This window comes from Mya arenaria, chromosome 13 (genome assembly GCF_026914265.1).
Source record: "Mya arenaria isolate MELC-2E11 chromosome 13, ASM2691426v1".
NCBI lineage: Eukaryota > Metazoa > Mollusca > Bivalvia > Myida > Myidae > Mya > Mya arenaria.
The window spans coordinates 30,952,562-31,024,650 of NC_069134.1; the positions used below are offsets into that span (position 1 = coordinate 30,952,562).

The window sequence follows — 72,089 nt, forward strand, 5'->3', positions numbered from 1 at the left end:
TTTTCATTCCCCGCGAGCAAACTTTCCTCGTGTCAGGACAAAATCAGGTCCGGGTAACCGCAAAACAGCCGATATTTGTTGACAGTCTTTTTGTCGGGAATATTTTGCAGGACGCACCGTTGTTATTTATTTCCGGTATTAATTTGCAGGATACTTTCAGTTTTCGTAAATGTAAAATACACATTTTTAATTGAAAATCAGTGTCATAGTCAATGGATTATAGTCTTCAGTAAACAACAACAGTTTCACAGCGTCGAAGGCAATAATTATTTATGTGTGTTTTAAGTAATTCATTGTTTTGTACTCAAAATTTAGTGTTAAATAATAACTAAATCAGATTTTGAGTGCAAAACTTATATTAAAATACACGGACACTCGACTTACAACAAATGAACATGTTTCCGTGAGTTATTTTTTAAATTCTAAAATGCATTTCTCAGTTTTTAATTCTCAATGTCAAAGTCACTACAACCTTATCATTTGCTTCAAGAGGTTCAAATATAGACCTGACCCAATTTTTGGAAATGCTCAAATGATGAATTACTCTTACTAGTCTAAAAAAAAATTCTTTTGTGATAGTATTAAGTTACGGGATGAATACAATAGTTTTCTTTTTGGTCTTCGAATAATTGCACGTTACTATGAGGAATGTTGTCTTTACAATCCATGCTTAAATTGAAGTTAATAGTAAAGCACTGGATCTTATTGCCATTTTTTATATATTGAGACAGATTTTCATGTGATACAATCAAAACCTTTTAATTTATATTTGAACTAAGAACCTATGTTTGCAATTAAAAAGCATTTCTTGACATATTGCATGATATATTTGGTAAGAATTAAACTTTTTATATATTTTTTTAATTTTTCGCCTTGCGCTCGCCTCTGAATTGCCTGAAATTTAAAAAAAAGTATTTTAATTTTTTTTTCGCTCGCTCGCTCCTACTTTTTTTGGGCAAAATCCGTAGAACAAATGATCAATTTGTTGTGGCCTTATATATATTATGCAGTTACTGATGAAGATCTGATATCCAATCTGACGTGATCACTTAAGCCCTCTATGGTGGTACACATTGCGTGTTTATCATTGGTAACCCATCGATGTGTCTGTCAAACCCGACATTCGAACAGCAAGGTTCTGATATACAATCGATAAGTAATGTTTTTATTAAATGATTATGATCTATTTTATATTGAAGATAAACATTAATCTTTAATCTCGCCATTGCAAACTTCAAGTAATTGTTTTCTCAATGATGTTTCTGTCAAGCCAGACGTTCGATCAACGTGTTTCTGATAAAGAATTGGCTATTCATGTTTATAAAAATGATTATGATGTATTTTAAGTTTAGTGTGAATATTTAAACATGCATCTCAGGGGCGGATCCATAAATTGACGTTAGAGGGGAGCGGAACAAGCTTTTGACATTTGCCCCTCTCTCAGAATCGTAATTAAAATAGCTTCAAATGTTAGCCGGCCCTGGTTGCCCCCTTGCTTGTGTATCTTTTATACGGTTCAAAATAGGGGCGAATTTATAAATACGCGTCGGAGTAACATCTATTACAAATATCCAGCAAGTTTCACATAATTTTATATTAATATGTTCATGGTGAAATAAATTCAGATGAAACAACGTTTTGGTTATTTCTTAACTGTAGAATCCATGTTATTTATGTAAGTATTGCTCATGAACATATTTAATTCACTATGAATTATTCATTTTCGTTTTTTCAATGCCCATGTTTTTTGTAATATTGCTTAAAATAAGAAAGTTGTTAAAACAAATAACTTCGTGAAACATTAATACAACAAGAATGATTCATATCTGAGACATCGGTAATGAAAATCATTCAAACACTGATGTAAGCTATTTTGGGTTACATATTGTTTTGTTTAGAACGTCTGCAATTCGATTAGAGCCAGTAGAGTTGAAGTCGTTATTTTATTCGTTCTGCTTTTTATAGTTGACGAGTTAATATTACATTCAAGGACAAATGGATTGGAGCTAGGAGGTCTATAGAAAGCAGAAGGCGTCTTTTTTTAATTCGCAGTTCAAGCTAAATATATTCAATGTCGTTAATCTTGAGGTAATGTCTTCCTAATACAAACACATCTGACTATGTACATTGCTTTTATAAGAGAGTGAATATGGGATTTTAGGTTACTAACCTCCTGTTTAAGTTAATGTTACATATTCACCAACTGCTGTCTTGACCATGGCAGATATTTCTTCTTTAAAAGAGGCTTCCAAGCTTGACACTATTCTGTTTATAGCTATGTCTGTCATGAGGTGTTGCTACACTGGAGGGGACATGTACATTGTCATTTGCATTTGGGGTGCTCCATGTTGATTTGTCAGGACATAATGGTGCTGACTTGTTTGATCAGGTGCATTTCTAAGATTTTCAATAGTCTGATAATGAATATACTTTGGCTCTGGCTGAGTATACCAGCTTCTATATTAATATTCGAACTGTCAATGGTAGGGTAATTCATAGCCATAATGCTGATTTTTCTTTTGGAAATGGGGTCTTCAGCTGTATCAGACCAGTCAGTCCATTCAACACTGCTACTTTCAGATAGTGAATCTAATAAATGTCTGATTTTCTTTTCAGAAGTTTGAATATCAGGGCAGGGGAGGGTTTTTCTCGATTTCTGGGATTTTCTTCGTTTCTTCTTGATGTCTTGGGTTTTGCCGGGGATTTCTACTGATTTGTTAGGGCTTGTCTTACCCATTGGCTTTTGTCAGCTTTATTTTCTGCATTGGAATAAGCTCGAAAACGGCGAAATCTACATCTTACACCGGAGACATTACATTTGCACAATACTTATATGTGGGGTACACAAAAGAGAGTAAATATGTAAATAGTGCACATACATAGAGTAAACAAAAAGAGACTTAACACAGCGTGAAGACGTAGCGCATACATTTACATATATCAGTTTTATAGAGTAAAAAATTACAAATAGTACACATACATAGTATGCACACGTATTGAGTACATATTAATATGTTATCAGGTACAGGTAATAAAGAGAAACATTCACATTACGACATGAAAATGTATCAAACTTTGTCATGTGATTTTGACTATGCTAACTGTTCTTCATTTGCATTTCGTTGTTTTTTACTTTGATTTTGCATTTGCCTCTAAAGACCTAACTGTTCGTATAAAATCTTAATTTAAGATGAATCATACAAAACCTGTGTCTATGAAGATGAATAAAATGGCTTTATTTTGTTTGTATGTAATAAGATTATGAAATGGTTATCAAGACCTGGACAAAGACTTTCCGTGCAGAAATTGCTATCAAAATCGATTTTTAAGAACACTGTTTAACCCATGTTTTTCAGATAAAAGCCTCTATTTGGCGGTATTATCACGTTTATGATTGAAACATGCAACTATCATCATTAACATTGAAGCCGCATTATGTAAAACGCCGTAAAACTGCATGACGTTGGACTTTGCATCCTTTTTACATTTATACCAATAGTTCATTATTTCATTCAAGAATTATTAAAATAATACTTCATTTCATTTAACAAAATTTTTCTCTAATCCTTTCTCACCCATTCTGTAAATAGAACGACCCGACTGTAACCGGAGTCATTTTTTTATTCAAATGACGTCACAATAACGCGGGAAACTCTCAAACACTTTAAATGACTTTTATATGTAAAAATGAAACACTGATGGCAACAATACATTTAAAATATAATAAATAAACACTTAATTTATATTTTACGGGACCTGCTGACACAATACAAACAATAACAAGATAAATAGTTTTCATGTACATTGTTATGCGATAAATTGCGATCCGAACATATGCGAAGATGTGTCGTTCATCGATTGATAAACGCATTTACCGAAAAGCAACTCTTTTAAGGAATGGAATTGGAGGTGTAAATATTATGATTTTGATTAAGATTATTATATTATTATTAAAGTGATTAGTATTATAATTATGATTATTCTGATCATTATTATACTATTATTATTATTGTTATTATTATTATTATTATTATTATTATTATTATCATCATCATCATCATCATCATCATCATCATCATCAGCAGCAGCAGCAGCAGCAGCAGCAGCAGCAGTAGCAGTAGCAGTAGCAGTAGTAGTAGTAGTAGTAGAAGTAGTAGTGGTAGTAGTAGAAGTAGTAGTGGTAGTAGTAGAAGTAGTAGTGGTAGTAGTGGTAGTAGTAGTTTCAATAGATATTGTTATTATAATTATTATTATTTTTAAAGTCTAATGGATGCTTGTAAAACCCCTTGTCCTATACAATTTTAAATAGGAATGAGATCATGTTATTAATATTTGTCCTTGTACTTACTCAAAATCGACCGCATATAGAACTATTTTTGTATGCATTTGTTTTTGTGACGCGCCATGATCACTAAATCTTATCTTGGAGATGCATATCACTAAGCCCACTGCGACCTCGAGGCGGTATTAATAGCATTTAAACCACGTAAGAAGATATCACAATGAGTCAGAAACAATCGTATTGCGTGTTTATTGATCCCTTTAGGCGCTAATGAAACATAATACAATAAACATAGTACAAAATATTTATTGAGCGAGCAAATGTTACAGGCAGCAAATATGTTCATTTTCGTGTCAACACTATTGCATTCAACATGTAACGAATTTGAGAAACTCACATATGTTTTTGAAACTTTGCTTAAAGAAATTCAATAAAAACAACTCAATTGATAGTAACAGTATGTATGCTACAGCATGTGGTAATTGATTGAATCTTTTCAGATGGGGGAAACCTGATTAACGCTATAGTCTGAAATCAAGAGTTGTTGATGTGTTTTGTTTCCTCAAAGGATCTGCCTGAAAACGTCAAGCAGCCAAGATCGATATATTCATGGATTGAAATTTAAATGCGCAATTTATTTAATTTAAATTTCCTGTCCACCGGTGGGGAAACAAACTAGTCCTAAATCGACTGTTTGAGGAGTAACATGAACATTTGACCGATACTTGATGGTTGAGTTACCAGTGAAACAGAACATACATTCATCAAAATGCATTTTTTAAATGGCTGAGTTCCCACCCAAACAGAACACACATTCATTAACATATATTCTAAGAAATGGTTGAGTTACTACATAAACAGATCACACACTCATCGAAATATATGTTCTAACAAAATTAATGGTTGACTAACTACTGAAAAAGATCACACACTCATCAACATATATTTTCTAACAAATGGCTGAGTTTCTGCTTAAAAGGATCATACACGCATCAAATATATGTTCTAACAATTAGTTGAGTTACTGCTTAAAAAGATCACACACTCATCAACATATATTTTATAACAAATGGTTGAGTTATCACTCAACTAGAACACTTACTCAACAAAAAAGCTATCAAATGGTTTTGTTACCAATCAAACAGAACACACATTCATTAACATATATTACTAACAAATGTTGGAGTTGTCGAACAAAAAAGCGGATAATCGAAAACGTTTATATGGTGAACGTTCCGTTAATAACCGTATCATTATGTTACCAGCAAGTAATTATCTTTTGGTCGACTGGCATAAATATTTATCGTTGTGTTTTTATTGTGTAACTATTAAATACGTACACTCATAGACTCTTATTTTTGACACGTCACCGTACACTTTATTTCTGAGGCAGGACGTACGCGCGTATAAAAAAGCCTGTATCTTTTCCGGATTGTACGATTTGCAGGTCTCATGATTAAGACCGAAACTCATGAAAAGGTTCCAAATGAAAATCGGTATCGACTGACGCTTAGATTGACATAAAACGTAAGTTCTAGTTTGACAAAAGAAAAGACAAAATGTTCCCATAATCGGATATCAACGCCTTTAATATCAACATATTTGGAATATTAAAGGTATTAATAGTTTTCCTAGCTCGTCCGAATATATTTCCGTTTAAAATTAAACACTTCTGAAAAGCCAGATTTGGACCATTTATTTGTCCTGATCACATGACAAAAAACGATATGTTATCATCATTATTAAAGACTGTTATAAAACATTCCTTTCATAGAGATATCATGTTATAAGGTAAATAGTTTATTCAAATTCAGTCATGCGCCTCAAATTGTAAGCATTATGGTTTAGGAAATAAATCAATAAGATCATATTTATAAAGGTTGTGCAATCCATCACGCCATTTTGGCAATTGGAGGGACTGTATCTAGTTTATATCAGTGTTAACTGCATTGAATCAGATAACTAACGCTGGTTATAAGCGGAATAAATTTTAAATTGTGAGTTCTCTTATTTTTCGTTCTGCTGTTTGCATTTGGAGTAAATAATCGTGTCAAACTTAAAGTTATCAGGATAATGCATTACTTTTAAAATCACCAGTCTTTCGAAATATCCAGCAAAATTGATAAAATGTAGGTAAAGAAAACAATCAGTAATACAATGTTGTGGACTATTCTTACGTTAAAGTAATGTATAATATTGTGAATTATGGATGTCTGTTTGACCCAGTATTATTTTCATATCATTTTTAAGGGTTTATTGCGAAGAAGAAAATTTTGTAGAAATCACATTTTTTATTTTATTTTGAAAGATAGGGCAGAACACATCCGTTTTCAGTTGAAATATAGTAATGAAAAATGCAAGTTATAAGCAACCAATACCTTTTTTAATTGACATGGGGTCACGAGCAATCTAAATGTGATATGTATTGTTTAAATAACAAACTTATTTGTATATAATATGCCTTAAAGTTACATTCCATTCCGTAATTGCTAGTTTGACGCAGTTGTGAATAAGTACTATAGTGATGTATTCAAAACGTAATCAAAGTGTCGTTATTTATATATAACATTTCGTGATAAGCGATTGTAAATATTTGCCAAATACTGCTCAAACAGCAATGGTCATAAATGGTCGATCCATTGTCTGGGTTGTCTGTGTATAAAAACAGCTTAACTTGTAGACAGTTACAGATTTGTTTCCTGGCAATAAGCCACATTGTTTATCATAAAAATGCTTACTTTTACTTCTGGTTTTCAAGTTTAAGAAATCTTAGTGAACAATCATTCACGACTGCATTTGTAGGGACGTAACGGAATTCTTTTGTCTTCTAATTTAAAAATTTCTATTTTGGAATATCATTAGGATATCATTAAGGATATTCATAATATCCATTTAGATTAGTTCATCTTTGTTTTGACATTGTCCCGACAAACAAAGAAAACTGCAGGTAATGCAAAAGATTCCAGTATGTAACTGTAATTGATAATGTATTATAATATTTCATTAATATATTTTACACATCACATAATCATACTGATGTATTTATCAATATAACCGATACAATTGTATATTTATCTTTATTATTTCTCTTACTTTATAAAGTTTGGTGTCTTGGTTAGAAAAATGAATGGTAACTGTGTACTCCTTTGTTTTTAGATTATAAGTATATATAAGGTGTTTCCGGTACGGATCGAAAAATCCGACCCGAGGGCACGCGCGTAGGCCGGTAACGAGGCTTGCCGAGTTACCGGTCACGCAGTGTGCCCGTGGGTCGGATTTTTCGATCCGGACCGGAAAAACATGATTGATATGTTTTCTTGCATACCTAAAATTATGAATTTGTGGAAAAAATGACGTAGAAGACGCACTTTTGTACATTTCACCAAAAAGCGCGTGCGACATTGTATACTGACGTCATAAAGCGCAGTAATTTTAAATCTCTATCGACGTGAAATAGTTCCTTTAAAATCGCGTTTTTACGATTATTTATTTTCAATTTTAATTAAAAGTATTGTATACTCATATTTTTGAATCCGCTTTATTGAAATTGCATAATATACTTTCCATAAACCATTCAATAAAAGAAATAAGCGTTGTTGCGCGTGACTCATCTTACATGGGGGGTGTAAGATGAGTTTTTCCAGCACCGGTCACATGATCGGAAACACACGTCCGGTATGCAAGAAAAACTGTTTTTTGGTAATTATTTATCTTACAAGGCATTTTTCCTGTGTCAATATTGTGACATGCCTCTAAATAAATTTACCAAAAAATATGTACCAAGTGATTGTCATGGAGCCATGTGGGCATATAGCGGGTATATGAAGCAAACTTAAAAAATGTATCTGTATCTCATATGAACAAAATGTTATATTTGTAAACAGGTATTGTCAAAATGTAATGACATGATTCAGCTGAGCAGTGTCAGTCGAACACAACGAATTGACACAACGTTTAATAACAATATTACAATTTTGACCTTTCCATTGCATATTATTTGAATATTTTAATGATCTATCAGATTGTCCTTGCCAATTGTAAACTATGTCTGCATTGATATATTTTCTGCTTGAATAATCCGTATATTGTTTTTTTTAAACGGGATCATGATTTCGAACAAAAGGCATTTAACAATCAGAATAATCCTTATTTACTTGCATAAAAGCACGCAATTACTTAGGCAAGTTTCATGATTGCAATTAAACAGAACAAATTATGTGTTTTGTAAAACATTGATTTGCGATCGCGTACAAATATATATATGTTGTACCAGGCTTTTGCAGACCATTACATTCTAAACGACTACAAGGCTATTTGATGACTACCATATCCCAAGCTTGTAAGAAATTAAAAACAAGACCAAATATGTTTGTAACTGGGCATTTAAATGAAAATGGAATAAAATATCTTTATACATCGGTTGTACGAACAATATATTACACATTGATTACTTAACTGGCGGCAAAAAATGCCATAAGAGAAACGCAGCCAGACGAGAGGATAGATAGATGAAAATGGAAGGAGGATTGGTAAAGAGTTTGACCAGTAAATCAGAGGATTCAACTAATCGTATGGATTGGTACTTAATAAGGACTGATAAATTGGCTATAAAATAATGAGACGTTCAGGTAGGAACATCAGTTGCCTCAACCAATTTGATGGATTACTGACGACTTCAAAGAACCTAAAATGTAAGTCTTAAAAGAATGGAACAGCAAACACCAAACAAATGGTAGCAAAGGGAGTAATGTACGCACATAATTAGACACATGACAGCATATTACCGAAGTGGAAAAGACTGGAATTGGCATGATGAAAACAAAACTTTAAGAATTTGTCTACTATTAAAAAAACTACATATGACACAGTGAATGGTAAAACAGTAGATCAATGCAAGGTAGAACATAGATTAACATGTTATGCAACATAAATTGTCAAGAAATGCACACCATCATAAAATACTTAAAAGTACAAATTCGTGGAGTGTAATGTGCGGATGATAGACTACAATTCTCAACACACGTCTTAAACAATTTCCGGAAGAAGGAAATCGTGTTGGGGGAGCCATAAGGTAATTTGTATAACATACCTGGAAAGAGGTCGGTACCTTTAAGGTAGGATGAGCATAGGCCTGGCAGGACACTGTTTGCGAACCTGTGATTGTCGTGACAGTGAGATTCTGGCTGCGTGACCTTGTGAGTGTGTGTAACTAAACATCGTTATGATGATACCCTGTATAAAGCCATGCTTTGTTTGAGTGAAACTGATATGCTGTCGATAAATCATCTAAGCAGTCGCATCATTTGACGAGGCCAGCTCGCCTAGTCTAAACATACCAAAAGAAACGCTGTAAGGAACATGAATTTCAACATCAATTGACGCCATCGTATCTCAGTAACGTGTTTAATGGAAGAGACTAAACGTTTCAAGATGGGTAACGTGATTGGCTAACGCTCGTCAGACTTGATCGATCGGTGGATGTTGTGCATCAGTGTTTTGATAACAAATGTTTCCGCTGGATTCTGATAATTGTTCATCTTATGGACATATGTGATGGCAGAAATATATTGAGTAACGGTAGTATATTTCAAGTTGCGGTGCATATCCGATTGACTCCGCAGCCTCGGTATGGTAGTGCAAAGAAGCAATTGTTACCCAACGATCCCCGAGCAACAGTTGTTTCCCATTAAAATGATTGTCTTATCTGAATATTTAAAGTAACGTGGTGTGAGGGATTGGTAACCTTTGAGGTCAAATCTATTAAGTGTCTGGTTAAACATCACCCAGGGCGAACAACCTGACAGAGGAGTTCCTTAGTCCTATTAGGGATTGCAGGTCATTCAGTTTTATTTGTCGCTTTTTGACTGTTTTGAAGAAAGGTGTACTCAATTTTAAGAGCTTGTCGATGGAAAGAAGAACTTTCATCAACAGAGAGTCTAGTTCTAGCCCCATGAATGAAATTATAGGACAGGCGGATTCAGTCTTTACGGATTTAATGGGAACACTAATTGAGTTGCAAAGGACCTGGAAGCGCTCAATGTAACTTGTGTGGAATTTGGAGGGCCTTATAACAGTAAATCGTCCAAAATATGAACCATATGACCAATATTGAGGTGTTGCTTAGATATACATAAAAGGACTGTACTAAAGCGCTCGTAGATGGCGCAAGCAGAGCTGACAGCCATGGCCAAACAGGTGTCATAGTATTATTTGCCATCGAACCTGAAACCTAACAGGTCGTAATCATCGGGGTGTATAGGTATGATGCGATAGGCATAGGCAATGTCAGTTTTTGCAAGTAAAGCACCATGACCTAAGCGGAGAAGCAATTGTACTATGTCGTCAAATTTAGCGTATGACACTCTAGACAAGTTTTTTTTTCTATTTCATCATTTATAGACATACCTCTAGGGTATCTAAGGTGGTGGATGCACCGGTATTCACCAGCGGCTTTTTCGGTACTACATCGACCGGGCTGATGCGTAAATTCAATTTAATGTATTAATCAAAGCTAAACAACTCATTTTACGTCATAAAACTCATGATGAATACCACATAAACACCTCGCGAATTTGAGGCCGAGGTGGTTGCTTGGTTACTGACACGTGCTTTCGAGTTTGTTATTTATCAGCAGGTTTCATGTAAAATGACGCTTTGATTATTTGATAGTCGATTGTAAGTTTATTTCATTAAATTGTTTGATTTAATGCAATACCTACAATTTCTGCGGTGTTTTTTGATGAAGGATATAATTGCGGAAAAGATAAGAAGACAAAAAGACGATCTGATTTTTCTTTATTTACATGCGTGTACTTTTTTATTTATCAATAAACTAAACATGTTTACATATCGTATAAAGATAAAATAGTGGACATGGTGACGTCAAGAGTTGTCTGCCTCATGGTGGACTTTGAAGGCATAGTCGGTGGACTGCATACGGGGTGTTTTTTCATGTGATTTCTAAGATTTGAAGTTCCACCACAATATACCAGTTAAACCTTACACAGTTGACACACAACACTTTTACCATCCTCGGAATTTGTGAAATACTTCCAAAAACTTGAAGTTAATGTTAAAGGCATATTTCCGTTGTCGTGATACAGGAATAACGATTAATAATTCAAAATACAATTACAAGATGCAAAATGATGGAAATTTGAATGAAAAGTGAATAGATAAACAAATTTGTTTTTATATTTATTGTTCAGATAGCAATAATTTCTTCATGCATATTCATCAAAAATACGATTGGTCATTAATAGCTTTGATTGCACGACCCTTATCTTGTGATTGGACGATCAATTCCTACCGATTAATGATCAATCCGTTTAATATCAACTAGTGCCAATTAGTGTCAATTTAGCACATCTGATATCATAAAACAACACTTGTCATTGTAAACAAGGTCATAGAACTTCACAGGGTGCTGCACAAGGACACAATATCACGCCTTGTGCAAACACCAAATTAGCAGACGATTTGTGACACATACCCACTTCGCGACATACACTGTTGATCACCTGAAATATTTCAGTTTTAAGTTTTATAACAATTGCTATGTCTCTGCTAAGCTATTTCATTGAAATTTTAATTCTTAACGAATATTCGAATACCCATTTTGGTATCCGAATACTTGCGTGATATCCGGATATCCGGATACTCGGATATTCGCTTCCATCCCTAGTAAATTGGGAAGGGGAGGTTGATCAAACGGACCCTTGACACGGCCGGCCAAAACATATTTGTCAATCTTTGACCTAACTGGGTCATAAAATTTGTGACAGGACTTCAAATTTGGGGAACAATTTGCTAAAAGCTGACCGCTGTAGCCAAATTTGAAACCATTTGTGAATCCGTGTACTAAGTAGTCAGCCAACTGGTAGCTTCTAAGAAACTGTCTTAAACATGGGCTTTGATGAGAGTGGTGATATTTCTATCGTTATTGATGTTATGGTTTGAGTGACCCTGTTTCGGCATTGAAAATAAAAGCATGGTCTTTGCTTGTGAAGACAAGCTGAGATGCTGGGTGCTGTCCACGACAGGAACTGCAGATGTGTGGGCGAGTGCACAAGGTGTTGTGGCAATTTGACCTTCGGTTGAAAGTCCAGCATGTGTTTTCAAGAAACCGACTGGGCGATTGGACTGTCTAGCTTTGGACTAGGGGAAGCGCGTTGGACGAAAGGGCTGCTGAGTAGGATGGGACATCGTGGAAGCCAAGTGCCAGAACTCCATATGAATATTTTTCCATGGAATAGGGCATTGCTCTCGGAACGTCGGAAATTGTGTGTTATATTGAATGAAAGACATGAGCAGTTTTGAGGCAAGATTGCGCAATATTTCCCCGTATTTCATTACATTAGGCCCTTCAGTTAGGTATTTGGTTAGGTAAATAGAGGAAAAACGCAGGAAAGCGGTCGTCCACTGTTCAATTGAATGGATCCTTTTTGTGTTGTCCTGCGGAACAATGCACAGTTGGGCATTCGTGTCCATTTGATTGGCGATCTGGTTAGTTGCCAGAGTGGAGGGCGTTAGCAGGGCGATTTCAACAAATTACCTTTCCCATATTTTCTTTGTGAAAGAATGTTTCACTTGTGTACGAATTGGTGCACAAATAGGTTAAGCCAGGTGGCAGCAGAGTCTTTAAGTCGGCAGAATGTTCCATTCAGCGAATCCTCATCAGACTCCTCACTTTCATCACTCGAGATCTGTGGTATGTGGTGTGGCACTGTGGAGGCATGTATGTGTTCACCCTATGGACCAGTCGGTCGGTTGCTGCACCGTCCGTGCCGTATTTTATTAGCCGATAAAACCAACAGAAATAAAAGATAAAATTGCATAAAGCCCCGGACAGTCCCAAGTCTATCAGGTGCCTCAACGTGGCAGGGTGGTTTAACCCAAACGATAGAAACAGTCGGTTAAATCGATTAAAGCAGTGTATGCCTCCACAAAGGCACGATTATGAAATGCACTAATGTAATTGGCAACAATACGGACTCACTGTGAATACACAGAAAAATGTTATCACCGTAAAATTACGGAAAATATCACTGGGAAACAATGTCAGCACATGATCACCATGGTTTCCCACTGTGAATACACAGGAAAATAATATCACCGTAAAAGCACGGAAAATATCACTGGGAAACAATGTCAGCACATGATCACCATGGTTACTCACTGTAAATACACAGGAAAATGTTATCACCGTAAAAGAAAGGCAAATATAACTGGGAAACAATGTCAGCACATGATCAACATGGTTACATGGGAAAGAAAAACAAGAAACATCACCATGACTTACTTGTTGCATGGGGAAATATAACAGCGTATTCGTGCATGACTAAGATGTCACCAGGAATAGCAAGGTAAAAACCTGCCACAGTAAGTAACAAAATGAAGCTATGCCGGATTTACTGCCGAAACATAGAAAACATAGAGCACATTAAGCCACGTACAATGAAGCCGGCCTAATATTATTACTCAATGAGAATGGCATATTAGACATGGAGACATTATAGCCTCCTGTGCGTACCAAACAAAATGACAGGTGCGGGGTTCCCCCCTTTATGACACGCAAAACCGCTGACATCACATAGCTATTTGCTGAGACCCCGTACAGACATTTAAAAGAATCAGACCAACTTATAGCTTATAATATCAAATATTAAAACATAAACTTTTATGTGTACGATACATTTTATTTTAGTATTTCAAAGGGGATTCCGGTAGTTTTGTTACATCATCGTAATCGGCAATCCGACCAGCAAACTATCGGCATCCTTGTCGATTTCAGTATAAGGATATATAATTAAAACTCTTATTTATTCTATATTCAAGCTTTAAAATACTTGAAACAGTATTGAAATTTAGTGTTTGTTTTTTTAATTCACACGGGAATCCGGTAGTTTGGTGATATCATTATAATCGGCAATCTGACCTGCAAACCAACGAAATTCTGGTCACTTTCAGTGTATGGATATACTTCTATTATATTACAAATTTTCAAGCTTTAAATTACTTGAAACAGTTTATATTGAAGTTTATATTTTAGTATTTCAAAGGGGTTTCCGGGAGATTCCGGTAGAATGTGGTAGATTCCGATGGATTCCGATAATTTGGGGGATTCCGGTAATTCTATTGACCGTACGAGACATTAATGTAATAATGTCCATTTAATACTCAGGGACACCCCCTATATTACACACTTAACTGACAAAATGGTTCACAGTGCATTTTGGACTGCGACAATGGCTGCACGCAGATTGTGGTAAAGCTTTCTGTGCACGTCATCAAATAGATGAACGCAAAAAACGCTCGCCTTGGCCTCCTCATTCCAAAATCCTTTTAAAACGCCAGAAACTTTAATGTTCAGGCCGAGAGTTAAACCAGTCTATATCCACAGGGTACCGTATGTACACTGCCGGTTATATGCGATGTACCGTTTGTGGATAAATAAACTGTCTAACATGACAGCCAAAATGTAGATCCTGCATCAATGCGAGTATGTCCGTAGCGATAGCATCAGCAGAGAAAGATGGATTGTACAGGTCATTCGTACCCACAAATAAAAAGACGATGTCCGTTTGAAAATCGGTAATCACTTCTAGCTTCTGTCTTAAATCGGATAAACTAGCTCCGGGGTAGCCCAAATAGCGAACCGAACAAGCCCCCGGAATAAAAAATTTGGATCGAAGTCGATAGACCGTTAAAGATACTTTCTCAAACGATGAACGTAAGAATGACAGAAATCTGGATTCGGCGATCCGCCATCTTGCTGATCGATGCGTAATCAAACACTGCTGGTCAAGGGCTCAACGTTCAGATTTTACACATTTTGCAAGCAATTTACGATTGCACTAACATGTACGCAAACAAAATTTTAATAGCAATCGAAAGCACAATATATCAAGAATGTAATCGTTATAATTTTCTCAATATTCTACTGTTATAGATCACTCTTTGAACGAAAATTAAAAATTTATTGGGTTCACGCGATGTTTATTCGCGGAAGATAAAGAAACATTGGTGAGTGATATTCATTGGCTGGGTAAAAAACGTGATGACTGTTATGCAATTTGATTGGCTAGCGCTGTCGGATAAATATAGACAGAAACTTTCAGCCCGACAACACGTCAAATAACCAAACCATTGAAACCGTACACCTAGCAAACTACATAAATACTTTTATATACCATAAAATTAGTATATCTACTACTGCTACTACTACTGCTACTACTACTGCTACTGCTGCTGCTGCTGCTGCTGCTGCTGCTGCTGCTACTGCTACTGCTACTGCTACTGCTACTGCTTCTACTACTACTACTACTACTACTACTACTACTACTACTACTACTACTACTACTACTACTGCTGCTGCTATGTCTATGTCTTTTTGCTTTTGTGCCTCTTTCATGATAGTTTGAATATTGGTTTTTACTGATAATATATACACAGATATTCTAATTCTAATAGTGTATAAGTTGATAATGACAATTTGTTATGTCTGGTATCTGCAGAGCATTCATGGTTAAAAGACAAAAACGTTCCAGTATAGTCCGAAAGTGCTTAATTATATTTGTTTTGCATTTTATACAGTGGAAAAGATGTCGCTATGGCTGATAACAACACTAGCACAGAACATTGGTGGAGGGTTGCTTATGGGTTAAAGCGTCTGAGAAAAGGACTGGAGCATTTTGTTGATAGGAGGTCCCGCGCTGTTTACACCGACTTTTACATTAACGGATTAACGTCTGCTGTATGCAACACATGTCAGCTCAATAGACAGTGTCCGAATGGTGTGTATAAAACAACCACGCGGAACCATAACTCATTTTGTAGAAACAATTTTTGTGATTGCATTTGCGATAGGATACTTTTAAAATACTATCCGTATCAGAAAACGCCGATTTGGGCGAATACTGACTCGACAAAGTGGAGCGACCGAAATATTGGCTATTGGGAAGTTGCAAAGTGCTTTCTAAGGTGTCCGGGTTATCTCGACAAAAAAGGACCAAACACCATGGATGCTAGTGGACTTCTTAACATCTGCTTGAACAACACGGATATACGATCGTCCATATCAAACATACCGATATTTGAAGAGGTCCGTTTGTGTGTGACTTTGTCTTAGTTGTAAAATGACGTCTAGAACATTTCACATTATTATGTTAATTTCATATTATTTTTCCTTTGATCAGATGAATTTGAATGGTTTTCTTGATTACTCAGTCAAAGGATTATATCCAATATCTTCTTGTTTATATATAATACTTTTTTTTTAAATATACACATGTAAAATTATTAAGTTGCTGACTGGAGTGGCATTTACGATTGACCCTTTTCAACATAGTGATTATTTTGCAAGAACTGTTTGCATATTTCAGGTGCGTGATATACGTAATAAGGTCAATCATTCTTCTGATTACAAGCTTGACAAACAGACAGCTGATGATTATTTGGGGAAAATGATTGAGGTGTTAAACGATGCAAATGAGTTACGGCACGACAATTTTGCGGTTGTAAACCGCAGACGTCTGAATGAAGTATGTAATAAAGTTCATTTTTATGTATTAAGTAATGGAAATGAAATACATACACAGTACACTTAAAACTAAATCAATGTTGCTGTTGTTTTCAGATAAAAGACGGAAATATAAAATGCAGTTCGAAAGAATCAATCCGAAGGGAATTAGATATCAGTGCACACGAGAAAAATAATGTCGAAAAGGACGGTTTGTACATAACGAGACATAAACAAGCATTGTTATCTGTGGACTAGACGAGAATTTGCATTCGCATGATTTAACTTTAACATGTTGTTCACAGAAAGCCGCGTTATCAACTTGTTTGAATCAACACCTAATTGCAGTCACCTTATGACAGTGTAGAATAACAGATTTTCTTTTTCGATATCTTTAGCTGAAGCTAAATTTGTCATTAAAATTGTTACAGGGATTTGTTTATACTTTTTCAGAGGCTTACATGTTCGATTCAAGTCAAATGTCAGGTAACAACTTCCTCAAAAGCGATACTATTATTTTTTATTTTTATATTTCTTGTAATTGATAATCCTTCACGTTATATTGGATTTATTTTAGAACAAAATGGCGTAATATATGTTCTCATTTGATAAAAGTTTTTCATTATATCTGTCCAGTTGTTCCTTGAATACCTTCCATTTTCGTTTGATAATAAATATTATAGATATTTTATTATAAATGGCAATTCCCTACTGTTACATTTTTTCATTCCATTTATTATGTAGTCATGGCTTTTTGCATTAACATATTAAGTTAAAATACATAATGATATATATACTTAATGCATAATGAAAACACAATCCGTATATAATGTGCTTTGCGCAAATACATAAGATATGTTGTCTCCCTGTCATGAATTGTATTTGTATAGCATCACTCGCAAACTTACGTAGCGTAACGTCGCAACGTAAGGACTTAACGTCGACGTCACCTTCTGTGTTTTGTATATATGATAGTTGATGATAGTAAAAGGATCGAACTTGACACGCAGTGTTAGTTCTTACTCCGTCTTACAAAGACACTCCAAATTTAGTATAAGATAGATATATACTCATAACGTGTCTATATGTTGGTTCGTTCTACTTTTGGCTTCTTTTTCTTTTGCTCAAAATGATTAACTCTCTTTGAACGGTAAACTTGTAGTATTTTGGTAAATTTCGTACATTAAAAACAATTTCAAAATATATGTAGGTAATAGGATTGGCATTTCTGTAACAGGAGGAAACACAATAACCGTCTCAATTATGTTATCTCTAAAACTTTTCTTTCATATGTTTTAATGGGACAATTTTACTTACTTAAATGTCGGCAGTATTTAGGAGTATAAATCTCATTAAAGAAATATTGATTGGTAACAGTTCGTTAAAAATAAAAATAAAATAGCAATAATACTCAAGTTACATGAAAGGTGTCCGGTAGAAGAATAGAACCATAAGTTATATTCTTGTTCGAAAGTGAATGCTAATTTATTTCAGGTACACAGTACTTAAAGAATTTGCATTTAAACATTATTTCATAATAAAAAGGACGACATCTCTTTATCTATAAATATCCTAAAATAAAGGAAAAAACACAACAACAACAAAAACAACACAGTATCATGAAGATGTGGTGAATCTTTATAGTAAGGTGTCAGGTGACTGTTTTTTTAATTACCAACATGTAATAGTATATTTGGAATAAAACCATTTAAAAAATATTTTTAGATGAAAGTTCTTTGCATTAAGGCTGTGTTAATTGGATACCCTAAGCTTCAGTATATACTTTTGAAAATATATTTCAGAAGAAAGAATTCACTTCACTGCAACACTGGTAAGGATGTACGCCTTGTTCAAGGAGGAAATGGAAAAGAAAACTGCATTGAGGCTAAGAAAGTATCTTTTACCGAGAGCGTTTTTGTGCGACAAAGATGAAGCCAGACAGTGGTGTCGTAAAAGTTTAGTTGATGACATCTTGAAGCGGGTGAGATGTAGAAAATATTTCATTATCTTAATATGTATATGTTTACATTACAACTTGATATAGCAGAGTAACATTGACTATAAATACATTGTATATAAATAGAAAATAACAATAACGTATGATTGCAGGTATTGGAGTGAATTCGGATAACTTTTAATTGTTCGCATTATTCGCATTGTATTATAAATCTCAAGTATAGACAGTCGAACCTGGGCGACAATCTGGCACTTTGCATCAAGTAAATCGTTTAAAAGCGATACTCCCACAATGTACGGATTCATATATTCTGATACGTGCAAGGCTTGTTTGTTATGTTTGCAAGTTTGTGTCTTACGTTAACATTTGTTTACGAATGTCAGATAAGTTTCATAACCGGCCAAATCGCTGAAGTCGTCCAAGAGTTATTGCCCTTTATTTATATAAATTATATAAATTTATTGAAACTGTTCTTGTCCGATCAATAGGTTTTGTGTTGTATGAGAGTTATTGCTCATTTAATTAAAGTAGTGTCTAGAGCTGCTTTAAAGGTTAACTCAGGGGAGCGATATAGGGTATACAATGAAATCTCTAGCAAGAAGTTCATAACTTTAAGTGTGCTTTTAAGATTTTGTAAATTGTAGCAGTTGATATTTCTTGCAGATCATTTTCTCGAGCTGCGAAACAACTAAAAAAAGATTTCAAGAACAATTTGCAAAAGACAAAGCCGGGGCTGAACTTTCCAGAAAGTTTGAACAGTGCAACGTGCTCACTAAAGAAATAGAAGGTACTGTATACGTAGTATACGTGTAAGGGGCAAATATGCAAAACACAAACAATGCGCATTGTCTAATTGAGACATCTACCGACCGGTCAACATAAACCCATTGTTCCATTTAGACAGGTGAACGATAATATTTTGGCTTCGTTCTTTTTATGAATGACCGCTATCGTCCTATAATTAAAACTCTTTGCGAAACTAGTGATCTTAATATATTTAGAAATATCGGGATATAACTGATTGTAAAATGCTGTCACCTTACTAAGATAAAGGTCAAACTTGATATGATTTTATTGATTTGTGCAACCGTCCACGCTTTCTTTATTTTCCGGAGATTTTTTTCCCTAACTTTTCATTTCAGCTCGGGATTCTCGATTCGAATTTTAATCATCTTGCAGTTATTGTTTATAGTTATTTTATTTCTAAACCTATTCTTTAAACCAGATTAAGTATGTATCATTCAAAAAAATGTCGTAGCGCGTATCCATAACATGTATACTTTTATAGATGTTCAAGATTTAAGTCAAAATCACTCGAGCATTAGAAATGATTTCGTGTTTTGGATCCAACGTTATTCCTTGAGACGCGTTATCGATAATTGAAGTACGTTCACTTAAAAATATGGAATTATATATCTTACATGCGTTAGCTTACAAGTACCGAAAATGTTCACATTTCCACTTTTACGTCCAGCCCAAAAGAAATGTCATCATCGTACTTTGCGAAAATGTGCAGTCGCAAATCTAAACTAAGACACACTGATATCTACACTCTTGGTCCGATGACCAAACACAAATGGAACACTTTGGCTTTGGTTTATTTAGTAGGGAATGATTTATCAGATGTCATAACAACAGGTAATGCAAGTTTTACATTGGTCCAGATACGTAGAACTACGTTTAAAAGAACTATGACTAATATAATTATCAATTCGAAATTGGCAACCAACAAACATTCGTCAGATAGCTTTCTAGAGATACGTTATTGGGTGTGTCTATTTCAATAATAGTCAATAAATTAATATGAGAAAAAAGACATTCAATATGAAATGTATGCAATTATTTCAGAGTTTCGAAATCTGCAAAAAAGGCGGACTCGTGAACAATTTGAATACAAGAAATGCGTGCGTTATATAGCAATGGTCAATCCGTTGAATGATCTAGACATGATTGCGGACAAACTGTTGTCAGCATATATCATTAACCTGGCAGAGCATAGCGACATTGTACAAACGCATGACAAAGACTTAAAACTTGATATGTTCAAGACAGCAATTAGTCGATGTGACAAAGGAGTTTTACCGTTATTAAAGGACAAATGTGTAGAACTTCATATAAGATGCATTCTTTATGAAGATGATGAAAGTCCAGAAAGAGGTAATAAACCGCATTTCGTAATAAATTTTCTGCATATTTTTGAAATTTAATGAGCGTCTGCTAAGTTATTGCTTTGGTAAACGTAGTTTATAACAATGTTAATATATATGTTGTATGGTGAATCCGCTTTTTCAGGTGTCGAGGAAAAATCAACAGAAGATGCCATCTTGTCATCCCCAAATGTGAAATGGTTTTTGAGTCAAGGTAAAAAGACCAAATTACAATTTATGCTATAATAACTAATAAACTCGTATTTATTTCTGTCGTCGTACAATAGCAGGAGCCTTAAAATCTTAAATAAATCTGGTTAGAGCCGAGGGAAAAAGATACTTTACCTACTACAATTAGCGAAAACGTCGTCAGGCAATACCGTTTTATATTTAATTAACTTATAACTAGAAATAAATTTGTGAGATAAAAGTTAAGTTCATAAATCCAAGTATATTAAGGTGTATCAGTTACTTTAAGCCACAATTTTGAAAACTAGCTAATTGTATTAACAATTCAACAATTTGCAACTCCTGTTCTAAGGTACTGACAGGACCACATACCGTTTTAGGCGACTCAATATATTTTTAGAATTGATAAGCATTGCATGTGCACAGAAATGTTAAAATGAAATTTTACAATGGCTGCGCCTTCAGCCTCTCCACGCTTTTAGCGTTTTTTTAATAAAATATTGACATGCTAGTTGTTGTTATCACCAGAGGGAGTCAAATATTTTTATAATCATCATTGCTTAATAGGCTCTAGCAAATTCTCAGACAGGTTCTCTCTAAAAGGAACTTAAGTGTCCGCATTTTTGCATACATTCATCATTTAAATGCAAAGTACTGCATACCACATAAAAAACCTTTCATCAATAAAACTAGGACTTGAAAGACAAATATGTATACAAATCAAAATCAACAGAATATATTAAAACTAAAAACAAAAAATATATCTCCAGAGAGTGAATGTTTGTTTTACAGGTTGTTGCTTCATGTCAGCAGAGAAAGGGTCGATAATTTTGACATTTGGTTATTCCGATCCTTTGACACTATATAATTGTTTACAAGAGTGTAAAAATGGGAGATTTGTTGATTTTGTGAATGACATTTTCACGGATGAACCTGTCCTGATGACAATTCCAGAGGGAGAACATAACGTTCATGTTAAAATAAAGACTAAAGGCACAAATGGTAAGAAAAACTATAAAATGTTGATATATAATTGGTAAATTTCCGCCTTTTATATTGGTTAGAGACTATACATAGAGGCTGTCACGTGTCAAATCATTGATAAGTGACTCTGGCAAAGAGTTATGGTTTTGTAAACAATCCCGCGTCTTGCAACAACGTAAAGAAATTAGCGCAATTCCAATAAACACCAAATGACGTCATTTTGGAATAATTTGGCTGTTTGGCTTGATTAATAGAATTAGATGTAAACGTTGCTATATTTTTAACCTAGATCATTTCTTCCTTCTCAAAGAATACTGTTGACAATTTTCTAATTACTTTCATTACTTGCAGAAAGTATCAACGTTGACGAAATTGTGTTTTTGACAAGGGATTTAAAAACTACAAAAAATTATACATGATAAAATGTTTTGATTATTGATAGTTTATTTTTTATTTTGTTAGATATCATATCATTTTCATTCGAATAACCAATACATTCCTACATTCCTACATCACTATGAAAGATTACAACCCAATATTTGCGCATTGTTACATTTGAACAATTGAACACATGATTTTTTATCGTCATTTAAATTACAAATACTCTTTGAACCTCCGGTTTCTTAATGGATTTGTTTTGCTGCAAAATAGCTGAACGAATTTCTTAAATAGCAAACATTTGCCTAAAAGGTACTGATCATGAATTGTTTTTCTCCCATATTGCTTTAAAGTTTAATGCAAAGTTTAAAGTTTGACGTTTTGTACTTGCTGCGAAACACTAACTTTTTTGTCGTAACTGCAAAAACTGTCAAGTGAAAAACAGTACTTTATCAATAATTAATTTATTTCCTGTACGAAAATAATTATTCATTTGATTTATCAGAAATGAATACATTGATACATTAAGTAAACGTAGACTCAATGTAATGAAAAAATGACAAACAAATGTATTATATAAATGCAATTGATTTTAACGTGAACTATCTTATTGAATATGCACATTCAATTGAGGTAACTGACGACATCTTAGCAAGATATACCACACACAACATTTGACTCCAAAAATATAAAAATATGCAACATATATAGTTCTCGTCTTTAAATTTGCTAAATATGCTTCTGATATATTACTAATCTAGCTTATGCCTCATGATATTATACTTTTCAGAGATAATTGTCATCCTTACTGGTAGCTTCCTGAATAGGAAAAGTAAGTATTGGAATTATGGCTTACGTTGAAACAAAATTAGATTCCATTGATCTATGCTTATTGAATCAACACGGAATGAATGTGTGCACTGAATTGATACACTCTATATGCAATTGAAAGACGATTTTGAAAATGTAAAGCAACATTGATTTCAGGGAACCAAAATGGACCGTCCTTATTTTCATGATCTGGTTTAAATAGATTCGCCATAATCAGTTTCATTAATTTATCATATATCATTCAAACATTTGCGACCTTATTTTCATGATCTGGTTTAAATAGATTCGCCATAATCAGTTTCATTAATTTATCATATATCATCCAAACATTTGAATACAGACTACAATGTCAATTATGAATTATTTATAAACAGGTATGTCAGAATATATACAAATATTATCATACCTACATAATGATAGGTGAATATTATAAGTTACGGGTATGCTAGCGAGAGCGAATTTTGAACCATAATATGGTTTTCTGTTCCCAATATATACCATATCGTGTCATCTACTATTCCTAATGTGTATATATCACATCGACAACCTGATTACAGTTAGACACCAACACTATCTAGGAAATATATCTTTTATTCATCGAATCGGAAAGTAGCCGCCATTTTGTACAATATAAGGTTTCGTGAGTAAATATTGAAACATATGAGGTCACCTCGTGACCAGTCCTGGACCATTGGCGTTGCATCATTCATAATGAAGGCGTGAGTTATGCTAAAACTGGACTGAATGTATATTAACTTATCTCCTTTCACTTCAATCGAACGTAACATTCACCATTGAATACAAATACTTTTGGGGAAGCACAACACTCTGTGCAACTTTTTTACTTTAAATGTATCATTTACAAAAGTAAATATTTTGAGTGTGCTCAAACTTTGTAAATTGGAAATTTGAGAAACACGTCATATAGAAATGAACATGCTTAATCCAACACCTGTTTGGCAGAAATGTGTCACCAGGCTGACGAGACAGTGCCGGAACATGACGTCACCATTTGTGAAGAGCTTGAGATTACGAGAGACTTGATCACGCAACTTCAAAAAGAGCATGTTGTTCCAGAAAACATTACCTATGAACAATTTGATAATATTAAAGGACGAAGGAATAACATACATTACCTGCTTTCTCTGTGCGACCAATCTTTTGATTACAGGTGGGGCTCTTTAGATCTTACATAAACGATTGTCTGGCAAAATCCTCCATAATAGCATTTAATCAAATCCTGCTAAAACAAATATTTTATTCGTTTTTGTTAAGTAAGATATTATACAAAATACTTACATGTATTACCTTATGACAGTTGCTTGTATTTAATCATTATGATTTCACGCTGGTGACCTAGAGCTGTTTTATGGATTGATTGCTGATAAATTGGCAAATTCTGTGTGGATCCACTATATTTTTTAACGTTTAGTCATAGCGACATTTTCAAAAATACTGAATCAGAGAGTGTATATTTTTAAACTTTACATTTGATTTGTAAATGTAAAAATAATTATTACATTATACAGCAAATGATGCCAAAATATAAAAGTACACTAAATCAACACATGACGTTACTTCACTATCTGCATAAGCATAGTATGTATTTATCGGCTGATTTACGACTCCACTTGTTTCTATTTGAGCCAGCTCTCAGTACCTCATAAAATTGAAGCGTGCATGGGGCTGGGACGCAATTTCGACGTTGTCATTTCCAATAGTATGTCTTGATCGTATACAATGTCGCATTCTTTTCGAAAATTTCAATTAGTTTTCATTTTTTTTTTTTTCTTAGGAAAATAGTAAAAATACAACGTGAAATTTATAATGAACTTACATCAAAACGAACTCTAATCCATAAATGCTCTTATTCGTAATAACATATTCCCTCATTAGAAAGGTGTTCAGCAAAGAATACTTTTATTAATATTTAGTGAGTTCTTCAACATCATTAGTAAACAGTACAGTGATCCACACACCATGTTCACATGCAGTTGCAAAATAGTCAAACGAGGTAAGTATGTACGTTGTACTTATATTCTATAATCATTTTGAATAAATACCATACTTTACCTGGTGTAAGCATTATGCCTTTAAGTATAGTTTGAATTTCAGGTTATTAGGCGCATGCACTTATATTATTAACATATATTATAATTGTGATACAAGATAGGTTATGGCACAATTTAAAAGTTTTAACATGTGTTTTATTTATAATTTGAAACTTTCAAAATAAATTCTGAAAGTGATTTGACTCATGCTTGTACTGTCAGTTTCCTGTTTATGCGTCATATATTGTATATGATTTTACATATTTTAAGAAGTGTATTCAATAAAATAAAATTTTGATAAACTAATGAATTATTAATTACATAGCATCGATTAACAGATAGATTTAACTGCATGGCTTTGTCAAGATTGTCTGTTTGTTTTCATATTTTTTTTGTTATAATTCTTGTTTAAGCTATATGAAATGTTTTAAACATAAAAAAAATATTAATTGTAGAAAAAAATGTTAGCTGCATACCAATCACCTCGAGCCTGCGGGGTTAGTAACAAACCTTATATTTTTTAACATATTGTAAAATATAAATACAGGCAATTGGGGGGGGGGGGGGTAATACAAGTTATTTATTTATGCATTTTCATAGTTCATTCGTATGATATCCAAACTTTTTTTCAATGGATCATATAAATGACATTATCCCTCATTTCTTATTATCGGTTGTTGAGCTTTTTCTTTGACCTTTTCTACTTGCATTACATAAATGCTAGTCACTGAATAACAAAATGGTTCTCAAATGAAATATTTTTGGAATGTTGATGTAGTTGAAAATTGTTCTAAACAAAAAATAAATAATTAGAAGAGTGTTGCAAAAAATTCCTTTTGTCTGAAACAACAACAACATTTAATATGGTAGAATATTTTTTACAATCGGCGGATGAATTAATATTTATCATTTAATTACACCTGCATTACTTGTTTGGGGCGTGTTTCATAACTCTTAAATTTTAATCGTAGAAGAGGAACCATTGTGTATAGAAACATCGCTTGTAAGAGGCCCTGCTGCGAAAGACGAATTAACACAGACAGGGAACTTCTCAGAAGCCACAGCAATAGCAAGGGACATGCAACCTGAGCTACACACCGAGACAAAAAACGGTAATAATTAGTTAGATTAGTTAAATATGCTGCTGCGTGAAAATGCATAAGCGTTTTAAAAGAAACAATAAATAATAAGTATAGGAAAAGTAATGACAGTTAGCAGCATGCGAGTATATGTTGTAAAAGTGGTCCTTTGTTGTTGTTTTTTTTTTGGGGGGGGGGGGGGGAAATTGACTTTGCATAAGCAATCGTATCGGACAAAACAAACATTTGTCACACATATATGTATACATATGTGAAGACCTGATATGTTTTAATCATTGTGTATTTCATTTTCAAATAAGCTAAATCTTCACGAAATCGAACGATCATCATTGTTTTTAATGCGAGTCTAAATCTTCATACTGCGATATTGTTCAATTGCATTACAACCAAAGGTCAATTTCATAATTAATAAATTGTTTTTGAAGATGCCATCAGTTGTATTTTTGGAATTATGACTTTTTATAAAATTTATTTTTAATATAGTATACTTGTACTGTGTTGTTTGTGGAGTTTTGTGCTGTTGTTCCATGTTTCTAGTTTGTGACTATTGTTTTAGTGTTCTATGTCTTTGGCGTTTACGCTGTTCCATAAAACGGGGTTTATGTTAATGTTTCGGCTACTAACCTCGTTCATATAAATATTGAATTGTTTAATACTAGTATACGATAAGTTGTTCTTCTACTTTTAGAAACTCCAGACGACGACAACGATAAGGTATGTGATTATAGATATCCATGAAAAAGCTGGTTTAGCCAGTTAAACATTGAGAGCCATTTTTGGATAAATCAAATGATAAATAAAATGCTTGTCCGGTGTTTCTTTTTTCAAAAAGGTTCATCACCTATTTCCAGAAATATGTGTTTAAAAACAGTTCACCAAATTAATATAATACTTTACTAAGAAAAGTGTACATATAATCACTAATATTAATACTCTTTGAGAATGGAGAAATTAAGACAAACTTTACTACATATATATGCGTACTAGGCTGACGTATTTTGAAATGATTATTCTTTGACATGGACATTTGAGCCTTGACGCAGTGCTCTGAAATTCCTGACATGACTGTTTAAATTCATTGTACAGCCACATGAAACTTTATTATTTGATTAAACTTTGAAAACTTGTTTCAGATAGCTAAAATGGGTTTGTGTTTATACAAATCAAAAATGGTATGGCTATATATAAGCCTGCATATTCTTTAACCATCGTACAAAATAAATTTGTACACAAGCTATTCATATTTTTACATACAACGTGTATCAAAAACACGTCTTGATCAACGTGTCCACAATCTTTATAGATATAATTATAATAACAGTAACATTATATTGAAATATAACGTTAAATCAATAATCTTTTTAGCGTACTTCATATCAAACTGTTCTTTTTATAGATGGCAAAATTGTTTGGAGATACGAGGAACATGGTCGGTTTGAACAAATATATGACGACATTGAGAGAAAAAGGCCCTACAACATTAAACAGGAAACTTGAATACGATCTAGATAAATGGAGATATTTTGAAGTAAAGATTGCTGTCGTTGGAAGCTCTGGGTCCGGAAAATCATCCTTGATAAATGCCGTTCTTGATTTGAAAACGAGGCAAGAAGAAATGGCCGATGTTGGCGTTATTGAAAAAACAACAACAGTTATCTCATACAGAAACAAAGATCGGCCAAATCTTGTCTTTTATGATTTTCCAGGTGTTGGAACAAACTATCCAAAACACACTTACTTTGATTACGATTTCTTTCTGATTGTATCGAAGGACAAATTGAGCGAAAATGATCTTTTGTTTGCAAGAGAGATACAGAAACGAGAAAAAAAGTTTTACTTTGTCAGAACGCATATCGATGCGACTTTAAGGAATGACAAGCGATCTAAACCCAAAACCCACAATGAAAACATGGTAAAGGAGGACGTGAAAAATGCTATTTTTAAAACACTTAGTAGGGAAGCAATAACCAAAGACGATTGTCATATTTTCCTGTTAGACAATTATGAAAAGGAAAAGTTTGATTTCAAAAGGCTTTTAAAAACCCTCATTATGAACACACCGGACTACAAAAGGCAAACATTGACCCTTTCGCTCGCGGCCGATGTCGAAGAAACAATTAACGAGAAGGTAGAAGTCTTGAAAGCAAGGATTTACACAGTTGCATTACATGCTTCATTAGGATCAGGCGAACTTAGACCTTTCTTTGAATCTGACACGAACGAAGCAGTTCTCTACAAAGAAGGAAATTTATATCGGGAACAGCTAGGCATAGATGATAAGAGTCTAAAAAAAACATCAGAAGTTATGAGTATCGACATGGAAACATTAGAGGCAAACCTTCACTTGCAGACTCATATGATTCTGATATCGATGGAAGAATTTATTAATTGGATGTCTGTACGTTTGTCTTCAGAAGCAACAGAAGACATTGCAAATTACACCTTGCCAGACGTTGAAGGTATCACTTTGTTTTCACCAAATTTTCAGCGTTATATGATCACTCTGAATGAGCTGCTGACCATGTGTGAAACTGAAACGCGGCGATTACACAACGAACTCGCAAAATTTGTTTTGAAATAGATGATGAGTGAAATGGTCTTGCCAGAGAAGAAATTATCTGAAGGTGATGAATAAAAGAACGATAGTATGTACAGTTTTCAAAGATATCCATGGAATATCAATAATACTTATATTTCCGTCGTAAGACGGTATTTTCGTTGTTGAACAAAATAATATTAGGCGAGTTAGTTATTATCGCATCAAGCTGATAAGACACATAGAAAACATGTTCGTATTGAATCCTAACACAAGACAATGAAATAATTTTAAGAGCGTATGTGTGTACAGGAACTTGGCAATGATTGACTTATAATGATGAATTCCAAACATGTCTGAGATAATATACTATATATCATGTTCCTTTTTTCATTTACATAGACTAATTGTGTTCTATAAATGAAGAAAACAATACACTTTGTGTATAAATTTCAGGTATTATCATGTTTATGACGTTCTCTATACATATATATATATAGAGCGAGAGTGTGTTATTTTTTATTTTTATAAATGTTTTTTATCTCCTAGAAACAACGCTTTTACTGAGATTTATTTTTCAGTTTTCCTAGTGTACTCATTTAAAAGGTATTTTAAATGTTCGTGACTTCGTTATATACGTTACATATTTTTCATCTAATAAATGGACATAAATATCTCGTCTTAGTTCATTGTTAAGTGGGCATTCGTGGAGAAAGTCAATCTCTGAATCGAGTTGTCCGGCGTCGCAGATGGTGCATATCAGTTCGTCCACGGTCTTGTTGACGTTACGACCTGGGTCCGTATTCAATATACTTCTTAGTTATTTTTTAAGAAAATATCTTAGTTCACAATTTTTAACTTATGTAAGAGTTTTCCCTATATCCTTATTCAATATACAACTTAGAAATTTCTTAGTGAAGAAATTTATTTGGTCAATTTATTTCTTAGTTGAAAAATTTCGTTCAAAAATGACACTAAGTTTTTCATGGGGTATTCCTCTCTATTTATAGTAACGGTGCGCATAGAAGGGTCATTAGAAATGGCGGATTGTTGTAGATTTATTATGTGTGAAATGAAAAATGTGTCAGTTAAATGTGTTATACACGTGTGAAAAAATTAAGCCGATATGTAACATTGGAAAGTGTATAATTGTTTTTCGTTTTATGGATCAGTGAAAGGTTCAGTGTTGTTTTCGTTTCCTTTCACGCATTTTACCGATGACCTTTTCGTAAGTGTTTGCCATGCCGTTCAAAATGGCGTTTAAACATTTGTAATGCTTGTGAAACGAAATGGTAAATAAAAGTTCATTAATGTTCGAGATCAATGGCATGTCGTATTGCAAATATTCAGAACAGATTGAAGCTGTTTTTTCTTCAACTGTTTCTGTTTTATTTGCACTCCGATGCAATCGACGAGTAATGGAGGAAATCACCGGTCCGGAAAACCCTGTTTAAAAATAGAACCCGGAAGTGAACTTACTGCAGCAGACGATTGAAAGCTGTCAAAATAGAAAAGGCTACACAAAAACCACGACGGCCAAATTTCACCCAGCAAGATTGCCTCCTCCTTGCTCAGGTCATGGGGGAAGAGCATCCTGAACTGAAGATGTCTTTCAACAGTGTTGTAAAACATCGATTTACAAATGGTAAGGTTACAAATTGCTAATCTAGTATTTAAAGTTGATCTTTTCACAAGCAGCAGTTGGACTGAGGCAGGTTTCTGTACTTACCGTACTGCATTGCAGGCGCGTAGCTGCTAGGGTTAATTTGGGATTATGCAGGTCGATGCCTAGTGGGGTACGTGTAGGGCGGGGTGTTTAAAATCAGTGCTACACGCCTGCATTGTATTTGTTTGTTGTATTGTACAAAATAATAATTGTTAAACTAGGATGTAGTCCACATATGTGTTCAACACCATCAGTAAAAGAAATGTTGGGTACTTTTTCTCAAAGAAATAATCTTGTGAATGTGTATGTCTATTAATTTACCTATCAAGATTATTTAGAGAATTTTAAATTGAAGGCATATCCAAAAGAACATACAATGAATTGGTTTTATTTTAAAACGTAAGCAAGCAAATGTGTATTTTGAAGGAATTACCAGTCAGACCAAGAAAACGTGCTGGAAAATTATCCAGGCCAAGTTCAATGCATCTGCATCTGAGCAACGAGATGCAGACCACTTGGAAAAAAAGTGGGACAATCTGTGCGCGCTCCACAGGTCCATCTATGCTGACCACCAAAGGTCATTGGCCATGACAGGTAAGCTGACAAAAAAAACATAAAATAAAACCACCTGAAAATTAATTTGTTTCACTTTAATTTGAATCAGTTCACAACATCATCATGATTGAAGCATGACAACCAACGCATCAAGTACGGGGCCTAAGAGTTGGTAATGGACTAGAACTAAACTAAACTAAAATGTATTGTCTTAATGTTATAGAAATTAAATTATTATAACACTTTGTCTAAAAAATGTGAAAACGTTTTGCACAGTCAAGGAACAGAGGTTGTCACAGAGGTAAACCATTCCCCCACGGCCCCTTCGGCGCAAGCAAGGGACTCTCCAAGGTTTGTTTCTGCTAAGTGCAATATTTCATTTCCCATTGTAATAATTGTACACGTTTTAAAAATGGACAAGCAATAAAAATCCAATTAAAATACAGCATACTCACAGAATGTGACCCAGGCAATGTCTGTTCATATTCTGTTAGTATTTAAAGCTTGTTGTGTTATATTTCTGTGTTATAAGATATTTATTCTAAGCTACCCATTAGAACATAATCATAACACATTTTTAATACAATTTGGTTGATGATAGGGAACATGTATTTCATTTATAAAGGAACATGGAGAGTTTAAAAAGTTTAAAAAAAATCCATTACAGTATTGAACAACCAGTGTTCGTAGTTCCAGCCCCCACCCTGACACTATCTCAAGGCCCTGTAAAGAGGTATGTTTTACGATATATAAACAATGCTATATGGAATCATACAACATATACTGATTGACAAAGTCAATGTCTGTTTCATCCTTTTGTTGAAAATACAGCAAATATTGCCTCTCTTGTGTCAGCAAAGATTCATTTAAAAATATAATATGAGGGAACCCTGACAATTTTATCTTTTTGTTATGTCCATAATTTAATGCAATTTCAGAAAGTTTGAAACATTTTTGTTTCAGTGATTAATCTTTATGAATCACCATAAAGCATATAATGAATGACAATAAATGCATTCCTTCATTTTTTTTTCTGCAAAACAGTGCTCTGACAGTGAATGCATTTTGAAATTCTTTAATTGGATGCCAAATGTGATGGTATTTATTTATATAAGTAAAACGCTGTTTATATATTGAGATGGCAAGCTGTTTTTATGCCCCCGAAGGTGGGCATATTAAAATCGCACCGTCCGTCCGTCTGTCCGTCTGTCCGTCTGTCCGTCCGTTCGGCTCTGTAACTTTCCCTTGTATGGACAGATTTTAAAATAACTTGCCACATGTGTTCCACATACCAAGACGACGTGTCGCGTGCAAGACCCCTGTCCCTACCTCAAAGGTCAAGGTCACACTTAGTGTTTATTTACAATGGAGTGCTGCGTATAAGGACGAAGAGTATAGGTTGTCGTGTCCGGGCTGTAACTTTCTATTGTATGGACATATTTTAAAATCACTTGCCACATGTGTTCCACATACCAAGACGACGTGTCGCGTGCAAGACCCCTGTCCCTACCTCAAAGGTCAAGGTCACACTTAGTGTTTATTTACAATGGAGTGCTGCGTATAAGGACGAAAAGTATAGGTTGTCGTGTCCGGGCTGTAACTTTCTCTTGTATGGACAGATTTTAAAATAACTTGCCACATGTGTTCCACATACCAAGACGACGTGTCGCGTGCAAGACCCCTGTCCCTACCTCAAAGGTCAATGTCACACTTAGTGTTTATTCACAATGGAGTGCTTCATGTAAGGACATAGAGTATAGGTTGTCGTGTTCGGTCTGTTACTTTCCCTAGTATGGACAGATTTTAAAATCACTTGCTACATGTGTTCCACATACCAAGACGACGTGTCGTGTGCAAGACCCATGTCCCTACCTTTAAGGTGAAAGATACACTAAGTGTTTAATCACAAGGGAATTCTGAATATAAGACATAACAGTGTAGGTTGTTAAGTATGGGTGGTATTGTTTTATGTTCAGAGGTAATTTAAAATAACTTGCCGTATGTATTTGACACGTAAAGGCAAGATCAACTTTTCATGTACTGACCTTGTTCATAGGTCAATGTCAATACTGTGACAGCTCTTGTTATTTTTGAAATTTGATATTTAATATCAATCACTTACAGAAAGAACTGTTGTTGTGATTGCCACACTGAGGTAGAAAGGCTGATGGCAAAAAACTGAAGCTACAGATCCAGTATTTGAAGTTTAAATTGAGAAGAGCTGGAGATACTACATTTGAAGAGTAGATGCCCTCCATCCTTGGCGATTCATTTCAGTGTTTTAATATATATTGTTATAAAATGTTTTAGTGACAAAATAACAATAGCATATAAAAGTTGTGTGTATTATTAGTCATTCATAAGTATCTGTAGATTATTTTAACAAATGAGAATGCAGTGATTTCTCTTGGAATTATTTTTACCCCCTGTGCCTTGCATATTGGGGAAAAAAGTTGACTTTGGGAAAACTACAAAATCGGGCTAAAATAGCAAATATAATGGTAAATGGTAAATTTACTTGTTTTCACTTTTTGAATTTATCAAATTCGGAAAAATCTAAAAAAAAAAAATGTTTTTTTTGGGGGGGGGAATGGACCTTTTTCGTAAGGGGAATTGGCCTTTGGAAGGCAGTAAATTGCACCAAAATAAATCACTGGGAATGACCTTGTCCAACCATGCAGGTCATTCTATTCAACAAACTTTAAAGCATAAACATTAAATGGTAATTCCTTGTAATACCTTTTGGATTTTAAAGGCATGATAGAAGATATTAATTGAACATGAAGTTTTCTAATAAGATGAACACATATACTGAATATAAACACAAAATACCAAATGCAACTATTTCATTTCATAAATGTCACAATGGGATTCCAAATGGAAATAAGGCATGAGTGCAAATGCATTTGCTTCTCATACGTATAAATATGGAGATGGTACAAGTCTATATTGCATTTCTACTACATTCAAAAAAATGATTGGGCTACAAATTCCCTGTAACGCAACCCTTGTTGCGCCGCTTACAAATGTTGTGCAAAACAGCACATGGAATGATAACCCTGCAATGGAAAAAAACTTTATATGTAATTCAATGCTCACAGTAATGTGCGTAATTGATATCTTCTATGTGTATACTTGTACACCCACAAAACACATTTGTGAAAGCTCTAGTGTTGATTGTGTAAACAAATAATATGTAAAAGGTCTTTTTTTAAAATCTCACAGTTGTTATCTATCAAATGGTTAGAAATTCTTACTGTTAGGTTTTCTTTAAAGGGAATATGTACAAATTCAGAAAGTTACTGTTAACTTTCTCTTAAGGAAAGCCAGCCAGCAGTAGGATTCAGAGATGTGTTAGTGCATTTAAAATACTGAAATGAAGATTTATTATATGCCCATATTCCTTCTGTGAAGCCTAGTGTGATCAGTGTCAATGTGTACATAAAAACTTATTTGAACTGGTTTTTTTTTCGTGTAATAACTAGGACACTGACAGTTTAATACCTTCAACTATATTTTAATCAATTTCTCTGACAGTGGTTTAAATCAAACTGGTACCTTTTTCTCCCTTTTTAAAAAAAAAATGTACAGCTTAGATATAGACAGTAAAACATTCAAACTTCCCATTGGCAATTCTGTAAAAAAAGGTTTCAGATGCCAGAACCTGAAACTGTCCCTTAAACCCTACGACTAAATTATTTTACTTGCACGCCTTTTCTGGTTTTAATCGTCTTTCCCCGTTCAGGATTCCCCACCTCCTTTTCAGTTTGCGCATGCCGCGTTCCACTCTTGAACGGGTTGTTTTATGGGCGCTGTAAAACAGTTTAAACTGTGAAGATAATGAAGCTTTAGTTTGAATTTATAACAACTGTTTACTTTGCAACTATTCCAGATTCATGTTTAATGATTAACAACTAAGCATAGAAAGTAATATTTCATTGACTCATATTAATTTTACTTAATGATGAACATATTTACCTGTTGTAGCGGGTTTGGGCTCCTGGTTGGGGATTTACATAAGGTGTTAGTAGCCACCTTTTGCATGGGTATCCACTATCACCCAGTAGGTAACTGTGGTCACCAGGTACATGCCCACCTAGAAACAAAGCATGGAGTCCACTTTCCCTAAGCATTCTGCTGTCATGGGTAGCACCAAGCCATCTTGCAACAATATCTATGATATTGTCCCGGCCATCAAAGACTATCTGTAAATATTTCAGGATTTACTGAGTATCTTTCAGCACAACCTTTCACTTTCTTCATCTCTTAATAGTTAGTTTGTCCTTAACTGGCAAAATATAATACATTTACAAAGTTGAAATGTTAGCAAAGATGCAATCTTGCACGAGTTTGAAATTGTCACACATTGCATTAAGAAGTTGTCACTATGTCAAGTATGGAAAATTGCTCATACCTTTCATTTTAATTTCCATGAATCTGAATGTATGCCTTGATAAACTATTGAACCAATATAAAACGTGCTCACAGGTTGTCAAGAAAAAACCCATAATGTTATAGATTGTTTATCCTAGAAATTTTGTGAACAATAAAGAGACCATATGTATGCAAAATATCTCAAGAGACTTGGTGAGCATGTTGTCATTAGCAGAACTAAATATGTAGATAAAGTTCCATTTCCGATAGTCTATCGCTATCCGAATCCAGCAAGATATCTCAATTCAACAAGATTGTTTTAATGATATTATTTATGTTGTTTGTGTCACTGAGTTATATTATACAACTGTTGTTTTTCCTATGTTTGGCATAAACAAGCCGTAAACTTATATGTTGTTGTTAACCATACCTGCGTGTTGATCGAATGGTAACCCATTCTGTTCACATACGCTGGCTCATCCTGTGATGGGGCCTTAATTTGCACATGTGTCCCATCAATGACTCCAATAACATTTGGGAATCCTGCTATACCATAAAAATCTGATTTGTTATCATGAAGTGTCTGTGGTGTGAATGGAAAGTTCAAATATTGCCTGCTCAACTGTGGATTTGCCAGCGCATCAATAACTTGGCCTACTGCTCTTGAGACAGACGGTTGGGATACATAATGGATATCTCCATCATTCAGTTGAATCCCCCCAGTGGCAAGATAGCGCAGTGTTATCAGAATCTTTTCTGTAACAGTCATGCTCCTGTTCCTAGTTGCTACAGGACCTATAAACTGATTCAACTCTGCTTCTAAAAACTCTATCCCCTCTCTGTCCAGACGGTATCTCTCTAGCAACTGTCTACCATTATAGATATCCAACACATTTGGTCGATGATTGTTTGCAGCCATTCTGAAAGCACTAAATATTATGATTTTCCAGCAAACCAATCGCCACACCCAATTGGCTATGAGAGAACATTTTTGAAGCATGTACAAACCATCCTAAATTGATCAATGACAGTTAAATAGCTAGTAAACAAGAAATAATTTCGATTGCATTTGTCACCGTGTGACTTTCTCTTGAAAATTCTGTTAGAGAATATATATATATATATATATATATATATATATATATATATATATATATATATATATATATATTTTATTTGATAACATCTTATTCTTCTATAATATTTACTCTCATAGTTTTGTTTTTGTCAGTCCTTCTAATAGCAATTGAGTGTTATGACATTTCTACTGCTTCCTCTTATTAATTATAATCAGTTTATTATCTAAGATCATACCGTAATCATAAACCTTACTCTTTGAGACTTTGACACTTCTCAATTATCACAAACCTTAATCTAATTGTAAATTTTACTTTTTGACAATAATTGTTTTCGAGTGACACTTCCTCAACTCTTCAATATCTTTTTATCACTTAATTCTCATTGGTAACTTCTACTCTTTAAGTTAATATATATAGTCGGCACATTTTTCATTTCTATAGACACATAAAGAGAAACAGAGAGAGAGAGATAAAAAGAAAACTTAACTATGAACTTTGTACTTCTTTTACTAAGGAAATATCTTTGAACTACTTTTATTGTGACTTTATAAACTTAAGTGTGGAATTAATAAAGAACCAATTTTTAACATCTAAATTGGACTTGAGTTGTTAATCAAATTCAAAGATTAAACGTGATCTGAATTTAAACGGCGACTCGCAGTTGTGCCAGCTAATTCCCTAAATTAATGGCAAATTGCACGTGCCCATTAGACATTGTGGCTCGGGCTCGGTGACCACACTACTATACCGGAGTGTATATACTGGCCCGTTCCCGACGCTGCACGACTTAACCGGGATGCGTGGTCCCACTTAACCTCATGCTTTCCATACATCAATTTGTATTTAGTGTTTGTGGTCAAGTCAGTAACTGTTACAACAACTGGAGTTCAGAAATAAGTATGATCACCGGCTGTTCTGGTTGGATGTACATTACATTTGCAATAACGATTAACGATTAATATTCAAACTATATTGCTGAAATTTGCCACATTGATTATCATATACATATTTTTATATGCATTTCGAATGCACCAATACATAAAAAGGTGATAAACAGCTAAATTTACTTTTGTAAAATTCAATATGAAGTTAAAATAAATATTAAATGCTGATTGTCAAGTATCAAAGTGAGTAAAAAATGAATAATGAATAAATATCAATAAATACTATTATGACTTGTACGAAACAACATACGAAAGTAGCACTCATATATAGTAATCTTTCTTTTGATATTTTTTTTATACATTAAAAATAACAAATCCATATAAGCATAACATTTTGAAGAAAAATATCATCAAGTCATATTATGAAGTAGCTTTTTCAGCACATGAATTTGAACTTAAACACTGGTATTTTTAAAAATATATCTTACAGATGAAGCAATCAAACTAACATAAACATCAATCATGTTCAATTTCTTTTAGCACTTTTTATAGCTTTCTTCAAAATCCTTCACTTTGTAATGACACAATAGTTTTTGTACAATATATATATATATATATATATATATATATATATATATATATATATATATATATATATATATATATATATATATATATATCGCAATTTTCCTCATTTGTGTTGATCCTCAGAAAGTTGCATGATTTCCGACATATGTGAAGCAGCTTTGGCTCTGTTTCTGGTAGTAAACACCAACTCATAAGGTATCCAGGATGCTGAAGAAAGAAAATATTGAATTCAGTATTCAATTTCATTTGTATAATAGAGAAAAACATTAGGGCTATTCCAGTAAAAGATATAATCCACGGGGGGAAGGCAATTATTTAAATAGTATATTGGTGGGTGTCTTTTTTTGCTAATTTGGACCCCGAAAGGGTAAATTTGCTTCTGTAGTGGGGTGGTATATTTTAAAAGTGCCTTCCCCCGGGGGTTATATGTTTAAATGGAATAGCCCTTAGGTATCCGATGTACAAACAAACTGTGTTTTTCTTAACATAGCAGTGCTGTTGAATTTGGAGGCATAGGTAATGTGACCCCATACACTTTGGATGTAATTTGGAAGGATTTGTGATTATTTTAACAAATTAATTTATATCAAAGTAATATTGAGCCATAAAAGATCATTCTTTTGTACATAGGATACCTTGAATGTACTACTGAAATCTATTAATTCAAAATATCACATAAACTATGAATAAAAGCACATAGATAATAACATGCAAGTAATGTTAATAGTACTTAGTGGGTTCGAACCCCGGCATGAGCAAACTGCCGATTTATTTGGGGGTTTTTCCGACCAACTATTTAACGTTAATTGATATGGTTGATTATGTGTATAAAATGTGCCCCAATCAACATGAAAAAAATAAACAAAATTTACCTTTTTTCGATTGTTGAACTATCACAGGCTTTGTCGTGCTTGTGTTCCAGCGGTCGTGGATTTGAACCTCACACTGGGGGCACTTTTCCACCTAGGTTAACTTTAATGGAGGCAGAGGTAAATGGCAGGAAGGCCTTTATTTGCCTTAAAAGTTAATGGATGATGATGATGGTCGGGTGTAGTAGTGTGTGTGGGTTGGGTCCAGCCACCCAGCTATCTCAGTTGGTTAGAGAGATTTTGTAGTGTTCCGGCAGTCATGGCTTCCAACTTTATACTGCATGTACTGGGAACACAATTAAGGAGATCACAGGGTTAAATACACAATAGGAAGGTAGGTGGTACATCACTCCTGTAAATGAGCTTGAATTGTTGGTATGAATAAGTTAACACAAAATGAACAATTAAGTTATGCATCAAGATGAAACATTGAAATTCAGTGGAAAAACATTTATTGAACAAACAGTAAAAATAAATCCTTCAGCAGTGTTGACATACGTTAAACTGTACATAATAATTAACACATACCGACAATGACTTTCCCTCATGGCGTATTTTCCAGCGATGTGTTGCGAGCTGACAGAACGCTAAATTTTGGCAACAGTGTTTATCACCGATTGAACGACCTTGACCGACCGTACCATCTGTAAATAGAATCTTTCAAACGAAAATCTTTACAGAATTAAGTTGGCGAATTAAAAATGCCATAAATTACCTTACGATGATGAAATATCAAAGAAAAGAGGTTATATCGATCGTCTGCGGTGAGTTTTCAATATAATGCCGCCATATTTAAGAAATTTTCTTACAGTCTAATGTACCTACAGTGATTCCTCAATATGTAAGGGAAAAATTGGCAGTTTCAAGTCAAACTAAGAAAATTTCTTACATTAGATGATCATTGAATAAGACATAAGAAAAAACGTTAAAACTTATGAAAAAAATGCTTATTTAAGAAATTTTATTACAAACTAAGAAATATTTTCAACGAAGAAGTATATTGAATACGGCCCCAGTCTCGATCCGGAAAGGAATAATTCCGCATCGGAATTGTTCCATGCTAAAGCGTTCACATTTTGAAATATGTATTACCACATACTTCTTAGCTTCTAAGGTGTCCTCAAACAACCTGTATGTCCCCAATTTGGGCGACGACTATATGGATTCAGCCCAGGATGCGTTTTAGCGTAAAAAATGTACTCTTGCTAATTGTTAGTTGACTGTATATTTGGAGTTGTAGCGATTTAATAACTGAAAGTTATTGATGATCTGTTTTATATTATTCGTCCGCGGGTTATTATATTAAGTTTTAAACACCCGTTTAGTGATTCTACTGTTGTCCATAACTATGAGCCAAAAACAGAGCATATTTAACTTTCAAAGTGACTGTGCTGGGAGCCATCCGATTTCACCGGAAATGTCGCTCAAAATCCCAAATACTTTAGCAAAGCCCAAGTCTTTAAGGTTATGCATTTTGAAAATAAGGCTCTTCCTGCTCCGCGGCTAAGCCCTTCAGCGTGATGTTTAAAGTTACATTTGTCTGTGAGGATTAATCCGAGATATCTGAATTTGGAAACTGTTTCGAGTACGTTGTCACCGATCTGGAAACGAACGTCTATTTGTCTCGTCATTGGACGCAGGTAATTCATGCAATTAAACTTACCAGCGTCTATGAACAATTTCCATTTATGAACCAAACATATAGGGTATTAAGAATGGTCAATTAAGTAAAAAGTACATGACATTAATATCAATTTACTTACGATGATTAATTATTTTAACTCAAATATGCACTTGTATACAATTGTTTTCACTTTGCGGAGCAGGTGACTACATTCACGTTGGAGTTATGGACCTCTCAAATAATTCTTACATTGTGGGTTATATTGAAGGTAATGGGGCGAACTATCTACACAGTTTAAGATGTATAACTCGTATTAAATATTTTATTGGTTCGTTCTCGTAATCAATTACTACCAAGCTTGAAATAAATAAAACATAATATATGAAATAATATATTTAGAAATAAGAGAGAAATAGACAGAGAGAGAGAGGGAGGGAGGGAGGGAGGGAGGGAGAGAGAGAGAGAGAGGGAGAGAGAGAGAGAGATGACACAGACAGAGTGAGACAATGAGACAGAGATGTACCGGTACAAAGAACACAGAAATTTGTTTCAATGATTTAATGGCGTCAATAAACAAGACATCTTTGGCAACACAGATCATGCACATATATCAAAGTTTTAGTCGGGATTAATCTTCAACGAACTTATTACTTCTGGCTCCTACAAATAGAAAATATCATAAACAATTAAGGCCAGATCCTGCTCTCCAAATAGTCAGCTTAGGAAATAAAAACAACATATGTTATTATATCAAACAAAGCATTAAAACACTAATAAGAAGTTTTCGCACACATTATACATTATGGGGCATATTAATATTCAGTGTTACAAATCTGCAAAAGTGTTGATTTTTTCAACACATTTCGACCAAGCCAAATACCAAGTTATATTAGTATCCCGATTATTGTTTTAAAAACGATCTGAATACAATGCTTATGACTAACGAAATACCACACCGTCGGTTCAATTAAATTGCTGAGACAACAACTCCAGTTGAAAACAGGGATGTTTTTTCTTGCAAAACGTAAAATTGGGAGTGTTCGGAATTTAATTTAAATGGTTGAACATGATTTTAGAGAAAAATGTTTATAAATGGCATTGATAGACAGAACATCATTTATAAAAAATACATATCTTTATGAAGATAAAATGAATGCTATAAACGCTTAATAACTTGAAACAAACCTACAAAAAATCCTTATTGGCAACAGACCTACACATATTTTTATTCTACTACCTGCAAAGTTGTTTTTATTATTGCCAACGTTCAATTTATGCCAAACAACAACTAGGCTTATGTTATTACAAAAGCAATTGTATAAACACAAGCATATCAGACATACTTAGAATATAATTCATTAAAATGAACGTTTTCTTTAACTGAAAGTGTAAGCATGCGCTTTGGCGAACATACATAGTTTTACGATATAAAAAAGGTACATACAAATAAAACCCAATATTAGTTTAGTAATTTACTGGTACTTAGATGGATAAAATGACCTGAATATGTGTACACTCATATAGAAGTAGCATATTGTTACTTTTAGTATATCCTCATAATTCTCGAATCCGAGGTTTACAAATGTACTATTAAAACAAACATTAAGTAATCTTGTATTTTCTGACAAAATAATGAATAATAGCAATTATGTTTGCATAAATATAAATCAACTTATTTGCTAAGAAATAGTTCTACTTGGCTACATGATGCCGTTCCTAAGGCATTCGGATACATTTGCATATCACCGTAATCATGGCCACGAGATTTTATTCTCGCTGGAAACGAGAGAAATTTGGATCACGTGACGAGATCTCGCGATAGTTCTTTCTCTTTGGCGATATCTAACAATATCTAAATTAATCGAAGTATTTTGACAAGCATTCAGCGATGCCGGGACGCGGAAGAGGAGTGAAGAGAAGACGGCACCAGGTCGACCCGGACAGGACACCTGACGTGCCTGAACAACGCGATGACGGAGGTAAAGATATCAATGTAACCGCCCCAAGGATCATTGATTTTGAATCCATTATAAGGGAATCTAACATAATTAATGGGTGTGGTGAGGCAGGTTGTAACGTACAACCATTACAGGACACTGTGTCTAACATTACCAGTAGCGTCGCGCAATTAGCACAGCAAACGAACGTCCCTACTATCATACGCCTGGCGGGCGACGATGTCGCCGCGCATGTGCCAGAATCACTTAAACGCCAAATTATCTACGGCGACTATGTAAACCTTGCGCTTCTGTTGAAAGGCTCGGTTGAGCTTTCTGACCTTTGTGGCGGAGCCACTTTACATCTTTCTAATGACGGCCGGCTTGAGCCGCGCCCGAAAGAATGTTAGGATAAGGTAACGAATATCGAGAAATGGACTGACGCGTTCATCATAATTATTATATAGTGCAGTGTACATATCGGCCCATAAAGATGCAACACAGGGTTTGTTCAAATATATGCGCGACATAAGAGAATGCGCCGCACGCCAAGGCGGCTTCGCGTGGCGCGCGTACGATGAGCAATTTAGGATACGGCAAGCAATCGAACCAGCCTCTTGGGCACGTATCAACAACGATCTCTGGTGACAATGTCTGTTAGTCCGCGATACCGCAAATCCCACAAATCCCACCCGCAAAACTCTTGTCTACAATTATTTTTATGCGGGTCATTGTCACTGGGCGAACTGCAAATACTTACACTCATGCGCTAAATGCGGGAAAGGCCACCCGGCAGCCCATTGCCATAGGCCACATACGATACAAAATATCCCCCGTTACCCTGCGGGAGCGACATTTCGTGCCCTCCGACCGAGGCCACCAGATCAGGTCCAATATAACGGTGGTCGACACCAGATTCGGTATTCTTCCATGTAGTTTGAATGCGACTGAAATTACCTCATCCCCCATCAACCTTAACACACTGTCAAAACTTCTTTCAAATTACAACGAGTCTGAGGCCGAATATTTGTTAAAAGGTTTCACACAAGGTTTTAGCCTATATTATCAAGGCCCTAGACAGGAGCGTATGTCAAAAAATCTAAAATCAGCAATGTGAAATCCGCATATAATACAGCAAAAAATTAACAAGGAAATCACGGAAGGACGAGTCGCGGGACCGTTAACATATAAGCCACTGCCGAACTTTATAGTGTCGCCTATCGGTTTGGTTCCCAAAAAAGCTCCGAATGAGTTCAGAATGATCCACCATTTATCTCACCCTCATGGCACCTCGGTTAATGATTTCATAGATCCTCATCTGACATCTGTGCATTATACCAATTTTGATAAAGCGGTGGAGCTAATACAAGAGCTTGGCCAAGGTCACTTGTTTAAGATGGACATAAAAAACGCCTTCAAACTCATTCCAATAGAACCCCAAGATTTTCCGCTATTAGGTTTTCATTTTCAGGACTTCTTTTAGTTTGATAAAACTTTGCCTTTTGGTGCGTCGATCAGCTGTGCAACATTTGAACGTTCCGAAACGTTTTTAGAACATTGTGTTAAATGTCGTTTGTCATCGGGTTCGTTGATTCACTACCTAGATGATTTCCTGGGTGGTGATAGATCCGCTTGTTCGCAGGTGATGAACAGATTTGAAAACATCATGCATCAACTTAATGTACCAATGGCTTCGGATAAGACGGAAGGCCCAGCGGAAGTTCTGGTTTTTCTGGGTCTGGAATTAAACACTAGGCAAATGGTGGTTAGGATCCCAGGGGATAAAGTCAAGGAGGTCATATCCAAAATCCAGGCTATACTACAGAAAGATAAGGCAAAGGTGAAGGAAATTCAATCCCTCATTGGCTCTCTCAATTTTTGTTGCAGGGCCATTGTGGCCGGGCGCCCTTTTTTCTCATTAACGCGATCTGTGGTTTCTCCAAGCCATTTTATTATGTCCAAATTAAAAAAAAACAGTGAGGTTAGATCTGGCGATGTGGCTCTGGTTCATTGAGAGATTTAACGGCGTATCGGTTTTTCACGACCGTTTTTTTTTGTTTTCGAATGAGGACGTACAGTTTTTCTCTGATAGCGCAGGAGGGCCAGGGCGTGGTTTCGGTTTGTTTTTTCAGGGTCAGTGGTTATCAGCGGCTTGGCCTGAAAATGGCATAACGAGGGTATAACAAAAGACATCACAGTCTTGGAATTTTTTCCTATTTTAGTAGCTACATGTATCTGGGGCCCACACCTTAGGAATAAGCGCATTAGGTTTAATTGCGATAACTCGGCCGTGGTACAAATTTTAAACACGCTAACATCGAAATCTGACAGAGTTATGTCCATTGTTAGAACGTTTACTCTGAAATCCCTCCAGTTAAACCTTCTTATTCGAGCCCAGCATGTAGCCGGCACTAACAACGGAATATGCGATGCTTTGTCCCGATTTCAGATGTACAGGTTCAGACGCCTAGCTCCGGAAGCAGACCTGGAACCGCAGCTTCTTCCGGTACATATGTGGAACGTCTTCAGCGTGGAGCCGTCGACCTTTTGCGACATGCCATTCCCCCAAACACACAATCAACATATAGAACAGGGTTAAATGCACTAAGGGGTTTCCGTCGGAAACTCAATTTCGACGATGTATGGCCAATTCCTGAACATCATATTGTAATGTTTATAACTTACTGTTTTCAAAACAACTGCAGTGCAACTACGATCAGGACATACATGGCCGGCATTAATTACTTTCATAAGATGTAGATTTTTAAGGAGTTTTTTACAGTTTTTGTTGTAAACAAACTGTTAGAGGGATGAAGCAGGGCAGGTCGACACCCGGAAGAAGCCGACAAATGGCGCCCAATCACACTTTGTATTCTCATTTTAATAACGGAGGCACTTCCTTTTGTGTGTCATGATGCATTCGAATCTAAATTATTCAAAGCAATTTTTACGTTGGCATACTTTGGGCTTTTCCGCATTAGCGAGCTTGTCGCCTCTGCAAACGCATGCGCAGGTAACCAAATACGCGGGGGTGATTTGTTCTTATTTGTGGACGGAATAAGAATAGGCGTACGCTTGGTCAGATCCAAAAATAGTCAACGCGGTCCGCCTAACACCTTTAAAATACCCAAACAAAGCATTGGGCCATGCCCTGTTAAAGCCGTTACTGATTACCTGGCTGTAGCGCCAATGTCCCATACTGCCTTTTGTCACATGGACGCCGCACCCGTTACTAGGCAACAAGTTACTGCAGTCTTAGAAAAATGTATTAAACGCCCGGGACTTGACACAAGCGTTAACAAAACGCATAGCTTCCGTTTGGGTAGGGCTACTGATCTCGCGGCACATGGGTGTCCTCATGATATGTTAATGAAACTTGGTCGGTGGTCGTCGGATTCGTTCAAGCAATACATAAGAATATAGACACGCCGAACTGAATACGCCATTTAGGTCATTACTTGAGTATATGTATTTTATATTAGGATTAGGACACGTTGAATTAGACGGCCCGGGGAAATAGGTTAGGAGATAAAACCTCATATACATAAATAGCATTACGGATACATATATATATATATATATATATATATATATATATATATATATATATATATATATATATATATATATATATTTCGCAGACATATGGGTCCTGGGAGACTCAATCCCGCGTCGGGCCGGCGAGAGAGCACGATCGAGGGGTATACCAGATCTGAAACTTCCCGCGTCAATTTCCTTGTGGGGAGTCGTAGGCCTCACCTGGCCTAAATTCAGGAGGTCGTTCGAAACGCAGGTTCTCTTGTGTTCTCCACCAAAGATCATAGTCATACATCACGGGGGAAATGACTTAACCCAGGCTCCCTGTAACGTAATTTCAAACCAAATCGCAAAGGAAATCCACTATCTTAGAGCGGCCTTTCCAAACGTAATAATAATTTGGGTTGACATTTTGGACCGGATGGACTGGCGCACACAGTCTTACTCAAAAAAAAATTAAAACCAAAAGAAACCGCTTAAACAGACATGGTAGGAGCTGGGTTAGGCTTACGGGCGCGTGCGATGTTCTGTCGATCGATATTGTTTCTACTACACCGGGGTTTTATCTGTCCGACGGGGTGCATCTCTCGGACGTCGGACTAGAGTTTTATTTAGATTCAATAAAGGACATCCTTAAAAAACATATCTAAAACAACCGATCATTTGCGTGGCCTAAGGCATCATAATTTTGGAGGATCAATTTATTTCATTAAATTTATTGTGGCGTAAAATTATGTCGGTTGGTTGACCGTTGGCACATAAATATTAATAAGATTAATATAATAAATCATTTATTGACTATTAAATAATGACTACTGGATTTGTGACCTCTACCAGCGTTTAGCGTGGCTCCAGTCTCATGTCCTTTACATTGGTTTAGAGGTTACAGTCCACCAATTTTAAAATATAGTTAGGAAACATGTTGTGCAAGTTAGTTTAGTCTTGCATGGCCGTCGGGAAGGTCATTCCTGATATTGTAGCATGTGTCAAGGCTAACGTTGTTTTGTCAGAGCCAGTGCCGGCTCCCGAGCTAGTGCCAGCTGGCATAAATATTAGTTTGAGCTAGTGCCAGCTCATGTACAACTTTAAGGTTTAACATCTGAGAACCGTTTTTCTTATTTTACATTTACAAGCATTTAGGATGCTTCAACCGGCGGTCTTACGACCGACGGGATTTTACGTCACGCTGCGGCCAATACTTGCCACTACTTAGGTTTTTGATAAATATGGTTCATACATATGTATATATGTATATGTCTAAAAGTTTCCATCAATAAAAGTAAACATATATCCACGTTTTGTTAGTTTTTATTTCGCATGATATAAATAATGTTAACCAATCGCTACTGTCCTTCAACCGTTATAAATTATGAGCATTAAACATTTTTAAATATTCCGACGTCACTTTTCGCTATATTAAACTGTAACTTGAATGCAAACTATTGCACATTTATCGGTATGTCTACAATTGTCTATGACGTGAACTTTACTTTCACGCGCTACATCCGACTTAAATATAAACAAGCAAATTCGTTGAATTGATATCGCCCGCCTGATTGGGCTAACTCAAGGAATGGAAATCAATTGTTGATGAAATATATTTATATGAGTTTGAGTTTGATTGCAACTGTTTGAAATGAAAAAAAATATTGTATATAATGTAACATTTAGAATTGACCAAGAAACCTAGTTTATGACTCCATGTTACCCAGTTCCAAACTAATCTAAGATTTCATCAAGGCAAACATTCTGATCAGGTTTCATGAAGATTGGTCCAGATATATGCAAAAAATATAGCCTTTAGAGTGTCCACAAGGTTTGTGTAAGATTTGACTCAGTGACCTCATTTTTGACCCCACATGACCTACTCGTTTCAAACTATTCAAAGATTTCATCGAGGCATTCTGATTAAGTTTCTTTGAAATAAGAGCAGATGTATTGCCTCTAGAGTGTTCCAAAGATTTCTGTAAGATATGACCTAGTGACCTAGTTTTTTACCCATATGACCCACTTTTAAAACGCAGTCGAAATTTAACCTATGAGAATATTCTGACTATGTTGTCAATGAACTTAATCATACCAATCACCACCATAAAATAGTTTCGGACAAGATTTTTAAAAGATTTGACCCAGTGACCTAATTTCTTATCACATGTGACCCAGTTTAAAACATGTCCAAGAGTTTATGAAGGAAAACATTCTGATGAAGTTTCATGAATATAAGACCATACATATTGCCTCTAATGTGTTTCAAAGATTTATCTAAAATTTGACCTAGTGACCTAATTTGTGACCCCATGTGACCCACTTTTTTAAGTGGTCCATATTTCTTCAAGGGGTATATCATGACCAATTCTGAACATAACTTGATTTATCATTACCATGATATGGTTATGGAAAAGATTTTTCTAAGATTTGACCTAGTGACCTAATTTTTGATCATATGTGACCCAGTTTTATTTAAGACCAAGAGTATATCAAGGAAAACATTCTGATAAAGTTTCATGAATATTTGACTATGTATAATGCCTCTAGTATGTTCCAAAGATTTTTCTAAGATTTGACCTAGTGACCTAGATTTTGACCCCATGTGTCTCACTTTTGAAAGTGGTCGAGATATGATCAAGGGGAACATTCTGACCAAGTTTGAACATTTTCTGATCAATGCCTACCAAGATATTTTACCGGACGGACGGACGGATGGACGGACGGACGGAATGACGGACGGACAACGCCAAAACAATACCCCCCCTCCCGAAATCTTCGATTCGGCGGGGAATAAAAAACAACTTTGACAAGTTTCGGCATGAGTGAATTTGGGGTGCCCCAGTGTGATTATTCTCGCGGTATTTGAACCTGGTTATTTTCCAAAACTTGGTCACAATTGTTACATTTCTTTAAAAGCGTTTCACCTTCATGGCGGAGGTGCCCTTTCAACTCTGCTGATTCCATATTCAGTTACACTACACTGAAACAAATACACAGCAACATGTTTTTAAATAAAATATTAAACTGTTTATATTTCAACACTACATCAAAACTGTCATTACTTTTATATCCGGATGTGACATTAAAGAAGAAAAAACAGCCGTTTATTCAATCGTACATGATAATAATGATACGCTTTTAAGTCGATGAACTACTACTGACTTTACATTCGAAAAGAACTTACGTTCTGAAAAGTGAAATAAACGTAAAGGTGTTTAAGACTAGTTGTAAATTCAGCAACATACGCAACATACGATGTAAGCTAACACCCGTCTGTTTAAGTGGGAGTGTCAGGTTGGGCATACGCATTTGCCTGATTCACTTTATGTATGGAAACTCATTGATATTTAAAAGGCTTCGAGGAGATTACATGCATATAATTTCACGTTATCGACAACAATTATTAAATTCAAGTTAAAGACAATATTTTTGTACGTGGCTTTAATTAAAAAGTTTTGCAACAGTAAATTAATAAATACTTTAAATGCAATGCGTTCTATGCCAACGTTTAAATTGATGGTAATTTTAAACAAATATTATTTCACGGCGCACACAGCGTTGCAACGCTCTACAAAATTACGTCAAGTTAAAATGTTTGCATATCGTTAAAATACAAGCAAGTCTAAAAGTTTGAAATTTGTATGTTTTTCTGGTGATGTCAATTATCAAAACATTCATAAAAGCTATGATTTTATAAATTACACAAACAAATACAATATTGCATAACTTATAGCTGCACCGTCGCAGAGCCCGATCTCAGGTAAAATTAAACCAACCACCGGATTTCAAACTGATAGACCATAATAACAAAATTTTGAAACCATTAAAACCTGTAAAATTTATAATTATAACAATTAGATATGGAAATTCGTATGAAATGTGATTTTCATCAAACCATTTTGCAAAAATGTCTACAAAAATAGATTTTCGTAATGCTGAATGAACACGTACATTTCATAATACAATGGAAATTAGAGATTTAGAGAAAATCATCTATTTGGATTACTTGAATGCAAGAGTAAATTACATCGATTTTTGCGTTCATATATTTTTTATACCTAATTTTAATCCTGAGATGTTACCCAAGATCGCCACCACAAATTTCCATTTCAGCAAAAATAATATGTTCGATAATTGCTATTTTCATTGTATAACTAAGAGTCTCTATGAATAATAACATGGATTTTACTCCTCTCATAACTCACTTCAAATTGAAACGTAACATTAAGCCCATCAAGGTAAGTTTTCCACTTAAGAAATCAGCAATATTTCCCTGCATACTTTTTTTCTGTATAATTTATTCCTGTTTAGAATGTGTCAGAATTGTAATTTGCAATGTTCTTCGTTTCCAAAAAAGTAAATTTGGTCAAAGTCTTTATGTTTTATGCTTTTGTACCAAGTTGTTGGAAATATACACCTGTTTTTAAACCTTGTAAAGCAGAGGTTTTAAAACAATTGTATAAAAAAAATATTGACTTGATAATTTACAGAAAAGCTTCATGTTATCATGAAATAGGTCAATATAGATTAAAAAATATCTGCATGTAGTTATCAATGGTAAGCATAGAATAGCATTAGGTAGATTTTACGCACATCTTCTAATCATCTTGCAATAGAAACCGTTAGATGGCATTGTCCAGCCAATATTCCGTACAATGATAGAAACTGTAATACATAATGACTGACTGAAATACTCTCAATACTTACCTTTGAATTCCCTCAAGTGTCAATTTCATTGATCAAAACTAAAATATAAGAGGTTTTTTTCTGGATTTAATCCCTTTTGGTATCCTTGTATCTAGAAATTAGGAAATCGACAGTTTTCGTGAATTAATTGTAATGTTTTATGCATATAAATTTGTTTATTACACTAGGTTTAAGTTTAAGAATGTACTGTAAACACGTTTCTTAGTACTTGTAAAACAATCATTCGAATAAAGCATTTGGATTCGAACTCATTTTATAACGGAGTATGATTATGTAATATGTATACAAACACTGACATTGAAAGTAAATACTAACATAAATGTTTGGTTTCCGTAATATGTTAACCCAGCCTTGCAAGGACTACTGCGAGTGTGTACATTTTTAGCAGTTGTTTGTCTTGAGCTGGTAAATGTGACCATGAATCATCGTTAGGTATGTTTAAAAAACGTAAACCCGTTAATCGATTATTATTATTACTATTATTATTTTATCATTATTATTATTATTATTATTATTATTATTATTATTATTATTATTATTATTATTATTAAACACAAATAATTCGGCACAAATATCTTTTGGCACACCTTGTCATTTCGGCACCGACAGTTCGGCACCCTCAGATGGTATACCAAGATTTTGAAAATATTTAAACCTTTTTTATATTTGTTATATTATAAACGATAAACGTGACATTATAAAAATCACTTAAAACTTAACACTGAAACTTGATTGGTTAAGATAAGGAAACAAATATCAAACTATTTTGTAAAGACGAACATAGTTACTATTGTATAATACTTAATGTATATCACAAATGATGAAATTACAAAAGCAATTGGGAAATTACGCAAATAAGGCAGCCTCTATTGACAATGTGTTATACGAGTATGTTAAGGTATCAGTTCCACTAATACTCGGTAGCAAAAAGTTTAAACATAAACCCGGTTTAATGGCACTGGGTAAACGCCAAAGACCTAGAATACAGAAACAAAAAATCACATACAAGAAACATGAAACAACGGCACAAAACTCCACAAACAGCACAGTGCATACTGACTATATATAAAAAACTAGGTGTGTTTATCAAGGATTGGTAGGCATTGGAACGATCAGCATAATGTAAATTTACTGGGGCGGGGGGGGGGGTTAAACCAGTTGGTGTGCACAACCTCACTCTTATCCAAACAATCCTGAATAAAGTAATAACTTTAATTGTTGAACGTAAATTTCCAGGTGTTTCATGCTTTGCGAGTTTTTGCCATAATCTCGTTTACAATATAATTTTTTTTAATTATCTTTTCATATATATATATACAAAACTAGGTGTGTTTATCAAGGGTTGTTAGGTACCGCATTGGAACGGTCAGCCAAATGTAAGTTTACTGAGGGTTCAAACCAGTTTAAGTGCACAAACCTCACTCTTATCCCAACAATCATAAAAAAAAAAAACGTAAAAGGTAAATCTTATCAAAGTATGCATTAACTTGAGGAAACATAATAATAAAACAAATACTAATAAACTTATAGCTAAATCCCAAGTATTTAAATGATTAGAGAACCCAACTCTATCTTCCGACGGAGGAATACAATTCAGAGCACCTAACGTAAAAACTTTTCAAAGATACGGTGCAGTCATTGTTTGAAACTATGAGCATAACATACAAACTGCCTTATTAAATAAAAGGTTTAAAACAAGTCCTGTCAGTGATTATCCAGGCAAAATGTTTGACCAGTTTGTTTTTATGCCCCCGAAGGTGGGCATATTAAAATCGCACCGTCCGTGTGTCTGTCCGTCCGTCCGTCGGTCCGTGTGTCTGGCTCAATAACTCGTGTCCGTGCTGTAACTTTCTCTTGTATGGACATATATTTAAGGGTCTGATGTATTCTGAAGGGAGAGAAACAGCATTTACTTAAATGAATGCAGGTGACATAAAGTTCAGTGCTGTGTGAGATTTGGTCTGTGGAAGGTAAGTTGTAAGAATGTTGCTTTTTTGTTTTGTTTTTAATTTTGGTGCTTTAAATGTTGATTTAGAGCCAAATTAAAGGATTTTGTGTATACAAATATTGACTTTTGGTACTTTATTTAAACACTGAAGTTGGTTATAATACCTTATTATGTAAAAGAAAGCTTATGTAAAAACAATAGGTATTATATCATAATATAAACAACATGTTTATTTATTCAGACCAAATGGAGGCACCACACATCCTTTGTGGATTGATGACCTTGGCAAACTGGTTATATTCTTTGACTGGTTGGAGTACACCAAGTGACCCCTGAAGTCCATTCCAAACTTAAGGAAATATCATCACTTCAGGTATAACAAAAGTATTATAGACAGTATCACTGCATGTGTATGTATATCTATGAACATAAGTCAAAAACAATCTTAGATATTTTGTCCATTTTATTCAGATGTGAGTTTTGATGTTCAAATTAATTTGCATAATTTATTCCAAACACTAAGTAATGTACATATATGAACATTATTTTGCAGAACTTCAGCTGACCACCCAGTGAGTGAATTCATGAGAGAGCATGCCAAGGACAGTGAGATTGAAGTTAAAATTGACAAGCCCACAACAATGGCTTTTCCATTGAGAGTACCCTGAACGCATCCAACTAAAAGGACTTAATGCAAAAAGGCTCTGATCCCTTAAATAAGTGAAAAATCTAATATACTGATATGTGATCTTTATAAACTAAATATAAGATTTGAATATGAGCCTGTTACTGAGCTGATGAAAGCGTGTATCAATTCTTTATTGACAATTATTTATTCAATAGAAACATGTTCATGTGATATGAAGCTACCAGTGATTTTGAGTGAAAAAACTGTGGTTTTAGCAAATGATTGATAGAAGGGTGCTACACCCTGTCTTTTGACGGTAGAGCCCCTTTGCCATAATGAAGACCAATATATGATTATTATTAATACAAACTTAAAACAATCTGGCAGTTGAAGCCTATAAATGCTTGAATTGAAGACATTTATAGTATTGTTTGTCAATATTAGTTACTTCACAGCCTGATAAAATGTACCTTAGCAACCTTTCAGATTTTCTTCAATATCTTTATTTTTAAAACCTTCATGAACCCTATAAACATTTTCAGCTTTAACTTTTACCTATGAATAAGCATCGAAAATATAATTTGTCATGTACTATGTGACCAATTGCATACCTCTTGAAACTACATAATGACGTGTACATGCTAAGTAGTTAGCATGTTAAATAAATTGTTTTCATTTTTGTAAAATGTAAATGTGCCCATTTATTAACTGATCTAATTTTACAATAGTGTAAATTGTGTAGGATTGTTATGTTTATTTAATTAAGAGTATATATACTACCATTTCATGTTTTATGAGCAATGAATGACTATACAAAAAATCACATTTGAGGTAAATTGGTAAAGTTGGTGTGATTATAATCATGTTTGTGGCCTGTTGCCATGGTAACCAGAATAAAAAACAAACCCTTAAATACCATTCAAATAAGATAAATTATAGTAAATTACAGGGGTAATATACTTTAACTTCTAGATATACATTGGTTTGTATTAGGTGCAAGTTACAACCTAATGTCAATTTATTGTGAAAAATTGCCAATAAACCATGGTACTTGGCGAACAGTTTTTATTTATTCGGATTTTTTTTGAATGCCAAATACAAACACCATGTACAGTAAGGTTTGAGTATATCAATTAACAAATCAATTATTATTGAATGCTTCATATGGCATTTATTGTATATTTAAATGCAAATTTAACCCCAAAACGCCTTTTTCAATAATGGTTGCCATGGTAACCAATTAATTTTCATTTATTTTCTCAATAATAATTGAGATTGGTTTTGAAAATATATTGTTGTCGTTATAATGTGGCAATTGTGTATATTGTAGTGATGAATATTTATAGCATCTGTGAATACAAATGTTTTAATAAATTCTTGAACTATACCGAATTTCCAGCTGTTTCTTAACCAAGTGCCCTTCTAGTTTTTGTCATAGTTTCGTTAAAAATAGGAATTTTTTAATTTTCTTTTCAGTATTTTTATCCTAAAGAATAGTACAGTCAGAAATTACTCATATCTCATTTTCGCCCAAAAAGTGGTTTCGGGCCAAAAATCCCGTGACTGGTCACATTTATATAACTTGCCTTGTGTTCGACATACCAAGACGTTACCTCTAAGGCTAAGGTCACACTTAGTGTTTATTAACAATGAAATGCTGCATATAAGTACATAGAGTATAAGTTGTCATGTCCGGGCTGTAACTTTCTCTTGTATGGACATATTTTAAAATAACTTGCCACGTGTGTTTGACATACTAAGACGACGTGCCGCGTGCAAGACCTGTGTCCCTCCCTCTAAGGTCAAGGTCACGCTTAGGTGTTTATTCACAATGGAATGCTGCATATAAGGACATAGAGTATAGGTTGTCGTGTCCGGGCTGTAAATTTCTCTTGTATGGACATAATTTAAAATGACTTGCCACACATTGCCAACTTTGGAGAAATCCGCTGAATCGAAAGTGCCTATAGAGTTATATAGGGAAAATATGGGTAAACAGTTCTCACGACTTAGTCTTTAAATAGATCAACTTACTTCCTACATATATGTTAGGATAATTCTTGCCCTTGAAGATGATGGTTTTGAATTAATTGTATGATTTTTACATTTTGGTCCTTTTTAAGGGTTTTGTTTGTCATTAAAAGTTACATTGAAATAAGAAGGAGCTAAAAATTGTTTTGCTATTTAAAGTTATTATAGTCATCCGATCGCTTAGCTTCCAGCGGATTACGATGCAGATTTTTCTCTTTCAAATGCACTTTTTGAAATAATGAATTTTTAAATATCTTTTGGTCCTTTTTGAACATTTATGTAAACTTTGTAGAAAATCGATGCCCAGAAATTGTGTATTCAACTGGACGATAATGGTTTTATGGCCCACCCCGCGGCGTTTTCAAAGCAGGATACATATAATCCATCGGCAAGGTTATGACACTGGGTATGACATGTGCAACGAAGTTTGTCATTTATAGCAATAAAATTGTTCCATAACTATTTCGGATTCCCCCACCCCTTTTATCATTATTATTTAATTGAAATGATATATGATACTCGATTATTCATTTACATTAGCAGTTAAAAAAATGTCATATATTGTTTTTGTGTTAAAAAAAGAAAGTAATATATTTAGCAAATATTATTCCCATTTTTAATAGCAGTCACTATTACAGACAGTTAAAACGTAACACTTCTCTTATAAAATATTTATGTTTCAAGTTTCGTTGGCAATTTTGGAAATACTTATGGGCAATGAAACATAATAAATAAGGGTATTCAAAGATAATAACTTACATATCTACATCGAGTCAACATTTTCATTAGTTCATCATTGCTTAAGTTCTAATTCTTAATGGTAAACATTTTGGTCTACCATTTTGCACTCAGCCAAACATGTTTATAAATTTAGCGTAAATATAATTATTTTGATCTGGCAAGAAATGTCTTACATGGAATTTTGTCAGCATATTTTAAGTAACGAGTGCATTAAGTTTTCATAACGTGTCAAAATGCCATTAAATTAACGTGTTGTTTCGGAATAAAAGGGGATACCTGTCTTATTTTCAATACAACATTAATGACATTTTACTTGACTTGCATCGTTAAAAACCGGTACTAAATGATAGCAACTGCAGTTAATATTTCATTTTAGCTGTTCCTATCCGAAATTTCACACCCAATTTTGTGTTACACTGCTATTAGAAAAAATACCAAACTGGAAATGGCCCCAATTAAATGTCTTGATAAACGATCAATTATAGACTTCAACAAAACGACACGGAATATAATAGGTAAAAGAAGCAGGTTTATCAGAGAGGATTTGATATTTCAGTACTTTATCAACTAACGTTCCCCAATAGAACAGCTCTACCTTATTATGGCTAAATCTAAAATCGTCCAAAACTGAAATCTTTTATCGCAACTTATAATAAAAGGACGGGTCAACTTTATGACCCTCATAAATTCTGTATTTCTTATCTGCCTTAATCTTACACTGCGTCCAGAAGATCAATAAGTGCTAAACTAACGTATCTTAACGCTACTATTACACTGAAAGGAGAAATCGATAGAGACACCCGTTACCCTGATAAGCTCCAAAGTTGGCAATGTGTGTTTGACATATCAAGACGACGTGTCGCGTGCAAGACCTGTGTCCCTTCCTCTAAGGTCAAGGTCAAACTAAGTGTTATTCACAATGGAATGATGCATATATAAGGACATGGAGTATTGGCTGTCGTTTCCGGGCTGTAACTTTCTCTTGTATGGACAGATTTTAAAATGACTTGCCACATGTATTCGACATACCAAGACAACGTGTCTTGTGCAAGACCCATGTCCCTACCTCTAAGGTGAAAGATACACTAAGTGTTTATTCACAATGGAATGCTGAATATGAGGACATAAGAGTGTAGGCTATCAAGTATGGGTGGTATTTTTGTATGTTCAGAGGCAATTTAAAATAACTTGCCATATGTATTTGACATGTAAAGGCAAGATCAACATTTTATGTACTTGTTCATAGGTCAATGTCACATTCGGGGGCATTCGACATACTATGACAGCTCTTGTTCAATATTCTTTGAGAAACAAGCTATATTGATAGCAATGGTTTCTTTTACTCAGGTGAGCGATTGAGGGCCATCATACCCCTCTTGTTGTACTTTTATTGTTTAATTGTAAACGTGCTTAAACACGTTTCTTTTCCTCATGGAAATTTGTGTTCACCAGAAATATTTTTATCTAAAACGTACGAAGATTTTAGATATTAAATATTATTATGTGTACTTTATCCGAACAATCAAGAGCATTGTTCAAGTATCTGTTTGATTGCCTCAATTTTTGGCTGCCGATATAATTAATTTGCTAGCTTTCACCGTGTAGTTTGAAATATTGGCATCACATTAGGAAAGAATTACCATTAGTTTCGAATCGCGTCGATTATCTGCTATGTTACAACCAAAACAAACAAACCAATAGCTTCTACATTGTCTACAGTAACAAAACTGTATTAATACACTTATTCATACTAGAGTTAATTAACATGTTTGGTAGCTAAGACAAAATCTGCCTTGAAAAATGTAAGGCTTAAATTTAAATGAAATATCACCCTTGGAATGCATCGTTTGTGAGGCCATAAAATGTGTAATTCATGTATAATATTATTAGCAAAATTTCGACCAAATTTACTGCCACAACTTTTTTAGATGACGTATGTAAACGCTGATAAAGAATTACATTTCCATTTTAAATGTCGAAATGTTTTGTCAGATTTTAGTTGAAATGCATTTCTGTCTTTGCTGTACAATTTTATCATGGGCTACTACTTGTGACTGCGCAAGCGATTTCTATCTAACTGGAAGTGTTTTGTTGACGACGTATGCACTTTGTGCGAAAACCATGTAAAAAAAACATTAATAATTTGAATTTGTAAAACAAAATGGCACTGATCAATTATCATAAAATGTTCCGTTTAATGTAGTTAATATGTATTTGAATTTTGCTCGTGTTTTTAAATACGATGTTTGTTTCTCATTAAATGTTTTTAAGGCTTAAGCAGTGAGGTTTGTTAACTTGGTATCCATCGTATAATTGTTTATTAAATACTAATTAGCAATAAGCTAGGTACAATCATCGTTAAATTTAATGTTTGTTAAAAAAATGGTCCAATCATTGCCATGATCTAGACTTTAACTATATATAACACATTTATAGCTCAAGCATTCTCACAATTTTCTTGCTTTTTTTTGTAACATTGTTTTCATTCGTTTATCGGTTGTTCTAGTTGTTGACTTACATCATGCATTTGTCCTCTAATTTAGCTTGCATTTACACTTGTATCGTTTTGATTAGGCTCTTGTTATCTCGTTACTTAATTCCATCGTCTAACAATCATAACACATATCGTATTAATATTACTCTTCAATTTACCTTTTTTATCAGCTGATATCTTCACGCAATAACTAGAGTAAGACTGGTCATAAGTCATCACCATGCAACCGACCAAAAATCAAGAGACACGCATACACCTGACTCTAGTACCTCTTATACAAATATTGATTTGATACTGCAATGATCTGCTGCATGATGATTGCTTATAAGAACATAGTTCTGGCATTATAACAGCATGTATACTGTAATGAAATGAAATTATTTGTGATGCCAATTTCAACCTACGTGTTTGGAATTCCAACATGAGAATTCGTGTAAATTAGGCAAAATGAACAGGTCAGGTACATGATGGGAACTCGAAAACTCTAGGCATACGATTGGACGCTGTCATATTTTGCAGCACACGTCTAAAGTGTATCATCCGCTTGGTTTACTTTTACCACAAGGTCATTTTGCATGAGCTGTTAAAATTGAAATATTACTGGGATATAACACTGCCGTTGGAGCTTCAGCAAAAAATACTCAAAAAAGATCGGGACGTGACTTATGTTTCTTCTGGATTGTTCAACTTTGGAAATGAAAGTACACTGCACGTGTTTTCAAACGCTAGTATTACGACACATGGTGCAGCCGTTTACATTTGCAGAGGCAGTCAATCAGCGCGTTAATGGCCAAGTCGCGCGTTGCACCATTAAAGAAGCATACCCTTGCACGGTTAGAAGTAATGATCACAGTAATAGGCGTGTGAATCGGAAGACACGTGTATAAACAAACATTTTTAAGATTCAGTTGTAGTCAGATAGTCCTATTGTCTGACATTGGCTACAAAACAGCGAGTCTTTTACACGATTTGTGAAAATAAGAGTCGATGAAATTCACAGAATTAATGAAAACCGGACCATGAAATATTTTCCTACGAGGTAGAATCAAGACGACTCCAGTAAGAAATGAAAAATAGTTAAGCATTTCATTGAAAAATCGCTGCAGTTCAGAGGGCCACGTTAGATGATGTCCGAGTCCGACCCACAAACGACTACCGTGTACACAACCGGAACCTGCGAACACGAGCCTATGCCACATCATTAGTGTCAACAGGTATAGCAAGCCTTGGGAAGTATATACGCGTGATTGCAAACAAATTAGAGTGTGTACGTAACTGCAGTCTCGACATTGGAACAACGATTTTTGAACATGTCACCGCCAGTGACCTGAATGAGTCGAAAGAGTTATATGTCCGAAGTTGTCAACACAACGTGTATTACAAGGAAATCGAGAATTTGAATTCAAGTGGAGGTCGTCTATCACTGTTAAAACAATTGAAACTGTTCCTAGATGGTGCCGGTGCTGTTCGTGAAGGCGGTTGCATTCACAATGATCACAAATCAGCAAAATCCCGTACTTGACTCCACAAAAACAATTGGTTACATGTTTATTTGTGATAGACTACTACATATTGGACCAAGCTAAACTGTTAATTACCTGAGATAAAAGTATTGGATACTGGCAAACAACGTTCTTTACATTTCACGTAACGGACGTGCGTCGTGTGTCGGAAGGTTAAAGGGAACCCCTATCGAGCGACAAATCAACCACCTTTTCCTAAGGTGCGAGTCGACGACGCCGATCCATTTACAGTGGCGTCAGTATCCTTTATTGGTGCGCTGTATATACTAGGGAAGGAATGGCATGAAAAGAAAGTATAAATTTGTATTCAATTGTCCAGCAACTATTCATTTGGAACTAAATCCATGTTTATCAACTTTGACAAACGTTCCAACCATGTCTTACGATTTTTGTTGAGCAACGGACCGATAACGTGAACATTTCTAGATGAGAGCAGTTCAAGAAGAACTTAATAACAAATGGACATTATGGTGTGTTACTTTGAAACGTGCACCTTGGTACGGTGGATGGTGGAAACGCGTAATCGGTGACCAAGACTGCAATCAAGCTTATACTTGGTCGATCCGATATGGACTTCAAACATAAACTACGTTCAATTAACTTACGTCACTTCAGGAGAGGTCGGGTGACGAAGTTGCCTTATTCCGATGAGGTTCTTAATGAAACTAGCACTCGTGAAGGAGATAAAAACCGGAAACAATTGATTGTTTTGTGCAACTCGAATTCGGACTAGAAATGAACATTTCACAATCCTATCGTAAACTGTATCCACTACAGGTGTTGTGTGACACCGACAGTGCAAGAGGCTAATATCATTCGCCGCCCCGGAGTGCCATACATTGCAGTTTGAATTGCAGTAAAACTGCGGTCGTTCAAACTGGCTGTTGTTCGTATATCAAGCCCGCATATGCGGAGTTTGAACTAAGCATCGACGTCGCTTCAGTTGTATTGTATTTGTTTTACCTGTTATTCCATAGCCCTTCATACAAAAACAAATACAAAAAGAAAATAATTCACCATTGTTAGATATGGAATATAAAGAAACGAGATAGCTATGTATTTCTTTTTTCCGAATAATAGAAATCACAGCGCGGATTGGCATCATGTTTTATTCTAGGCTAAATTGTATAAATTATTTTTGGTTGAATATTTTTTCGTAGTGTTGATACTTAATTAATTGTTGATACAAAAATTATCCAATTTAAGTTTTAAGATTGAAGCTGGTTGCCAAACTGTTGACATTGCTTTTAACTAGAATTCATTGCATTGTATTTCATTGAAAACTGTATGGCAACAGCTTCTTGGCGATATTTAAAGAGCAAATCTTGACAAATATTGGACAATTACAAAGATTGACCATCACCACAATTGTATCATGTTTTTGTTAACATTATGCATTACTAATTGAAACAGTGAACATTTCATGATCAAGCCCAAAAGCCGACAACACAAGAGTAAAAGGCCGAACAGAAATTAAACAAATGACAAAATCTGTTTAAAACAACACGGGAACACTGCACATGCATATTTTCAACATGAAACAGAACCTTTCAAGATAATTGAGCATGGCATTTCCTTTTACATAACTATATCTGTATCTCGTCCTTGCACAAGGTGCAAATGTCATCAACATAAACGTTTCAATGAGATACAAATCGTTTGCGCAGTCGAAAGGAGTAAAACAAGATAAAAGTGTTGATCAAAGGCAGATTTGCATTCCAAGAAAAAGTATCTGTTGAAAGCTTTCGACAATTATGAGCAAACCTATTTTCCCTCAACTACTTTTTTCAAACTTGCACAATTACATTCTTAAATTTATCGACAATTTCCACGAACAAATGTTTACTTTAACAAGCAGAACAATTGAAACTACATGTTTAAGCCAATTAATCTAGAATTTAACGAAGAACCTATATATCAAGCATACGGACCAAGGTTCAAAATACTTTAAACGAGAGGCATGCAATTTCACATTACAAATGAACAAAATTTGTTATAAAATGATTTTAAATATCATACTTATTGCAAAATATCATAAACAGATCTGTCTTGTATAGTATTATGTGTCACTTGTTTTAAACTGCTATTAATGACTGATTTAACACGACCATAAAAACTATGAAGTAATTGACCAATGAATTCGCTGTAACATACATATTTTCCCAAAAGTATGCTAAACAAAAGTATGCTTATTTGGTATCAGGCTAGACAAGTTTGAATTCAACTCTTCAATATTCTTGTTTTTAAACATTACATTTATACTGAAGCCTATAAAGTGCCATTCTCTCGTTACCTATGGTACACTTAAATGTTGAGAATCTCTGCTAATTGGTATCGGATTTAGAAGGGACTAGCCTTGTGTCGTTTGGGTGGTGTTAACAGAGATATCATGTCAGATAAGAAAGGATAAAACGTTCTGCAAATTGATCGAATGATTCCCCGCTGTCTGCCTGCTGTCTGATTTTGTGTAATTAATTTGGCATGATTGAAATGCAAATTCCTAAATTAAGTGTTAGCGCTTTACACATAGTGTACGGTGTTATGCACATTATACTTGTAAAGAAATGGTGCGTTTCCTGAACTATTATGTATATGCTACTGTTAACGCGACAGCACACCCACTTGATGCACCGTGCCAGCACTAACCAAATACATTCATATTGTCTAAGAATGGTCAACAAAAAGAAATCGTCAATATCTGATTCCTGTTTATTATAAATCTGAGTATATATATATATATATATATATATATATATATATATGTATATATATTTGCGTTGACGGACATGTCTGTAATTGAAGTGTTGTTGTTCACCAGCAGTATGCCAAACAACAACATATTGAAAACAATAACCTTTAAAAGGGGAGAGGTAATTTATTAATGTAAGTGTCCGCCAATCACAAAATTGATGTAAATTAAATATTGTCTTCTTACACTCGTATTAAAAGGGTTTGATTTCCTTTCGAAGACAAGTGCTTCAGAAAAGTTGAATAGAGAAAAACAATTGTAAGAAATTATCATTTTAACTTAAAGCTACACAATAACTATATTAGGCAAGATATTTCGAAGGTGTTAAAAGTGTTTCAACTAGTTTGTTAGTTACTCACAGATGTCCATCTCTCTACGGAATACACGGCTTACATTTTGTGTGTTAATATCACGCACACTAGCAGAAACTAAACAAGAAGAAGTGTACAAAGGTGAATACACAATTGAAAATGACAATTGTAGCTGTTAAGGACATAACAAGTAGATAGAAAGTGAGCTAGGTAATAAGAAAAAGATACTCGTAGCAAGTAGAAGAGTAAAGCCAGAACAATATTTTTATTACAATAAATGACAACTATTTATTATTTACATTAATGGTATAGATTTACAAACGATTACACTTGTTGTAATCAATCAATGTCTCGGACAGCTACCTACAATTTGAAAACACACTGAGTCCTACGCTTATGCTTGTGTGTTAATACAATGTTATATTCAGCTTTCCATAATCAATTATTGCACCTCACGTTAACAAGAGATAGAATCAGAAAAGTAGTGAAACCATCCGCAAAATTTGCAATAATGACTTCCAGGATAATTACTACCAACTATCGGTTATATAGGTATTCAATGGTATTCAAACGCAGTATTCTGGGTTTATGTGTTTTGGAAGTATCTTTCGAATAACTTTTGTATTCAGTGAACGCTGAGCGCTAGAGTGTCGGTATCAAAGGGTACTTGGATTGCTACTTTCGTACCTCGATGTTTGAGAATAACGTATAAGGACATTTATCAAGGAATTTAATTGCAATCAAGGCTAAACTCATGATAAACATTCCCGAGACTCTTTCAAATAATACATTTTAAAGGGAAGTGATACAAAAAACAAAATTATTTAATATTATAGCGGCCTATTTGATGTTAAAAAATATAGTTTTAATGGCTCACGGAAATTCCAAACTAAGATTTAAAAGATTCAGTTTACATGTGAATTCCTCTAATTCGCTATTGCCTATTTTAACAGTTGATTTAAATTCAAATACAATAAAAAAGTGCAACCTTTCTCTCATCGAAAGAAAAACAGCATCGTCTGCAATTGCTGTCTTGTGATTAAACTGCTTAGGGCGGGACCAGATACTGTGCTCGTTGTATTATTGGTGGAAAGCAAATTGGAGTGTGTATTTAACGGCACAAGGGGGAACTGAGACCGCACATCTTGTTCTGGTGTTATTATAAAATGGATAACTGTTTTGTTAACGGACGACAATTATGTCGGTGGCGGATTACCCTTGCAGTAATTATTGATGTTATCCTGTACATGATAGGTAATTATTTTGTTTTTCCATATTTGATAAAATCTTTAGCGTATTTTTTATTTTGATTTTGAATATTGTGAAAACTTGTTTAGGCTTTTCTTATAACCGTAACTAAACAAATTATAACTCAAAATTATTTATTAAAAACTTTTAATTTACAGATTGAAGGATTTCGATCTTACAAATAGTATATAACATAAATCAATTTAATGTTTTAATATTCTTTGAATTCCATATCATGTTTCTAATTGGCACCATACTATATGTTCAAAAACAAAGTATCACATGAATGTTCGAAGTTAATTTTTTATCGTTTCTAAGAGTGTTAACATTTCCAAACGTGTATTGCTCATCTTCAAAGAATATTGTTTTGCGAAAAGTGTGATGTGTACCAAAACTGAAATTTAAATATCATTTGTAAAAAGCAATAATAATATACAACACCATCTTTTACATTAAAAATGTGTGTTATAATTAGGTAACTATTTCTACTAACGATGAAATCAAATTATGAAACAGATCCTTTCTACCTCAGAGAAATTTATTTGTTATTGAACTGATTAATTTTAGCATCGAACAATTTAGTTATCGAAAGAGAATTTCGATCGTAGAACGCTAATACTGTGAGTTATAAACTAAAATGACTTTAAGATAACAAAATAACATCGAAACCTATGAACCCTAAATGACAAAGAAAAACAGGCGCAGGCGCAATCCCTGGAAACCTGAAGTTCATATATAAGTATTACGTTTTAAAATGAATCGTTATATATTAGACAAGTTTAATTTTACCGTTTGATATTGATAATTGTTTGGAGACGTGTGATGTGTTTTTTTCTCGTTAACCGGTTTAACTCTACCACTGTAAACTCTTCTTTCACTAATTGTTCGAAACGATAACCAGAAAAACACCAACTTCTCCCCTTTAATTTTGATGTTGTATCAGCGAATTTTATCACAATTTGAAATGTGTCTCCTCATTTTATCTTGACTTGTCATTTCGCATACAGGACAAAATCAACGTACTAAGTTTATGTCAATGTTGGAAATGTTTTCTTTCATCTTGTTACGATAAAGTTTTAATGATGTGCCTCTTAATACCCATCGGACACTCATTGATAGTGACGAAAATAAGTTTTCACGTTTTTTCTATGTGTTCGTCGTACAATATGCTATGGAGACAACTTGAACAATTGACGAAGCTATTTTATAAATCTTATCCATTTGTCAAATAGTATTTTATGATCAGTTTTAAAAAAACAAAAACACACACTAATATACGGATTGGTTTCACTACGGGATATGCATTACATAATTAATCATTGATGTAGGTGGAAAAACGCAAACAATATCGGTCCGGAAATGAACATGTCAGAAAAGGCGGCGCCAACCAATGAAACTTTACGGAAATTGTTCGGTTGAACATGCACTTTTAAGTGGATTTAATTAATATTTTACAGTTGCCTACCAGTCTGTTTCGGTTTTAACAAAGCAGAAGACGGTCTGATAACTAACGGGTGGTCCTTCGACGTACTTGAACCTGTACATGCACATTGCTTTTTCTCTATAGCTCATTCGCTATAAATCGTTTATTGACACCTGCATGCAAAACAAGGTCAAGTGGTTACTTTTTAAAGGCGTGCATAAATTAAGATTATAGTTACACGCAGATATTTGAGCCACTTTACCTAACTTTAACCCTGCTATTAGAGGCTTGTGTTAAAACTATGTTGAAAATATATTACATGTTGAACACACTACATCTATATAATATATTAATTATATCTGACACAGATTGTTATGACACTTAAATGTGATATCTTATTGCGCCAGGGTACTTAGGTTAAACGAGAGCTCGAAGTCAGTCTTACTTCATAAAGTTCTTCAAAAGTGAATAATAATTTTCATCAAGTTAATATTTTACCATAAAACTAGTAAGACCATCATAAATACGACGACATCATTTTTTATTTTGCTGGTTTATCACCAATACATTCACGTTCGATCAATAAACGAAATAAAATAAGTATTTATCATCACAGTTTATAAGACGAGATAACATGGCCAAAAACTTGTTTACATTTTTTGCATGTTTCCGCTGTGTTTACAACAACATTATTATTGTAGTTTCTCGATGTCTGCACAGCCGTTTCGCATTTTATACATCAGCATTGAAAAGGAATGCATGCACTAAGTCGCTATGAGTTCTGCGGTAGGAAACAATAACACAGCGCCGTATGAGAGGGTCCTTGACATCGACGACCTGTTTTATTTAAAAGACAAGTACTTTATACTTCGGCATGTGTCCATTTCTCAAATAAAATCACTTATATAGCTATATGTTGAATCTATTTTCTTAAGTTTAAGGGGAGTCGCGAAGGACCATAGCTTTGGTATTTTATCCCCATTAACGGTTACGTTTTCAGCTATGAAATATTAAAGCGAGACATAAGCCATAATATGCTATGACGATGGCGAAATTTGACCACGGAGGAAATCTTCCTATTGATTATTACAACCACTCATTATATGTACTTTAGCGGTATTTAATCTTGTTGCCTGAATATGATAAACGGGACATAGTCGGCAATTTAGAACGTGTATTGATCGCCTACCGGACTTCAATAAGAAGAAATAAACATTTTAATGCTAAAAACTAAATGTTGATCATGTCGCCATTTAACATATCTTCATGATTATGAAACCTTTAATGACAACATTTCTTGAATATTCCTCTCATTCAAAGCAATGTTTTGGAATATTCAGAATATTCTCCAAACTGTACAGCCGTATCTGTTAACACATTGAAATCGTTACTGCTTGTTAACGTGGAACTCTTTAGTACATAGACCAGTTAATCGCAACGATTAGTTTCTAGTTGCCAATATCCTGAAAATCTTGATAAAAAAACATCAAAATTTATTATTTGTGCCGTCGAATCTCGCATATGCTCGAAAATTACCTTTGATCGATCGCATGGAAGATCCTCTCCCAAAGCAATAATTGCAGGGATCTTGGATTCTGGAAACAGTCTAAATAACATCAATTATTGTAGAGCCGTGGCTCAGATACATATGGCACTTCAATTTTATGTACGTCATTAAATTTAAATGTTTTTTTCGTGTGAGCAACCTGTCACATATTAATTCGAAGGTTAATTAAAAGCAACATCAAGGTATGTGTTTCTACTTAATGCCCTGTGTGAAGCTGCTCAATAACTTACATATTAAGTAACAAATTCAATTGTTAATAAAAAAGACGACGTCTTTAAGAGTACAAATTGCACTCAAACTTGTATATTCAAACGAAAACGTTACCATTGAACAATGGAAAAGTTGCTGTTTTCAGAAAGAAAATGTATTTTTCGATCAAATAATAGCTACGATAAACAATAGAGATTTTAACATTTGAGCAAACCTTCTCTATGTCTGTGTCAACAACAAAACAAGTTCAATGTCATTAAATGTCATAAAATACCGATCATCTCGCGCCGAGGTTAGCCTTAATGCTAGAGGTTACTTTAGCGGGGAGTTAATTGCGTTTAAATTACAAGCTCTTTTTAAGAAACTTTGTAACTCAGATGGAAGCTTATCTCTAATAAATTACAGGTTCTTTTAGGAGAAGTTTATCACAAACGTATTCAATTAAAATGTAACATTATCCGGCAAAATAGATCTTGCTGGCGTCAATATAAGAGTCTGAGCGTTAAACTTAACATGTAAATATATTGAAAGCTTTATCAGACTTAGTGCATTTATAATAATACGTTTATAACTCAATAGGAATAAATTAACTCAATTCAAAGTCTATTCTTCAATTCTCTATTTAAAGTGGGTATCCCGGTATCTATACGTTTTTTCAACGAAAAAAGTAAAAATGCAATGGACATTGGAAATTTAGCAATGTTCTCACAAAGGAAAAATAATAAACAGTAAGGTTGACAGTAACAGCTATGTATAGACTGAATGCCTTCAATATTTACAGTGGGTATCCCGGTATTGTTCCTCTTCCTGCGAGGTACTCCGGTCGAGCGCGGCTTCCTATGTGACGACCCGACCCTCTCTCTCCCCTACCGGCCTGAAACAGTCTCCACTTCCGTTCTCATCATCGTCGGCTTCAGCGTCTCGATTGGCGTGGTATGTAAGACTTTAGTGTGATACACATGAGGTACTAGGCGAGGGATTATATGGTTTCTACAGTTTCATTTTAAATGTATTTAATAAAATAATGCGTATAACACAAGTCGATGTGCATTTTTACAGGGTATCATGTGACTTTTGGTTTAATGCAACAATTGAGAGATGCAAAATGAAGCTTCAAAATGTGTAACACCGTACAGATTGCCCTGTTTTTATTTCTTATTGAAATGTTAAATCAACTGTATGCACTAGTTCCAAAAACTATATTATTTCGATCTTATGTTCAGTATTTGATTAGATCTACTTCATCGCGCATAGACAAACTATGAAAGACACGTATGTATACGAAAAAGGATATGCTATTATATAATCTGGTGTTATAATTCCTTTTCTTTCCTTGCAATTTGCAATGTTTTGTACGCTTTGTTGTTGTTGTTTTTTTTATTTATTCCTGGCTGTTTTAATATCCACATTTCTTTCAAACTTAGGATTCTTTTCGCATAACGCTTGTCTGTCACAGGTGTTGCTGGTGGAGCTGCTAAACACGGCTGACCGGAAGTGTCACCGTCCTTTCCAGGGTGCTGATGAACTAGGCTTCTGTGTGCGTGGCTATGGCGTCTTTCTTGTGGGCTTCCAGCTGCAGCAGCTTATTGTGGAATTTGTAAAAAATCAGCTGGGTTCACTCCGGCCCAACTTCTTAGACGTTTGCCAGCCCCAGTTTAATCGGTCACTTTGTCCAGGGTAAGCTCATGTTGAACATCTATAAAGAAATTTATATTGTTAAAAATGGCCTTCAGTAAACCAATTCTGACGGTCCTGAGCACATTAGTCTGACAAAATAATATACAAAGCTTTTGTTACGCTTTGGTCGGAGAACATGGGTTATGTAAACAGGTTTGGTTTAAAAGTTGACTTTATGACAGTGTGTGGTTTAAATACATATAATATGTATGTAAAAAAGATTTTGTTTTTTGTAACCTTTAATTCGAAACTGTGTTTTTTTTATCTTTTCTGCAAGGTACATCAACGAATACACGTGTATCGAAACTGAGTACGGAGTAGACGAGATTCGGGACAGTCGACAGTCTTTCCCTTCTGGCCACGCATCCTTTTCTATGTACATTGCAGTGTATTTTAGTGTAAGTAAAGTATATATTTGTATTGATATTTAGTATAGATATATTTGCATTCATTACACAATTCAGATAACTTTGTTCTGCAACCAATAAAGATGTACTCCTGTGTTAAACATAGCCATTCATCTATAATACTATGAGTCAATATTCAATTCTTTGTCAGTTTTTAAATGAGATTCTTTCGATTCCATATCAATTTTCTTCGCCCATAGCATTGTTCCTATACAGGTGTATAAAGGAGCTCAGTTTATAAATAAGCTAGCTCATTTGATAGCTTCATTATTATGTTAAATGTTGATGATACTTTTGTTGTCATTTAAAAACAGGTGGTGGCTGGATATTATTATGTTATATAGCTATTGATATATCTGCACTTTAAAATATCTAAAATTGGCTATAAGATGACTGCAATATCTCAAGGCGTAGAAATCTTATTTCATACATATCAGTTTGGGTAATATCTTTTTTTCACAATTACCACTTTTAAAGTAAACTTGGTGCCATAATTCACATATTTGTGGTTGTAAAACCTTAATGCGTTTCCATATAACGAAAAGAATACCTGTTATGTTGCATCTTTATTCCTATCTCGATTTTGACTTGTTTTATTAAACAGCATTTATTAAGTTAGTCAAAACAAAGTCACTATCCACATCGTGAAACCCAACACGGAATGAAACCTCAAAACATTTCACAGAAACGTATCATATCGTCCTTGCTGAATTCTAAAATAAAGGTACTTCAAAACAATGTATGCCTTTGTGGACATAGGATTTAAAAAAAAATACTTAATTTAGTAACATCACTTAACTTAAGATGGCCGATTTCCAATGATGATTTTTCATTTAATTTACTTTTACTAAAAACCTGTTCTCTACAGTTATACATCCAGCGGCGGCTACATGTGTCGTTCTCTCGGATTGTGAAACTGTTTCTTCAATTCGGACTCGTCTTCCTCTCGTTAATCTGCGGTCTCGGCCGTATCCATGACAACAAGCACCACCCAGCTGACGTCATCGTTGGATTTGTTGTCGGTCTATCCACAGCAACACTAGTGGTGAGTGATTAGTTATGTTTTCCCATACTAATTGTAAAACGATATGAATTTTCAGTTTTATACATGGTGGCACTAGAGCTCGAAAATAGATTTAAAGCATACATGATTAATGTACTTTCATTATCCATTATATACAACCAACAACGTCAATATGTCAAATGATCTCTGGAAGGTATCAGTTAAATTCACAACTTGAACTAATGTATAATCTATGCTTAGGTTTGATAGCTTTTTAATGATAATATGTGGTTCGTACGAATAGTGTTACCACAGAGCCAATGATAATTCACTAAGAGCTTTAAAACACACACGCTGTTTCGATTGAAATTTAAGTCTTGTATTATTCGCAGTTTAAACTCGTCGGGGACAAGCTCCTGACACCAGGTAAAGATTCTGGCGTCCTTGCTCTTCATTCAAAGGATGAACTACAAAACTGTTGCTCATGCAGAGTGACCACTCCTAAAATTGGAGATCCGGAGACACCCGCACCGTTGATACCGAATGAATACTTCAATGACATATCAAATGGTAATGGAAGCGTCCATATAAACACGTGTAATCTGAAATTGAATGAAACACCAAATGTAAAGCGTCATATGTCAACACCTATCACACCAAATCAGCAGGTGGTTGGCGATTGACCTTTGACATACGACAATTGCAAGAGAAAATGTGTTCCGGGATTTGCGTTGCATGAAGTAGTTGACGAACGTCGTATAACGTTAAAATTTGTCCGATCCATTTGTCGCAAAGAACGACTACGATCGCAGAAACGGAAAGTGGATAATAATCAACAGGTGCTGTGCCATATCCATAACTATGGATTTATTTGTGAATGTTGTGATATAAATTGCTCCTCCAATGTTTTGACACGTATGTATAGTATGCGTATAATTGTATAGCATTCTGCTTTGAGCCTACCTGTGATATGTTTAGTATGTTTGGTGAAATAAAAAAGTACAATATACTATTCTTGCGATTATGAATTTATCGCTAGCGTTTTAGTAATATAAAAGCAAACACGAATAGTTTTTCGTGTTGGTTCGAAAGGTATTATGATGAGTATATGTTCTGTTTTTGGTTTGTTGCATTTCTGTATAAAGTGTTTATACCTTTGTGTCTCTAGTTTATGTTCATTATGCCTCGTGCCTTTAAAAAGGGTTCATTATTGATTGTTCGATTACTTGGCTTGTTTATGTAGTTTTCCTTGTATTTTTGGTTTCTTTTCTCAAGAATATTAAAGGGTACATGTACTATAAAGGAGAAAATGATAATAATTGAAAATCAAAGTAGATTTTTCGGAT

General features: G+C 34.5%; 4 protein-coding genes and 1 long non-coding RNA gene across 5 annotated transcripts; 4 read left to right on the top strand and 1 right to left on the bottom strand.

Annotated features, from left to right (window-relative positions):
* Positions 1-6,209: 6,209 nt before the first annotated feature.
* LOC128213287 (uncharacterized) lies at positions 6,210-25,472 on the top strand. Its single transcript, XM_052918887.1, has 13 exons — positions 6,210-6,279; positions 15,878-16,385; positions 16,666-16,824; positions 16,920-17,013; positions 17,256-17,288; positions 18,605-18,783; positions 19,423-19,546; positions 20,608-20,916; positions 21,052-21,120; positions 21,888-22,097; positions 23,248-23,289; positions 24,252-24,459; positions 25,223-25,472. The coding sequence occupies exons 2-13, from the start codon at positions 15,894-15,896 to the stop codon at positions 25,332-25,334; spliced, it is 2,031 nt and encodes a 676-aa protein (XP_052774847.1). The 5' UTR covers positions 6,210-6,279; positions 15,878-15,893; the 3' UTR covers positions 25,335-25,472.
* A 312-nt stretch (positions 25,473-25,784) lies between these two features.
* LOC128213288 (interferon-inducible GTPase 1-like) lies at positions 25,785-29,563 on the top strand. Its single transcript, XM_052918888.1, has 4 exons — positions 25,785-25,836; positions 26,311-26,451; positions 27,128-27,153; positions 27,836-29,563. The coding sequence occupies exons 2-4, from the start codon at positions 26,418-26,420 to the stop codon at positions 29,018-29,020; spliced, it is 1,245 nt and encodes a 414-aa protein (XP_052774848.1). The 5' UTR covers positions 25,785-25,836; positions 26,311-26,417; the 3' UTR covers positions 29,021-29,563.
* A 4,616-nt stretch (positions 29,564-34,179) lies between these two features.
* Positions 34,180-36,489, bottom strand: LOC128215195 (putative nuclease HARBI1). Its single transcript, XM_052921903.1, has 5 exons — positions 36,306-36,489; positions 36,001-36,113; positions 35,175-35,401; positions 34,901-35,008; positions 34,180-34,255 (listed from the first exon to the last, which is right to left on the bottom strand). The coding sequence occupies exons 1-5, from the start codon at positions 36,487-36,489 to the stop codon at positions 34,180-34,182; spliced, it is 708 nt and encodes a 235-aa protein (XP_052777863.1).
* A 16,168-nt stretch (positions 36,490-52,657) lies between these two features.
* LOC128213289 (uncharacterized) lies at positions 52,658-54,760 on the top strand. The gene is made up of 3 exons (XR_008257707.1): positions 52,658-52,753; positions 52,973-53,104; positions 53,285-54,760. It is a non-coding gene; the product is annotated as an uncharacterized LOC128213289 (long non-coding RNA).
* Positions 54,761-64,344: 9,584 nt separating this feature from the next.
* Positions 64,345-71,902, top strand: LOC128213290 (phospholipid phosphatase 1-like). Its single transcript, XM_052918889.1, has 6 exons — positions 64,345-64,462; positions 68,438-68,589; positions 69,113-69,333; positions 69,611-69,731; positions 70,609-70,785; positions 71,136-71,902. The coding sequence occupies exons 1-6, from the start codon at positions 64,375-64,377 to the stop codon at positions 71,424-71,426; spliced, it is 1,050 nt and encodes a 349-aa protein (XP_052774849.1). The 5' UTR covers positions 64,345-64,374; the 3' UTR covers positions 71,427-71,902.
* Positions 71,903-72,089: the final 187 nt, after the last annotated feature.

Excerpts from the sequence above, each read along its gene's own strand:
- LOC128213288 (XM_052918888.1), top strand. The coding sequence starts at position 26,418 with ATGCAACCTGAGCTACACACCGAGACAAAAAACG. Across the intron at positions 26,452-27,127 it reads ACACACCGAGACAAAAAACG|AAACTCCAGACGACGACAAC; the intron begins GTAATAATTAGT and ends TTCTACTTTTAG. Across the intron at positions 27,154-27,835 it reads CAGACGACGACAACGATAAG|ATGGCAAAATTGTTTGGAGA; the intron begins GTATGTGATTAT and ends TTCTTTTTATAG.
- LOC128213290 (XM_052918889.1), top strand. The coding sequence starts at position 64,375 with ATGGATAACTGTTTTGTTAACGGACGACAATTATGTCGGTGGCGGATT. Across the intron at positions 69,732-70,608 it reads ACATTGCAGTGTATTTTAGT|TTATACATCCAGCGGCGGCT; the intron begins GTAAGTAAAGTA and ends TGTTCTCTACAG. Across the intron at positions 70,786-71,135 it reads TATCCACAGCAACACTAGTG|TTTAAACTCGTCGGGGACAA; the intron begins GTGAGTGATTAG and ends TATTATTCGCAG.
- LOC128215195 (XM_052921903.1), bottom strand. The coding sequence starts at position 36,489 with ATGGCTGCAAACAATCATCGACCAAATGTGTTGGATATCTATAATGGT. Across the intron at positions 35,402-36,000 it reads ACCATTCGATCAACACGCAG|ATAGTCTTTGATGGCCGGGA; the intron begins GTATGGTTAACA and ends AAATATTTACAG. Across the intron at positions 35,009-35,174 it reads GCCCAAACCCGCTACAACAG|CGCCCATAAAACAACCCGTT; the intron begins GTAAATATGTTC and ends ACTGTTTTACAG.
- LOC128213287 (XM_052918887.1), top strand. The coding sequence starts at position 15,894 with ATGGCTGATAACAACACTAGCACAGAACATTGGTGGAGGGTTGCTTAT. Across the intron at positions 18,784-19,422 it reads TTGATGACATCTTGAAGCGG|ATCATTTTCTCGAGCTGCGA; the intron begins GTGAGATGTAGA and ends TATTTCTTGCAG. Across the intron at positions 19,547-20,607 it reads GCTCACTAAAGAAATAGAAG|AGTTTCGAAATCTGCAAAAA; the intron begins GTACTGTATACG and ends CAATTATTTCAG.